Genomic DNA, 72,089 nt, shown 5'->3' with positions numbered 1-72,089 from the left:
AGCAAGATCCTCTTTTAATTTTACGGGCCAAATGGCCAAAATGCACTATTTAGCATTAATTCTAAAGGTGCCATTCCCTTTGGCTCCTGTTGTTTTGGTCAAGTGAAAGGAAAAGTTAAATTTTGTTTCAAATTCTGATATTTTTAAGATCTAAATTAAAGTCAGAAATGATTTTTTATTTGAATCTATAACTAAAATTTGAGACAAGGTTAAGTTTTAGGAATGTGTGCTCCTGGCACAGAGCCATACCCACAGGGAGTGCACATAGAGAAATCTTGGAAGTGTGTTCGGGATTTCCTGATATGCACTCCCAATGGGTGAGGCAATGTGCCAGGAGCACACATTTGTAAAATATATTTTCTAAACTTTAATCAAGATTATTTCTAACATTAAAACATTGCTAAAATTTTGGAATTGATATTAGAATTAAAATCTTAGCTCTCATTCAAGCATCAATATAATTACATCTTAACTTTCTCCGTGGAAGGTTGAATTTATCCAACTGGTCACCTCTGGTTACAATCATAATTTAGAAGACTCACAGTTTTTACTGCTTTCTTTTACAGAATTATATTTGTATGATAATTATATGGGTTGATCTGTTCTCTTGAAAATTAGTTTCTATAAGGTCTTTCCATATCGCTATATTTTGTAGTTATTATACAATAGTTATTTGCCCTTTCAAATTAAGTTGTTCTGTTAGATGAAACCCTCTTCTGTGGGGAATCAATTTTGCTTTCAATAACAATTAATGTATTCTGTATTTAATTTTGTTTATTGTCTTATGAAAAAGCACAAATCATTAAAAGTATGTTATATATTTCCCATTTCTATCTCCTTGGCATATTTAAGTATGAATTCTCAAGTGACAGTAAAATAGGTAGTATTTCTAGGAAAGATGTTTGTAATTTCAGTTACAGTTTGAAGCTTGATTATTGAAAAGTCACACAATCTAAAAATCTGGTTGTTTTAATCCCCACAAATAAACTATTCCAGCAAGGGCTGAATCTCTTTCACTAAAGCAATTTGTAGGTCACTGTTAGAGGGAAATGTTGTGTAGCACATTTGTATAACACATTTCCAGACTGCCCTGTAAATAGTGAAGGAAGTTGATGGATTGGCAGAGAATCATCCCTTGGACCTCCTTCCAGTTGCAAACCATCATGACTTGATTGTTTATTATAATTAATCATTAAAATTTTTGGAACTTCCTAAATGTGTTGGGAAATTTCACCACATGGTGAAACAAGAACACAAAATAAACACTATCTTAGTAGTTATGCTCATTTTTAAAGGAATTACAGAAAAAAATTATGAAATTTCTGGAGCACCACTGGAAGAACTTTAGTTGATGAGACAGACAAATGGGATTGCTGTAGATGGGTAAAAACATCAGCAAGGATGGGCGGAATGATCCATTCCTATATGTGCAAATCTATGAAAATGATGAACATATTATTTTATCCTGACACATGAACAAGTTGATGAAAGATAATTGTTAGTCATTGCAGGAAAGAAGCTGACTCTTGATACTTGCAGTCACAAAGGTGTTGATCAATATTTTGTTAATATGTCTGGATAATCATTACCATTTTCTGCATGTTGTATGACATGAGCGATCATGGTCAATGACCATAATTGTTCTTGGTAAACTCTACCGAAGTTGTTTGCCATTCCTCCTTCTGGGTGGTGTTTATACAAGATGAGTGATTCCTGCCATTATCAAAACCCTTCTGAGATTGTCTGCCTGGCGTCAGTGGTCACGTAACCAGGATTTGTGATACAACTGTCCACCACCTGCTCCCATGGCTTCATGTGCCCCTCATTCGGGGGGAGGGGTGAGGCTACGCAGGTTCTACACCTTTCCCAAGGGTGACCTGCAGGCTACTGGAGGGAAGAAGAGCTTTATTACTCTTTTGGTAGATGCATCTCCACCCCGGAATCGTTCTTTATAGCATTGAGAAACACTAGATCCAGTTATCATGCCCTGAAGTTTGCAGCAAGAAATAATGTTCAAATGGAGGAAATCTGATACAAATTCATGAATCATTTACTGCTCCACAGCTGCTTTTTGCCAGCATCATCATTAGAAGTTACTGACCTGATCAAAATTTCCCCCAATTTTTCGCTGTATGCATGAAATTCAAATGAATATTAATGGAGAATGTGCTGAATGACCAGCTTTCAGGTCTTAAAGTACAAAATACTTGTGGATTGTCGTTTGATTCAAGTAGTTATTTGAAACTGCTTCCCATAAGAATTTTTACATGCTGCTGTCAGCTCACTGCCCTGCTTTACGCCCTTGATCATTCTGACACAGACTAAGCTAATTTTGGATACAGAGAGCCTACCTCAATAACCCTGGCCTCCATGAAGAGTTTCAGCACCTGCAGTAGTTCATGAAAGGATCCGTGTACCTGGAAATGGTTTAGAAAATTTCAATAGCTGACAACACCTAGTCCCAGTTCTGTTTGTTGACAGAAGTGCCAGAGTCATTAAATATCCAAAAGAATGAAAATAAAGAAAATGCTTTTTTTTTGGAAAATTACAAACCTTTAATTAAATATATTAAATTAAATGGAAAGTATAATGTAAACAACTTTTACCGTGCTCTTTATTTTTTTCCACTTTTAAATCTTACACCATGTTTTGACTTTGTGTGGAAATCCCAGACCTACAGGCATATGATAAACACAAGAGATTCTGCAGATGCTGGAAATCCAGAGCAACACACACAAAATGCTGATGAACTAAACAGGCCAGGCAGCATCCATGGAAAAGAATTAACAGTCGACATTTCAAACAGAGACCTTTCATCCCGAAGAAGGGTCTCGGGCTGAAATGTCAACTGTTTACTCGTTTCATTGATGTTGCCATGCCTGCTGAGTTCCGCAAGCATTTTCTACATGTTTCCCTACAGGCATTTGGATAGGTAAATATCAGTGGCTATGGTAAATTAGTTTGGATTTCTGGTAGCAAGTAATGCTAAGACGCTGACAAAAACGTGATGTGGCAGACTTTAACACTGTAAATCAGCAATTTTTTTTTTTGTCTTGTTAGTTAACCCTCTCGCTGTGTGATAGCTCTCTGTCCCTTTATTAGGAAGAGAGAGAGAGAGAGAGCCTGTGGTATGTTGAATTGTTGGGTGAATGATAGTTTTTTTGTTGTACTGCAGATGATGGTCTTGCTTGGGGCTTTGCTATGGTAGGTGGATGGTGCTGATGCTTTTTGCTGAAATAAATTGGGGGGAAGGGAGGGTTGTTGCTGTGCAGCTGCTTGTGTAAGGGAGGGGTGGAGTAGGGCAGCTTTGGTGTGCTAGTGCTTTCCTGCCATTCATTCCTTGGGGCACTCCTCTGTTTTTGGGGATGTCTGTGAAGTAAAAGAATTTCAGGATGTATATTGTATACACTTCTCTGTTATTAAAAGGAACTATTGAATTATACTTCAGCATAGGTAAGTGGCAAAGAATCAAAGGGGAGTGGACAGATATGTATGAGTGAGAATAAGATGTACAGCAACAGGGGAAATGAGGCTCCGATGTGATTGCTTTGCTGTGAAATGACATGGACCTGCATGTTATATGTAAATAATGGGCTATCGGCTCTTTGTGCTTCAGGAAGTCTCAAACATATTTTTGTGATTGGCCAAGCACAGAAGACTGGGATGCTCCCAAGGTTCGTTGAACAGGAGAAAATTTACAAGGATGAGGCCAGGTCTCGAGGACCTGAGTTACTGCGAAAGGTTGAATAGATTAGGACTTTTTTCCCTAGAGCGTAGAAGAATGAAGGAAGATTTGATAAAGGTATACAAAGTTATGTGGGATATAGACAGGGTTTTTTCACGGAGGTTGAGGGAGACTAGAACTAGAGGTCATGGGTTAAGGGTGAAAGGTGAAATGTATAACAGGAATCTGAGGTGGTCTTCTTTAGTCAGGATTTTTGAGAGTGTGCAACAAGTTGCCAGTGGAAGTGGGGGGCATGAGAAATTTGGATAGGTTTATGGACAGGAGGGGTATAGAGAGTTATGGTCTGGGTGCAGGTCAATGGGACAAGGCAGATTAATAGTTTGGCATGTACTACATGTGCTGAAGGGCTTGGTTCTGAGCAGGTGGAGCTGTATGACTCTTGGGTCCATGATCCTCTAGTGAAAGATAAGTGCGGATAAAAGTTTTACTTTAATCTTTTAAATTACTTGCCAACTTTCTAATATGCTTTAATTATTTTTATTTATAAATATTTAAATGATTTTTGTTTTAGTTTATAAAATGTTGCTATCTATTCAAATATTTGATGAAAGGTCAGTGATTGGAAATATTAACTCATGTTTTGTCTCCATAGATGCTGCTTGACATTTTGAGTATCTTCAGCATTTTCTGTTTCTGTTTCAGATTTGAAGCATCTGTAATTTATTTCTTGATATTTGAAAAAAAAACTGTTAAGAAGCTTTTGGCAGCCTTTAGCTTGCAAGCTATGTGTCAGGGCATTCCTAGTTGATGGTCACACTACCATACACCTATCCACTGTTAGTAATTTGTACATTTAGCCCTGCAACTTCAGACAAAGGGCAAGGATTATGAACGGGAAATCTGGGCAGCAAGCCAAGTCCAGGATGGTCATTTTGTTCCTTCTGTTCCCCTGGCTGTGATTAGTGAATTTAACACTAAATGGAACTCTACCCTGGACTTTAGGATCTCCCTGGAAATATATCTGAAGCACATAAAGGGTTTCTTTACCCATTTGAAATGTTATGACATCTTTGATAGCAAAATAGGCAGAAATCCACCCTTCCCACTGTTTAAAGCATAAAGATTGTTCTGTGCAATGAATGAAAATAAGTTTCAGATGCATTAGCAATTTCTGCTTTCAGAACAAAAATTTCAGGGCACAAAAACTCATGATTTTATGGGGAAGAGAAAACTTAAAATTGTTCATGACTAGACATTTTATAGTATTGTTGATAACGGCAGACAGAATCTTATCTTGTTCATTTAACAATGTGCTCTTTGCTATTTTACCAGTAATTAACCTGATTGCTTGCAGTAATATCAAGCCTAATGTTATTGTAAAAATTACCACTAACTCTGTCAACACCACCATTCAGGATAAGAGTGCATGTATTTACATGCAGGCATTTTCAATCTTCTTAACCAATTCCCGATGACTATGTGTCTTTGAAAAACCACCTGTTATTCTTTCGCTGTTTCAGCAGCCAGATGAAATGTATAAACTAAGCTCAAGCAAAGCAAAGAAATGAACAGATGTCAAAGTACAAAAAATACCATAAATCTTTTTGACACTAATTAGCACAGGCTAAAATATTATGAGACTGACTACAATTGCTACATTCTTTCATGTTTCTGAACTGTAATGAGAAAAGGAAACTGGTGAAAATATATAAGTAGTTCTGCCATTTTAGCTTTAAAGAATAGAGTGCAAGTTTGCAAATTTTTTTGTGTAATGTTTTCCATGGCCTTCAAGGCAATTGCTAACAATTTAAGAGTTTAAAAAAAAGGTCTATAGAATCAGGTATGTGCAATGTTCATCAATGAGGCACCTCGTTAGCTTTCCTATTTTACCTTTCAAAACTTATGCTTGAAACTTGGCGAGCAGGCAGGTATGCCTGGAAACTCAATTGCATAATGCTGCTTTTATTCTGCATTATGTAATTGAAAATTTATTTTTCCATGAGTGAGATACAAAAGTGATCATTTCCATCTGTTGTGAGGGAAACTCAACTGGGTACTTCCCGTGGTGAGCCACTCTTGTCATCCTAATGTTATTTCCACGTCAGGCCTGCACATAGTGATGTCATTCCCCGTGTAATACTCCAGTGTGGTTGAGTCTTACATTGAAATGGTCCAGCAAACCACTCAGTTAAATCAGGACTGCTTTGTTAAAGTCACGGAAGAATAAAACCATTTAAAAAATCACTTGCAGTCCAGTCATGCACAGTGAATTGTCTCAGTCTAAATGACCTTGCAGGATCCTCCTTACCAACATCTGGGAGCTGGGCTCTAAACTGGGGAGGCCATATGACAGACTAACGAAGCAACAGTCTGATATAATCCCACTGACAAGACAGACCGACAGGGGGTTGTGGAACAGCGGCATGTAAGTGGGGAAGTGTGATCTTGGAAGTTCTCAACTTTGGCTCCGTGGTATCATGTCAGACATAGATAGAAGCATTGTTCTGATTATGACCAGCCATCCTTCCTCCTCCTGATGAATTGGTGCTCTTCTCTGAGAAGAAGCACTGAAACCTGCAAGGGCACAGAATGGACTCTAGGTGGGGGATTTCAGTGTCTATCTCTAACAGTGGTTCGGTAGCATTCCTGTTGATTAACTTGGGTCCGCGCTGTGACAGAATCAGCAGAAAGCATGAACTTATGTGAGATCAATTCTGAGCAAGCTCAGGTGAATCATCCGCTCAGCACTTCTGTTGAACATGATTAAAAATGCTCACCATTAGCAAAGACACGCTGTGATTACGAATATTCTGGTAGCATCCTCCTCCTGTTAGCTATATGAAAAATGATATCTGATGACAACACTATGGGTCATCAGAAACTTTGACCATGATTTGAGCAGGTATTGCATTGTACCTCTCTTCAAATACACTTCTTTCAAGTTCAAGTTTATTGTTATCTGACTGTACATGTAGTATATACATTCACACAAAACAATGTTCCTCTGGACCACCATACACTCACAAACCTTGTTATCACACTTAGCACATAAACCAAAATTCCGGTTAAGTACTCCCTCATCCAAATCCCGAAATCTAAAAACCTACCAGATACAAATTTTTTTGAGTTCTGACATGATTTTACAAATGGAAAATTCCACAAGGTGCTGCGAAGGTTCCCAGGTGATTCGCAGGACTCTGCACATCACAAACATTTCTGAGAAGCGACCCCACCTGTGTAATGTTCATATGGGAGCGGCCGGGAGCTGGGATTGGATCAATCTTTGTCTGGCATCTTGTCCATAGCCGTTCCAACATGGGTGGTCTTGGTTTGCTTCGCCCGATGGAGTCCTTGAATCACACAGGTCTCCACACATCAGTGTATTGGTCCAGATTGAGGAGGACATGTGTAATGAACAGAAGTTAAAGAAAAATAGAAAACCACTGTATAAAGTGAAAAATGTAGATCTCAATTGTGTATCAAAAGAATGGACTGGTCAGTGTCGGAGTCAGCACATGCAGTGTAATGGTTTGTGTATCATGAAACAATTAAAGAATAATCACGACACACTGAAAATTGAAGGTAATGGTGAATGCTCAGCAGATTGGTTGCAAAAATTTAACAAAAGACACAGCATTTAATTTTTTTTTAAATTCTAAAGATAAAATGGATGCCGATCATGAAGAAACAGAGAAATTCATTCATAAGTTTGGGTAGATTGTTGCTGATGAAAATCTAACACCAGAACAATTGTACAATGCTGATTGTTTTTATACCGTATATAAAATCTTAAAAAAAAGAAAATACAAATATAGTGCAGTGTAATGATTTCAGGTATTTTCCTGATGCTGCTTTGCTGTTTTTGTTACCCTGTACACATTATATTTTCATTATATTAATGGTGTGTAATAATTTTTACTGTTAAGTACATGCATGTAATGAACAAGTGTAACACATAAATTCAAAGTTGGAAATCACAGTGATCCCCAACTATCTCATTATATATTCCAAAATCTGTAATCCAAAACACTTCTGGCCCCACGCATTTCAGATACGGGGCACTCAACCTGTTTTACCATAAATACATTAATAAAATTATATTTCAACATGAATGTAGTCTGTAGCACAGGTAAACAATATACATAAACAGTAAACAACTCGCTGTCCTAGTGATGAGACCTCAGTAGCAACAAGGTATTCATCAGTCTCACAGCCTGAAGGAAGAAAATGTTACCCAGTCTGGTAGCCCTCATCCTGATGCTTCTGTATCTCCTTTTTGATCGCACTGGATCAAAGAGATTGTGGGATGGGTGGTAGGAATCACTTTGGGACGTTTTCCTGCAACACTCCCAGTAAATGTCACAAATAGGGGGAGGGAGATCCTGTTGCTCCTCCTGGTGATTTTCACTGTGCTCTATAGGGTTTTAATGAAGATATCTTGTAGTTTCTGTACTACACAATGATGCCGCCAGACAGGAGACCCTCGATAGTGCTGCAGTAGAGTGTTGTTAGAATGGGGGATGGGAACAACCATCTGCTCAGAAAGTGTAGACACTGCTGTGCCTTCTTGACTAATGACAACATGTTGGGGGTCTGTTATGTGCGCACCAAAAAGGCTTGTGTTCTTCACTCTCTCCACAGCAGAACCATTGATGTGCAATGGAGAGTGGTCGATCTTTGCCTTCCTGAAGTCCACAATCACCTCTTTGTCTTGTCCACATTGAGATCCAGGCTGTTGTTCTCACACCACTGGACAAGCCTCTCTGCCTGCTCTCTGTATGCCGGCTCGTCATTGTTGCTGATGAGGCCGACCACTGTACTACCGCCAGTGAACTTGATGATGCGGTTTGAGCTGGATCTGGCAGTGCAGTTGTGAGTCAGTCGGTGTCAGCAGTATTTGTGCGAGACTCAAAGCGAATTGCTGCAGGCCAATGCTTCTGATGATCCTTCTCGTTATGTCACATTGTGAGAAAATAAAGCAGATTACCCGTGTCTGTGTCTGAACCAGCAAGAGATGAGGGACCGCCGCACACTTGTCCTGACAGAAATGTGACTCCAGGACACCACTCCAGAAGTGACTCCGGGACATAATTCCAGAAGTTATGGGAATATGAAGAAATCCACTCAGCATTTTAAAATCCGTTTCTTTCCCTCTGCCATCAGGTTTCTGAATGAGTCTATGAATATGACCTCATTTTTCATCCTTTGCATTATTTACAATATTTAGTTTGTAAGTTATAGTAATTTTTGTTGTCTTGCACTGTAAAGCTGCCACAAAATAACAAATTTCACAAAATCTGTCAATGATTTTGATCTAATTTCTTAACCAGGTAGTGGTCTTGGCCCTCCAGTATATACAATAAATTAGTTCTGTATCATCTTTAATTTTGTTTTGTATTGGTCCCATTTATCTTCTGTAATTTTACCCAATAACAGATTTTTTTAAGTTAGCCTGGGCAGATTTTGTTATACTACTTGAAAGCCTTTGGGATCTAAATTCAGAAACTTATTTGCATTTTCTCTTTTTTAAATATTACATTGATGCGGAGCAATTTATGAATCCTTTCAAAGATCTGTTCACATGCTATTAACTAAATCTGTCTTGTTACTCTTTTAATCAGAGGCAGTTCTTTAAATCTATTGGTTCATGGAAAAGAGCACTTCCTAACATTACTTTGGTGTTCTGATGCATCATCGCAACTATGCTTGCATTTATACAACTGCTGCATTTCACTACTTAAAGGCTCTGATTACATCTCCTTTCTTTTTCTAGTCTCCAGTGAAAACAAATTCCATTTCAGCCGCTTTGAGATTCCAAAGTCATAATTCTTCAGTTTGTCATTTCCAATACATCAATGTTCTTTTTGAAGAGAGAGAGCCCAGCATTTTCACAGAAAGGTGACCTACCAACATGAAGTCCAGGGTTAAAATAGTCATCAAACTCATTCAGTTTTCTGATATGACATTAACTTGGTGGGGGATCAATTTTACTTAAGTAATGTGAAGATTATCAAAATACAACAAACCCTAAATGATTCATAATTAAATTATATTATTTATTCCTGAAATGACAAATGGAATTTAATTCTGGAAAATGTGAGACGGTGCATTTTGGGAGGACTAAGAAGGACAGTATACACAAAATGAAAGTTTGGACTTGAGGAAGTACTGAGGAATGCAGGGACCTCAGTGTTGCTGTCCAAAGAGTCCCAGGGTGGAGCGCAGGTCTGTAAGGTTTGAGATAGTAGATGGGTGACGGCAAGGAGAAGTAAGGTAAACGGTTAGTGCCCTTTGGCCATTCCCCAAAGCAACAAGTATAGTTGGCTGGTGGTTCGCATCTGTCTGTCTCGAAGGACAATGAGTGTTGATGATCATCACCACAAGCCTGGGTGGACAGAACGCGGAATGAAGCCGTCAGGCTCCCCCTTTCGGCCTCACTAGTGTAGTCCAAAAGAAAGCTTATGAAGCAATATGTTTGGCAACAGCTTGTCTGCAGGAAGGATGTTCAAAGACATCCAGCTGCTTTAGGAGCTCTGCTCCAGATTTGCTGTCTGGGTTTATTCCTGTAGTCTTCGCATCTCCCGAGGCTGCCCACAAGGCAGTGGGGCTGTTTACCCATAGCTGGGGATCTGGTTCATGAGCACCAAGACGTGTCCACACAGCGGTGGGCCTGCGTGCTATGTGTGCAGGGGCCAGACCTTCTCCTGTCCTCTGTAGTTCAGTCTCCGTGTGTTGCCAGCAAGGAGGCATTACATGAGGCTTGCTGTTGGAGAGGCTATGTACTGGCAGGGAGAGACTTACACATTCATCTCTCCTTTGGATAATGGTGGGGTGGGGGAAATGACTTAGCAGGGCACAGCAGCAGGAGCTAGTCCAGAGGCATTGTGGTTGGCTCTGAGGCTCCGCAGAGACGGGTAAATGCAGGCAGGGCGATTGTGTCAGGAGACTCAATAGTTAGGAGCCAGAGAACAGGTTCTGTGGCTGTGAAAGAGAAGCCAGGATGGTGTGTTGCTTCCCAAGGGCTAGGGTCCAAGATGCCTCCGAGTGGTTGCAGAAATTTCTCAAGAGGTCATGATACACATTGACATTGGTAGAAAGGGGGAAGAGGTCCTATGTCATGAGTATAGAGAGTTCGTGAAGAGGCTGAAGAGCAGGACCTGCAAGGTAGTCATCTCTGAATTACTGCCAGTACCACGTGTTAGTCAGGGCAGGAGTAGGATGATAGTACAGATGAATGAGTGGCTGAGGAACTGGTGTAGGGGACAATGTTTCAGATTTCTGGATGATTGGGGTCACTTTGGGGAAGGTATGACAGGTAGAAAAAGGACAAGTTACACGTGACTGCAAGGGAGACCAAAATCCTTGTGGGCAGGTTTGCTAGAGTTGTTGGGGAGGGTTTAAACTAATTTGGCAGGAGGATGGGAAAGGGAGTGATAGGGCTGAGGATGGGGAAATTGGCATACAAGTTGGTGCATTGTGTAGGGAGACTGTGAAGAAGGACGGACAGAAGATTAAGGAAAATTGCAGTCAGTGGGATGAGTTGAAGTGTAACATGGGGGCAAAATCAAAAAGGGTGGTGAATACAGGACTGAAGGTGTTATATTTGAATGCACACGGGATAAGATCTTGCAGTGCAAATAGAGATTGGCAGGGATGATGTTGTGGGCATAACTGAGTCGTGGCTGAAAGAAGATCATAGTTGGGAGCTGAACTTACAAGGATACACTTCATATTGAAAGGACAGGCAGGTTGGCAGAGGGGATGGGGGTGGTCCTTTTGGTAAAAAAATGAAATCAATTCATAGAAAGAGGTGACATATTAACTCTATCCTTGTGGATAGGGTTAAGAAATTGCAAGGGTAAAAAGACCCTGATGGGAATTATATACAGACTTTCTAACAGTAGACAGAATGTGGGCTACAGATTACAATGGGAGGTAGAAAAGGCATGTAAAAAAGACAATGTTGTGATTATCATGGGGGATTTCAATTTGTAGGTACACAGGGAAAATCAGGTTGGTTTTGCATATCTGGGGAGAGTATTTCTAGAATGCCTACATGATGGGCTTTTTAGAGCAGCTTGTGGTTGAGCCCACTGAAGGAATGGCAGTTCTGCATTGGATGTTAAGTAATGACCCACATATGATTCGGGAGCTTAAGGTAAAGGAGTCCTTAGGCAGTGATCATAATATGATAGAATTCATTCTGCAGTTTGAGGAGGAGAATTTAAAATTGGATAATTAAATATTACATTGGAGTAAAAGGAATTTCAGAGGCATGACAGTGGAGCTGGCCAAAGATAATCAGAAGGGGACACCAGCAGGCATAATGGTAGTACAGCAATGGTTGGTGTTTTTGGGGGACATTTTGAAGGCCCAGGAAAGATACAACTCAAAGGTGAGGTGTTCTAAACAGAAGATGAGGCAACCATATCTGACAAGGGAAGTCAAAGACAGCATAAAAGCAAAACAAGAGGGCATATAATATCAGAAAAATTACTGGAAAGGTGGAGAATTAGGAAGTGTTTGAAAACCAACAGAAGGCAACTATAAAAGCTATAAATTGAGAAAAAAATGAAATAGGAAGGTAAGCCAGCAAATAATATAAAAGAAGATACAAAAAGTTTTTCATATATATGACGAGTAAAAGAGAGGTGAGAGTAGATATCAAACCACTGGCAAAAAGGTGCTGGAGAGTTTTTAATGGGGGAAGAAAGAAATGGTGGACAAACTTAATAACTACTTTTTGTCAGTCTCTACTGTGGAAGACACTAGCAGAATGTCAGAGATGCAGGAGTGTTGGGGGCAGAAGTGAGTTTCCTTTCTTTTACTAAGAAGAAGGTGCTTGGAAATCTGAAAATTTTGAGGGTAAACAGGTCACCCGGAGCAGATGGATCCCAGGGCTCTGAAAGTGGCAGCTGAAGAGATTGTGGAGGAGTTAGTAATGTCTGGAAAATTGCAAATGTTACTCCATTCTTTAAGAAGGGAGGGAGGCAGGAGAAAGAAAACTATAGGCCAGTTAGAATGACTTCAGTGGTGAAAGGGTCGGCGTCTTTTATTAAGGATGAAGTTTTGGGGTACTTGGAGGCATTTGATGAAATAGACCGAAGTCAGCATGGTTTTCTGAAGTTGGATAGACAAAGGAGAGAAATCCTATGAGAAGGTGCTGCACATAAGGCTGCTTAACAAAAAAAGAGCCCATGGTATTATAGGAAAGATGCTAGCATGGATAGAAGATTAGCTGACTGGCAGAAGACAAAGAGTGGGAATAAATGGGGCATTTTCTGGTTGACTGCCAGTGACTAGTTGTGTTCCACAGGGGTCAGTATTGAGAATGCTTCATTTTATGTTATACGTCAATGACTTTATGATGGAATTGTTGGCTTTGTGGCCAGGTTTGCAGACAATACAGAGGTAGACAGAGGGGCATGTAGAGCTGAAGAAGCAAGGAGTCTGGAGAAGGACTTGGAAACACTGAGAGAATGAACAAAGAATTGGCAAATGGAATATAGCTTAGGGAAGTGTATAGTCATGCATTTTGATAGAAGGATTAAAGGTATAGACTACTTTTTAAATGGGGAGAAAATTCGATTATCGGAGATGCAAAGGGACTTGAGATTCTTTGTGCAGGATTTCTTAAAGTTTAATTTGCTTGTTGAGTCAGTGTTAAGGAAGGCAAATGAAATGTTGGCATTCATTTTGACAGAACTAGAATATGAGCACAAGGATGTGATGCTAAGGCTTTATAAAGCATTGATCAGACCACTCTTGGAGTATTGTGAGCTGTTCTGGGCCCCATATATGAGGAAAATATGTGCTTGCATTGGAGAGAGTCCAGAGGAGCTTTTCAAGAATGATTTTGGGAATGAAAGCGTTAAATTACAAGGCACAATGGGAATGAGAGGGATCTCATTGAAACCTATCAAATATAGAGAGGCTAAGATAGTGTTGATTTGGAGTGGATGCTTCCCATAGTGGGTGAGTCACATACCAGTGGACACAGCCTCAGAATAGAGAGACATTCATTTAGAACAGAGATGAGGAGGAATTTCTTTAGCCAGATGATTGTGAATCTATGGAATTCATTGCCATAGACGGCTGCAGAAGCCAAGTCATTGAAAATCTTTAAAGCGGAGGTTGGTAGGTTCTTGGGTAGTCAGGGTGTTGAAGGTTACAGGGGGAAGGCAGGAGAATGGTGTTGAGAGGAATAATAAATCAGCCATGAGAGAATGGTGGAGCAGACTCGATGGGCAGAGTGGCCTAATTCAGTTCCTATGTCTTATGGTCTAATGTGATTAAGAAGGGATACTTGCCACCATTAATTGGGACAGAAAATATAAAGCAGGGGTATTAGATTAGCTTTATTTGGTCAATGGTACATTGAAACACGTCATTTGTGTCAATGACCAACACAGTCCAAATACGTGCCGGAGGCAGCTGGAGCCAACGTAGCATATCCACAACTTGCTAACCCTCATCCATACATCTTTCACCCATGGGGAGAAAGTCCAAACTCCTTACAGACAGCGGCAAAATTGGAACCCTGATCACTGACCGCGGGTGGATTACTACTATGTCACATGCAGCCTGTGAAGGTTATACAGCTACACAAATCATTAGTTCACCCTTAATATGAGTATTGTGTACACTTCTGGTTGCCCTAGGAAATGAAGGATGTGATTCTAATGAAGATGGAGCAGAGGAGACTTGTCAGAGTGTCGCCTATGTAGGAGCCCTTCAAATATGAGTTGAAACTGGATTGGTTGAGTTTCTTTTCTTTGGAGTAAAGAATGCTGAAGGGTAACCTGAAAGAGGCATACAAAATTATTAGAAACATAATTAAGATAGATGGTAAGAAACATTTTCCCTTAGTAGAGATGTTTATAACCAAAGGTTATGGATTTAAGATAAACAGTAAGGGATTTACAGAGGATTTGAGGAAGTTTTTTTTTAACCAAAATGGTGGAATTAGGGAATTTTCTGCTTTACGGGATGGTGGAGGAAAATACTCTCACAACATTTAATAAGTATTTACAGTACGAGCACTTGAAACACTTAAGACTCACAAGGCTACAGTTTAAGTGCTGTAAGATGGGATAAATAAAGAAGGTAAATAGATAATTAAGGTGGCTCAAGGACTGTTTCCATATTATTTGATTCTGTGACTTCAGTGAATATTTACTAATGACCTATTTTGGACAGTTACAAAGATGTAGATTTTAAAGTAAAGTAGATTGAGCAACGGTGAACAAAATTTGTCTGCTTCTCTACAATTATCTGCAGCTCCTTCAAAACAGGTGTCAAAGGCTCAGGATTACAAGAGGCTGCAGGAGTTGCAGACCCAGTCTGTTCTATCCGTGGCACAACTCTACACAGCCCTGAGGACATTTTCCAGAGGCGGTGCCTCAAGAAGGTGGCATCTTCCACTGAGGACCCTCACAATCCAGGACATCCCCTCCTCACTCTACTACCATGGGGAGGAGATACTGGTGCCTCAAGATCCACACTGAACTGGAGCTTCTTCCCCTCCATCATGAATTCCATGAATCCATTTTTCCTTTATTCTGCACTTTTAATATTTACAGTTTTTTACTTTTACATCATCAGTGAATGATAATAAATGCGATTCCGGTATAATACATGTTTTTCTGGCTCTCTTCTGTTTCTAGGATTATATTTAAACACTGGTGCAGAGCTTTCTGCAACTAATAGACCGTTGTCAATACTGATCTATGTAGTAGGTTGGTACCATTTGTGTCACCGAGCAGGTCCAAATTCTAATTGGTGAAGCCCTGCACATGGTCATTATCTTGCATGATGCAATGCTGTCACATGGTTGAGCCTTCACAAGTCCACTTAGAATCAATGGGAAAGACTTTGACAATGGGTTAAGTCATGCTCCTCAATTTAGCTTACTGTTGAACCCGTGAGAGACTATAAATGATGATTATTATTAAATGATTTAATAAGAATGCTTCTTATTAAATCATTCAAAAACTAAAAATTAATAAATTTTGAAAAGATTTTTTGTAGCATTGAAATAGTCGAAAGCATCTCAAAACAATTGAGAACAATTATGTTATATCAAGGTAATTTATGTTATTTTGTAGTAATTATAATTAAGTAGTTCCATTGCTGCAGTTTCTCTCTTTTTAAATGGACTTGCTGTTCCTGCACCATGTCTACCTTAGCAAACCCAATGGGCAGATTCTCCAACACAACTACTGGCAGTGCAACATATTCACTTTCCCCCGTAGATTCCAAGACGGCGCCATCATTTCCATAGAGTAAATCTCAAGGGAAGAGTGGCCATTGGGTTGGAGACTGCATCGTTTGCCTGGGATTCCCAAATTTGGTAGTAAATATTCTCAGAGACTGTGGTTCTGTGGAACTTCAGTCATTTCCCAGTAAGTTTTACTCCACCATAGATTGTGTAATCACAATGAATTATTGAGAAACTGCTGCCATCTGCTGGATAATTCACAATGGAAAAGTAAGGGGAATGAAGTGTCTGATTAATGCTGCATTTACACAAGTTGGAAAGGAATATTTTCAGTTCAAGAACCACACAATGGGACCATTTAATCTGCTCTTTGGGTAGTTTGTACTCTCAACTGTGACCAGAATATTTTTGAAATTGCATGATTTGTATTTGTAATTGATTGGGAAAACATTATACTATATTAATGGAATCCTCTAAAGTTCTGTTACAAATTCTGGACAGAAGGAGTCATTCTGCACACACTATTCTGAATAAGTTCTCATTTGTGAAAGTTCTCATTCCATTAGTGGATGGTTGCCTCTCTGACTGGAGGCCTGTGACTAGTGGCATGCTACCGGCATCAGTGCTGGGCCGCATTGTTGTTTGCCATCTGTATCAACGATCTGGATGATAATATGATTAACTGGATAAGCACATTTTCAGATGACACCAAGACTGGGTTGTAGTAGACAGCGAGGGAGACTATCAGAGCTTGCTCTGGGATCTGGACTAGCTGGAAAAACGGGCTGTAAAATGCCAGATGGGAATTAATGCAGACAAGTGCTAGGTCTTACACAGTGAATGATAGGGCATTGAGGAGTGATGTAGAATAAAGGGATCTGGGAATACAGGCTCATAATTCATTGAATGTGGTGTCACAGGTAGATAGGGTTAGAAAGAAACCTTTTGGTACATTGGTCTTCATAAATCAAAGTATTGAGTACAGGAGATGAGGTGTTATTTTGAAGTTGCATATGAAGTTGATGGGGCCTAATTTGGAGTATTGTATGCAATTTTGGCCACCTCTTTACAGGAAAGATGTATATGAGATTGAAAGAGTATAAATTTACAATAATGGTCCAGGACTGGAGGATCTGAGTTATGAGGAATGATTGAATAGGTTAGGACTTTATTCCCTGAAATGTAGAAGACCATGGGGAGATTTGATAGAGATATACAAAATTATGAGGGTATAGATAGGATAAATGCAAGCAGGCTTTTTCCATTGAGGTTGAGAAGGACTACAAATAGAAGTCAAGGGTTAAGGGTAAAGGTTTAAGGGGAACATAAAGGGAAACAGCTTCATTTGGAGAATCGTGAGAGTGTGGAATGAGCTGCCAGTGCAAATGGTGCATGTGAGCTCAATTTCAACATTTCGGAGAAGTTTGGATAGGTACGTGGATGGTAGCGTGAGGGCCATGATCCCAGTGCAGGTCGTTGGGAGTAGGTAGTTTAAATGGTTTGGCATGGTCTAGATGGGCCTGTTTTTGTGCTGTACTTTTCTATGACTCTATAACATAATACTTAATTACAGTGGCATACATTAAACTAATTGGGAATACAATCAAATTAATATATTAGAACTGTACAGATCTGTTATTGTATGTATTTACTGTAATTTAATTTGCAATTGAGTTTCATCTGTGATTCAATATGTTTATTTTACAAGCTATGAAACATGTAATTTACAGTTTACAAAGTTTCTTGAACAAAGATCAAATCTGAAAATTAATACCGTAAAAATAATTACTGTAATCTTCTGAACAAATGTATGGCACTACTATGGACATTTCTTAATAGTCATCCACTAAATGGTGTATTTTATCCTGTGGTCAAAGTCCGATTCAGTCAGACTGATGAAATACGTAATGGCCCATTGATTCCAAGGAAGAATTGCAAATTGTGTCTAATATTGGTTTAGCGATAGTAAACAAGGTGTGCAGATTATTTAGGAGTTAATTTTTAACCAAGTGTGCTCCATGGGCTTCAGTCTATTGATGTTTGTAGTTTTTGTCAATGATTTAGTTTTAAAGCACATCACTATGTGCAGTTCTGATTCATGTATTACAGGGAGGATGCAGAGCTTTGGAGAGGTTGCAGGACACATTTACCAAGATGCTGCCTGGATTAGCAGCTAAAAGGAGGTGATGGACAAACTTGGGTTGTTTTCTCAGCAGTGTCAGAAGCTGAGGGGAGACCTTATAGAAGGTTATAAAATTAACAGAGACAGGGTGGGCAGTCAGAATCTATCTGTTTCCCCAGAACAGTGGAATGCACTGTTAGTGATGGAAGTGGATATGACAGCATTTTTAGTTATGCAGGTGAATATGCAGAGAACGGATCATGTGTTTGCAGGATTAGATTAATCCAACATCATGTTTGTCATAGACACTGTGACCTGAAAGGCCTGTTACTTTTTTTGTGCTGTAATAAATATGTTTTATAAATAATTTGCCAGCTATGGGAAAAGCTTTAGACAGTAGGAAGATATTGATGACTAATCAGTGGTCATAGAGTATAAGGAAATGGATTTGGGAAGATACAACAAGCCAAATGAACACAGCAAAAGTGGGAGATTATCAAGAGGCATTGAGGAAAATGTGGAACTTCGCATATACATCCACGGATTCCTAAAGGTAGCAGAGAGGATCAATAAAGTTCAAAGTATATTTGTTGTTGAAGTATGTATACTATATACAACCCTGACATTTGTCTCCTTACAGGCAACCACAAAACTGAGAAACCTAATAGACCCCTTTAAAAGAAAGAAAACCGTCAAGCACACTCGATGTGCAGAGAAAAGAAAAACAATTCATGCAAACAATAAAAGTGTAAGCAAATGTCACTCAGAACTAGAGATCACAAAAGTGAGTCCACAGCCACAAAGCCAGCCATCACTTCGGCCATTTCAAGAACCCATTAGTTGCAGACCACAGTCTCAGTTCAGTGCAGAGACGAGTGAACGTCACAGAGCAGCGAGCTGAACACCGGCCCCGACACCCTGACCTAAGGTTGTTTCAAAGACTTTTCTTTATTAGTCAAGGCATGAGCATGTAAGAACAAAATATGATTACACTAGTTTGAATATGATGTAATTCCAGTCACTACATTACTTGGTGATCAGTGGCTCTAGAGGGGACAGAGGAAATTTACAAGGCATTTTCCTGGCATGGAAAGTTTTAGCCATGAGCGAAGATTAGAAAGGCTGTTTTATTTGGTGAGTGAGTAAGGAAAGACTTAATTGAGGTATATAACATTATAAGGTATATTGATAGGATAAAGACCTACTTTCCTCGGCAGAGAATTTTTTAGCCAGGGGACAAAGATTAAAAGTAATTGTTATAAAATTTAGTAGGGAGATGAGGAAACAATTTTTATCCAAAGGGGTTGGAATTTGCTTTCTAAGAGGCAGAAATCTTCATCACTTTTAAAAAGTATTTTCAGTTGATGAATGATAACCTGATGGGGGTTCTAAGTAACCTAGTACTGAAGAGTGGGGTTAGGCTGACGGATCTTTCTCACCTGGCACAGAGGGAATGGGCCAAATGCACTTCTTCTATGTCATATATTTTCTGTTTTCTATGACATATCTGGCAATGTATTCCACAATTTTCATTAGTAGTACTTCATAACACAGAACCTTTTAGTGAATGAAAATGTTGAAAATACCTCACTAAACACATGAGTAGCATCTTCCTCCTTCAATTTGGCAACTATACCCTCTCTTTTATTTGACATATTAAATTAAATAACTTTGAACTGAACAGTGCATTACTCTGGTCTAATTTTACACAAATATTCATTATAACTTCCTTTATGCTGCACAATTTAATTTCTATCAGGCTAGATATCTGACATCTAGTTAATAACAAAATAAATTTAAACTGATAACAAGCATGTTGGATCTGTAAATGTCACAGCATTGCACCCTAGGTTTTAGCCTTGAGATTATAACATGCAGTGTTGTTTTTGTTGCCGTTACATAGCACTTTAATGAAGACCCTACGGAGAATTCGAGAAAACTCAATGTTGCTGTCAATTTGATACGTTGTTTAGAGAAACACAGTGATTTTGACTTGAAGAATGGAGAAAATAACAGAACTTTTCACATTTTTCATCTAAGATATCTTTGTTAAATTGCACTTCAAGATACCAAAAGGCATCAAAAATAAAACTAGACAACATCAATATTTTTTTAATTTCCTGAACTTGATAACCCAGTCTCTCTCTTTGGGTTTAGGAACCATGGAATTTCAGTGCAGATGTCAAACTTATTAAACTGCTCTCAATAAAAACATCTTCCATGACCTCAGGATATGTCTGGTTAGATCATTTCCCAAAGGGAGCACCTAAGCAGTTGTATTAAAGAAACAGAATAAGATACACAACATTCCAAATCGGCTGTTACACAAAATAACACTGTTCCAAACCCAAACTATATGTATGTTTTGTGATCACAAGATCAGTTATATAAATGAAAAATGCTGCAGATGATTTTATAACATTTTCCCGGATACCGAGGCACAAAAATGTATAAACACGAGAAAGTCTGCAGATGCTGGAGATCAAAAGCAACACACACAAAATGCTGGAGGAACTCAGCAGCTCAGGCGGCAACTATGGAAATGAATAAGCGGTCGGCATTTTAGGCCGAAACCCTTCTTCATGTCTGAGAAGGAAGGAGGAAGATGCCGGAATAAAAAGGTGTGGAGAGAGGAAAGAAGCTAGCTATGAAGAGATAGGTGAAGCCAGGTGGACGGAAAAGGTCAATGGCTGGAGAAGAGGGAATCTGATAAGAGAGCAGAGTGGACCATAGGAGAAAGGGAAGGACTAGGGGATCGAGGGGAAAGTGATAGGCTGATAAGAAGAGGTAAATGGGCAGTGTGGGGAATAGAGGAAAAGGGAATGGGGCAGGGGAAGATTTTTTTTTACCAGAAGAAAAAAATCGATACTCATGCCATCAGGTTGGAGGCTACCCATGATGTGTGCTCTTCCACCCTGAGGGTGGCCTCATCTTGACACATGGACTGACAATTTGGAATGGTAGTAACAAGCAGGGTGGACAAAGGAGAGGCAGTGGATGTCATTTACTTGGATTTTCAGAAGGCATTTGATAAGGTGCCTCACATGAGGCTGTTTAACAAGATAAAATCCTATGGCGCTACAGGAAAGTTACTGGCATGGAGAGAGGAATGGCTGACAGGCTGGAGTCAATGAGTGTGAATAAAGGGGGCCTTTTCTGGTTGGCTGCCAGTTTCTAGTCATGTTCATCAATGGTCAGTATTGGAACCGCTACTTTTCACATTGTCAATAAATTAGATAATGGAATTGATGGCTTTGTGGCAAAGTTTGCAGATGATATGAAGATAGGGGAAGTGTGTAGGTAGTGCTGAGGAAGCAATGTGATTGCAGCAGGACTTAGACAAGTTGGAAGAATGGGCAAAAAAGTGATAGATGGAATACAGTGTTGGGAAATATATGATAGTGTAATTTGGTAAAAGGAACAATAGTGCAGATTATCATCTAAATGGGGAGAAAATTCAAATATCAGAGGTGCAAAGGGACTTAGGAGTTCTCATGGAAGACTCCCAGAAGGTTAGTTTACAGGTTGAGTCTGTGCTAAAGAAGGCAAACTCAATGTTGGCATTTGTTTCGAGGGTAATAGAATACAAAAACAAAGAGATAATGCTGAGGCTTTATCAGACACTAGTCAGGCTGCACTTGGAGTATTGTCTTTTCCATCTTTTTATTATCATTGTTAATAACAACAAAATAAAATTGATACATAGATAATGAGATTACACGCATACATATTTCAACTAACTATAAAAGATTACAAGAGCAATGATTACAGTATAAATGAGTATTCCCACATCGTAAATGATACACTTAGGTTTGCCTTGTCTATTTGTATATCGTATCATAATATAAAATGAAAAAAGAAAAAGAAAAAAAGAAAAAAAATATTATGCAAAAAACTAATCTAAAAATCTAATAATAGAAGAGAAAATAAAACAAAAAAGAGAAAAAGAAAAAATAGAAAAGAGGAAAAAAAAGGGCTGTTTATAATATCTCACAAAAATACAAAATCATCAGTGTCGTCTACTCCGATCCTCTTGACATATATGCAATCAAAACTGGAAAATCAAATAGGCCTGGAACAGGGTCCTGGAGTATTGTCAAAAGTTCTGGGGCCCATATCTCAGAAGGGATGTGTTGTTATTGGTGAGAGTCTAGAGGAGGTTCACGAGGATGATTCTGGAAATGAAGGTGTTAACATATTAGGATCGTTAGGCAGTCTTGTACTCACTGGAATTTAGAAAAACGTCTGGGGATCTCACTGAAACCTACTAAATGTTGAAAAGACTAGATTAAGTGGATGTGGAGAGGATGTTTCCTCTGGTGGGGGTATTGAGAACTAGAGGGGCAGCCTCAGAATTGCGGGGTGACGTTTTAGAACAGAAGTAAGGAGGTTTTTTTTTAGCTAATGAGTGGTGAATCTGTGGAATGCTCTGCCACAGACTGCAGTGGAGGCCAAGTCCGTTTAAAGTGGAAGTTGATAGATTCCTGATTGGTCGGGGCATCAAGGAATATGGTGAGAGGGCAGCTGATAGGGTTGAATGGGATCTTGAATCAGCCATGATGAAATGGCAGGGTGGACGATGGGCTGAATGGCCTAATTCTGCTCCTGTGACTTATGGTCTGATGGGAATGGGAATGGGATTTAAATGTTTAGCCACCAGGAAGTTCTGTTTGTGGCAGATGCAGCAGGAATGCCCGACGAAGCACCTCTTTGCGTTTTGCATCATGTGGGCTTGCAATGCAATTGTATGAATGTTGTTGATCTGAACAGGTAATGAATGTGCAGGTACCTGGCATCACCCTCAGAATCACTGCTGGCATAAGTCAAAAATGCTACTAGTACTGGCTAGTATGTGCAAAATTGGCATTACTATAGTGCCTACTGTCAGACATTAATAATTTAAATTTAACATATAATCTCGCCAATTCTTAAATATTGCCCAATGTCCTCAAATGCTCAGTTGAACTTCATCAAACTTATGTAACATTAAGCTACGTAATGAACAGGTGCAGTTTTCAAGCTGTGTTTAAAATTCCTGCTCGAGGCAATGGTTGATCTGTGCAGCTGTAAATAAAATGGGAATGGGAATGGTAGAGATACATATTTATGGGGGGATCTCAGCACTTAATGCCTACTGACTTATCAACGATATTAACCAAAGTGGAGTCTGGGAAAGGAAGTTGGGTCATCAGCAGTTGGTGGGAATATAGTTGAATAAGCTGGAGATGCGGTTTCACCAATGAGGTGGGCTCAGTGATAGAGGGAAATAGGAGAGGACTTAGAGATAGATGCAATGAATGGACAGATACTTATGAGAAGATTTGGCTTTGTGGTTCAATGGAAGGAGGGAAAAGACTCATGAACCAAATACAATTGGAGAGGAAGCCAATGAACTCACATTTGTTTCTGGAGGTTAGAGTAAAGAAGTTTAAAAAGGTGGTCTGTAGTGGAGAAGATGATCTTTGAATAGTATTCGTTTTGGTAGATAAGAGCTGGGATCTCATAATCAAGATATGCATGAAGATAAATAGCAAAAGCACTTATCTGACATGTCCAGTATTGGATATATATAGTTAGGGAGTCTAATACTTTTGCATAGTATTGTAATAATTTTATGTATTGCACTGTACTGCTGCCGCAAAAAAAATCTTGACATATGTGAGTGAGAAAAACCTGATTCTAATATGGGTCTCTGTTGCAACTGAGAGTGGGAAGGGGGCAGGGAGAGGGGAATCTGGCTGGGCAAAGGGGAAGGGAGCAGGAAGCACCAGAGAGACATTCTGTAATGATCAATGAACCAATTGTTTGGAATCAAACGACACTGCCCGGAGCCTCAGGGCTGGGTATGTCTGCACCTGTGCCACCCTCGCTTCTGGCACTCCTCCTCTGCCTCCTGTCCCGCACCCTACCCGTGGCACTCCATCCTCACCATTCCCAACATCCTTTGCTCCCGCTAGATTTCTAAACTCGCACTCCGCTCCAAATTGACAAATACAGTACTGTGCAAAAGTCTTAGGCACCCTAGCTCTATATACTGTGAGTGTCCCTAAGACTTCTGCACAATACTGTACTGTAGTATGTACGGGGAATGTGACTAGGATGAGAAAGAGTGATGGCTTAAAAAGGACAAAGGCAAAGAGAAAGCAAGGATGTGATTCAGAAGATTGGTAGCTGCAGAAATGCTGTAAACCAAGTGCCAAAAATTAGACCACTGGGAATTTCAGAAGGATCTGATGTCTGGGCAGCCAACTGTAGTTCAAATATTTACTGAATGTTTCATCACATGCCATTCTCTAGTCAGCTGTCCCATCCAATCCTGTCATTTTTCCCAATCTGCAATATTTTTAAAACTTACAGAAAAGATCAGAGGAAACATTTTAAAAGTCCATTTGAAAGTCCTTATTTTTCCTCTCTATTCGTTTGCCTTATTATTCAAGAGATTCCAGAATAATCCTTGTTTGTGACCTTACATTAAATGATAGGCCTGCAGTTGCATGAATCCTCATCTCACCTAGCTTTCAGCCTCAGTCATTGCTGTCAAAGAACAGTTTTGAATAATCACCTGAGCAAATAAATTCATTCATTCGTTATGTGCCATGTCATATGATGTGGGCGATCAATCATAGTCTTTCTATGACCATGATTATTCTTGGCAAATTTTCCTACAGAAGTGGTTTGTCATTACCTTCTTCTGGGCATTGCTTTTACATTCGGGTAACCCCAGCCATTATCAATACTCTTCAGAGATTGTCTGCCTGGCATCAGTGGTCACATAATCAGGACTTGAGACTTGCACTAGCTGCTCATATGACCATCCACCACCTGCTCCCATGGCATCACCTGACCCTGATCGGGTGGGGCGGGAGGGGGGGCAACCAGGTGCTACACCTTGCCGAAGGGTCACATGCGGGTTAGCGGAGGGAAAGAGCACCTTACACCTCCTTTGGTAGAGACATAACTCCACCCAACCACTCCTGAGCAAATAAATTAGTGGCTTCAAAGTGAAGGGAAAACTACTTTGTAAAGATGAGATAAATAACAGTAATGTGGTTCATGTTTTGTCTTTAGCATTAACATTCAAAGTTATTCCTTAAGAACATTACCAATCAAGATTTGATACCCAATCACTTATTGAATGTGCATGCATGAAGATTGTAACTGGAAGCTTTCCTGCCCGTGATGGCCTATATTTCATTCAACATTACTAGAAACATCAGTTACATTACAGAAAGTTCTACCAAAAGTAACACTCTCAGACATCCCACCCTGCAAAAACTCATTTCAGGGAGGTAGCATCACTACCTCTGCCCCCCGCCCGGTCGACCTCCAAGGGTGCATGTGCATGTATACAGGACTTTTGATTATGAAAGAACACAACAATTTATTTGATGACATATTGGAACTATTTACAAACATATAAATTAAAAAAAAATATATATTCCTTGTTGATTATTTTGTTGGCAGTCTCAATGCTAATGCAAATAGCTTTTCTATTTCTTTTGTAAACTTTCCTTGTACTGTGATGTGGCTTGCTTGGCAGATTTGAGCATTTTGCCGGAAGACTCAACCTCATAGCAGTCTGTGTCAATGAATTTGTTAATTTTGCAAGACATCAGATTCATTATTATATATTATATTATCATAGATAGATAGATAGATACTTTATTCATCCCCATGGGGAAATTCAACTTTTTTCCAATGTCCCATACACTTGTTGTAGCAAAACAAATTACATACAATACTTAACTCAGTAAAAAATATGATATGCATCTAAATCACTATCTCAAAAAGCATTAATAATAGCTTTTAAAAAAAGTTCTTAAGTCCTGGTGGTAGAATTGTAAAGCCTAATGGCATTGGAGTCATTTTTTATTCTATTACAACTTTCAGCAAGTTTACAGGGAGTTTGGCCTCATCACGTAGGACATCAATAGAGTAGCTCCTTAGCAGCTAGCCAGCTAGTTTAAATAACGTTAGCTATGCTAATGAATGAATGACACCTGTTAAACTCACCTCAGCATGTTTTTTACAGTCATTTAACCCATCATGGGCAATAGAAAAGTCACTGTTGCAAACAGTGCAGTTGCTCATTATTTTTGACCCCTATTAGGCAGGGATACACTTTAGTGCAGTCTGGAAGTACGTTTTATATTTTCTTTCTTTGGAGCACTCTGCCATGCTGCTGCAGGACATTAAATTGAACTGATGGACAATGAAAGAGAGAGAGAAGTCGACTGTAAAGCTCGCCCACAGAGCAAACTGATAGGTCTACTTAGCACAAAGAGAGACCAATCAGGATGCTCTCTCTGTCACTCATTCTCTCACCCTCTCGCTCGATCGCTCTCAAAAAATCGATTTCCAGGATATTGTATATAATTTGCAGGTGTTAGGGAGCTGCTATCTATATGCTGGAGACTCCTGGAACTTCTGGGAGAGGTGAGATTGTCTGCACTCTTAAAAGCCTAAAATTGATTTTAGCAAATACCATAGACGATGCCTGGCCTGCTGAATTCCGCCAGCATTTTGTGTGTGTTGCTAGCAAATACCATTCTAGTTTTATTTACCTAATTTAGCCTTCAAACATACGGAATAAGAAATAACAATGAACCATTTGTATTGTGTTGTTTTTTCCCCATAAAATATTCAAGGTAAACCATTGTTTTCACTGTGGATGAGCATTAACCAAAGCTGCATTTGATTTGGGTACAATCTACTCTGGTGCACCCTGACCTCATATCGCCTGGGGAAGCAGTTACGCGACTCGCTAACATTGGTCATGGGATTTGCCGGTGTCTTCCCAAGCGCCAGGGGGCGGGGTAATGCGGCTCTCAACGAGCAGGGACTGGCTGTATTAGCGTCCTCCCAGAGCCAGGGGGCGTGATCTTAGGCGGTGACCAAACCGGTTAAGGGGAAACTGGGAATTGAGGAAGGATAAAAGAAATAAAGGAGCGGAAGCAGGAAGGAGAGAAGAATAAAAAAAAACAAACGAGCATAAATCTTGCTGGCCCGGCTAGATAGCTGTTGTTGGGACTGCAGCAACACTTAGGGCCACGGGTGAGGCCTGAAGTGGAAGAGGGGCAGGCTGCTGGGTCCAAGCTCGCCGTTTCCAAGGTGACGGAGGCCGGAGCGGAGAGGGAACATGTCGCTGTTTGCGAAGAGAAAGACGGCGGAGGGTAAGCAGCGGCGATGTCCTTTTAAACGGTGTAACATATTGCCCCAACGGTCTGGTCCGAGCCACAGTCCGATATTCAGGATGGACCTGATTGTAGGCCCGGCTGGGATGTGGTTGAACGAAGGGGTGGGGTGGTAATTTTAGGAAGGTGTTTCATTATCTAGCAAACAATCTTTTGAATGGGTCAAGGACGGCTCTATAGAACTGCGCGTCTTTCTACGCCTTAAACAAAAGATTGTCAACATATTCCTAGTAATTGAAATGCTGGTGTGGTGGTAGTGAATTTCACAACGTATATATGCTCTTTATTGATGTCCATCGGAAAGCTAAAAGCAAAGAAACTTCTATTAAAAGCTCTGGGACATGTGTCTCCTGCTGGGAGTAAGGTATTTGTGACAGGAGTTTCTTAAGATTGAATCACTGAAGATTCAAGAATGAATTATATCCATAGGTCATTTAGTTTGTTTTAAAAGTTCCCTTGTTATTGTTCTCCTTTTACCTCAGTATTTTCAGTGCCATAATGTTCTACTTACTTGTTTCACTTCCCTTTATAATTCCCAATTAACACCTTTTCTATTCGTTTAGTTCCCATTGACTTGCCCTAGGCCAAAAAATTTTTGTACCTTATAATAAAAGCTGAAAATATTGGGGGGAAAAAAACTTGGATCAAGCAATATATGTGGAAAGAGAAACTGTTATGCTTTAGATCAAAGACCTTTCATTAGCTGAAGTTCTGTGTTTTCCATTTAAATATCAACTGTTTCTCTTCCAACAGATGCTGCATATCATCCAAATGCATCTTGTTTTTATTTTGCATTTAAAGCAGTCTATTTTTCTTTTTCTTTTTACTGCCCTTGATTTTACCTAAGGGTTTGCTCATCCATTACTTTGTTCCCAGTTGTCTTATTTATAATATGAGATGAATCCTTTTGGCTCCCTAGACATGCTCAGCTGTTGCATAATATCAAGGATGATTTTTTCCTCAACACTACAGTTCCAGTTTGGCACCATGTTCCTTAATTCCATTAAGATCCAAAGGTCCATTAATCTTGATTTTGAATATGCTCAGCCTCCACAGCTCTGTGGGGTTGATAGTTCCAAAGATGCACCACCCTCTGGTGATAGAACGACTTCTGTCCTGAATGGCCAGCCTCTACTTTGAGATCTTGACCACTAGTTCTGGACATACCAACCAGTGAAAACAGCAACTCCATACCAACACTGTCAAACTCCACTTGCATTTTGTATGTTTTGCTAAAATCTTATTCTTCTAAACTCGAGAGTTTAGGTCTGTGACCATTCATTCTCAAACAATCAGCTTGATGATTCATAGCTACATGCATTCAACTCCTGGATAAGGTGCCGAGACCTGTACAGAATGTGGAAATGCTCTTATTACCACCTCTTGTTAGCTGTTTAACTACCCACCACTATTTGCAATAAGATTTTGGTAGGACTGTGGAGTGTGATCTATTGACTGAAGATTGCTTGGGTCTTTTGCATCAGAACCAAATGTATTTCCTGATCCGATCTCCTCTAGGACCCTATAGAATTGGAGCAAAATTTCTCTTCTTTGGTACTTGAGTTATTTATGGACAGGATAAGCAGGTACTTGTTTAAATTGATGTTAGTTGCTCCAAGGGGAATCATCAGAAAATTATTTGGAAGTTCACTTACTGGTTTTTTTTTGTGAACCTTCAAAATGAAGTACCGTAGATTCCGGATTTTAAGCCGCTACTTTTTTCCCACATTTTGAACAGCTTTGAACTTTGCGGCCTTTAAAACGGAGCGGCTAATACATGATTTTTTTCATGCCGCCTCGTAAACATTTTGCCTCGTAACAGTAGACCAATAAAATTGATGAGTAGTTCACAGAGGTCCAATGAAATTGTACGATAAATCAAGCGCACTTTCACAATTAAATTATTGTAAATCAGTCATTTGTACTCACCCTCATCAACATGGAAAACACTCGAAGCATTGTGCTGCCTTATGGCAGTTATTTAGTTTATAATATTTTCGCTTAGTAATTCATTTTCTAGTTAAAGTTAGAAGAGTTTTAACTATATTTGTTTTCTGTACTACATCGCGGGATGCTATGACGTCACACCCGGTTTCGCCGCGTCTTGTGGGAAAACGCCGGTTTGCGATAAAACGGGACGGCGGGGGGGAGCGGCATTACGCGAGCGGAGCGGCGGAGCCAAAACGCTGCTTTTAAGTTAAAGGCGATCAATAACTTTTCCTGGTAGGCTGCAGTATATATATTTTTTACCAGTCGTTAGGAGATATTGGAATGTTGTTCAGTAAAGAAGTATACGCAACGTATATTTAAAAGTAGCCGCGTTACGGGCACGGTTCGAAAAAAAGCATTTGCAATATGTATTTGTTTTTGTTACCATATGGATTTAATTAAAAGTTAAAAAATCCTCACGTGTAATATCTTTCTGTGTAAATATCTCATATTACAACGTGGGACACCTGCGGCCGAAAATCCGGTGCGGCCTAAAATCCGGTGCGGCCTTTACAAGTAAAAAATTGATTTTATTTCTAAAATTAGAACCAGCGGCTTTTAATCAGGTGCGCTCTATGTCCAATTCTGGTGTAGCAGAGTTAAGTGATGTTCAGTCAATGAGTTGCACTAAAGCCCTACAGGCCTACCAAAATCTAGTTGTGAATGACGGTGGGTATTTAAACAGCTAACAGAAGAAGGAGGTGCTAAGGACATTCTCATCCTCAACACTCATGTGATTCAACAAAAAAGTGCTAAAGAAAAGGCTGATACTTTGGTTCAGCTGAAATGGTGAATGCTGTAAATTGACTTCCTTTGGACAGCTTCCATACCCTTCCACAACAAGACTGAGATCGGAGAACATCCCAACTGTAGTACAGCTATGCCTCTAGCCAAGCTCTTCCAGTACGGCTGCAGTACAAAAGTGTGGAAGGTTGCCAGGTTATGACCTGTTTGCATAAGTCAGGACAAATCCAATCTGGCTAATTATTGACCCTTCAACAAAATGATGGAGGCTTTCATCAACAGAATTATCATTGCACTTAATTCACCAATAACCTTCTCAGCAATTCCCAGTTTGGGTTTCACTTGCATTGTTTTACTGCAGACCTCCTAACTGCCTTGGTCCAAATATGGACTGAAGAGCAGTATTTCAGAAATGAGGTGAATGTGATTGCCCTTGATATCATGACTGGGTTTGATATTGAGACACCCTGGTAAAACTGAAATTGAGGAGCTTTAAAGGGACCTCAGTGGATAGTGTCAAGGTTGAGACAGCAATAGGAGTGGATTGATAAGTGGTAAATGTAGCGGTTACTTGAAATCAAATCAAAACTGCTCAGAGACTAAGCATGTGGGCTGACACTGTATGACATGATCTAAATAGTGAATTTCCGGAGTTCAAAAGAGTACGTTTGAACCATTGTTCATCTTTGCTGGTTTCTTAATAATCTTGTAACAATAATAAACTAAAACTAATGATACAACAAAATAAGCTGTAGCGATCTTAAGCTGTAGCAAAGTTAGCGATAGTAAGCGTCAACAAAAAATATCACCCCCCTTCCCCCAGGCCTACTCCCTGGCTCTAACTAGATTAAACAGAACTTAAGACAAAGCATGAATATGGAACTACACTTATTCACCTCTTCCATGCCCCCAACCCACGTGATAGATTACCCATAATAAAATGTGCAACACAAAATACAATACAGACTGACAGAAAATAGATACATGGCTCCTACAGTAAATAAGATTTGCAGTTAACAAGTACCAGGTAATGATCAGCTCAAACAAGAGAGTCCAACAGTCTATAAAATGGCAATGCCATTGCCAAATACTCCTCCATCAATATCTTGAAGGATCTCATTAACACAACTGCATCAGCCATATCAATGATGAGTACAAGAGCAGGTAAGAGGCAGTGTATCCTGCAGTGTCTCACACTTAACAGCCCAAAGCCTATCCACCATCCATAAAATGCATCAGGAGCATGAAACACTCTCCACTTCCTTAGATGAGTTCAGTATCACCCAGGACAAGGCACCCCACTTGATTGGGAACCGAACAGCTTGAATGTTAATTCATCTCATCACTGGTGCTCAGTTGGTAATAGATTTGCACTTTTTACAGAATACACTGATTATTTACACAGGCTTCTCTGACAACATCTCCTCCAAACCACAGATTCTACCACCAAGAATGACAAGGGCAGTGTGTGCTTGGGCACATCACCACTGCAAGTTCTCCTCCTAGTTTCATACCATCTTGACTGAGAAATAGCTACTGGTTCTTCATTGCCTTTGTGCTGAAACTCCATCCCTAAAAGCACTGTGAAAGTACCTTCATTAGAAGAACTGCAGCTGCTCAAGAAGCAGCTTTCAGCCACCTTCTTCAGAGGAACCAGGGATGGGCAATGTAATGCCTGCTTTGCCAGTAGTGTCCAGATCCTGAAAATCAATTTTTAAAGGAGTGTTAATAAGTTTTATCACAGAAGTCGTGCTCTTCATGGGAATAATGAGCTTAGATCTTTGTTTTAAGATTTCAGGAATCATTCATGCTGAGATGTTGTGTGTTGTTAGTTTGAGAGGTGACTCATTCTGGACATAGTCACATGCACATTATTATTTTATTTTATATGTAGTGATTGAGAATGTTGTCAGGAGATTGCACCACACATTACAGCACTCCAGCATGAGGTATATCAAATTAATTACTGACTTTTTTTGCTCGGGTGTGACGTATGGTTAAGAGTCCCAAACAACACTTGGAAAATAGCTAAATCGTCAAACTTGAACCAACATTTTTCACACTACATATGCATTCAATTGAACAAGGATATGCACAGATTGGATATTGATTGTGAACTTTCAGAGTTATGAACTGTAAAGAAGTATGCAGAAGTACCACTGAAGTTCAGCCAGTTAGAATGTTGTAGCTGTGCCAGCTATCAATTTTACTTTTTTTTGTAATTTATTTTTTTTATTGAAGTTCATCAAACAGACATTGTACATATATATCATATAATCATATATATCACAAAATCTCCACAAAGTATTTATCTGGGGTATACACTTATAGAAAAGAGTGGAAAGAAAAAACAAGCAAAAGGAAAGAACTGTGTACAAGTAGGGAGTGATTTTTTTTTAAACAACAGATTCATTGATTTGTGAGAATAAAATCAGGCCTATGAGGCATTATGTAGTTAAACCATTTTTCCCAGTATGAATCAAATTGTTCCAGCTTATGATTAACAGATGCTGTTATCTTCTCCATTTTGTAAATGTCCATTGTAATTTCCATCCATGTATTTAAAGTTGGGCTCTCCTGTGATAACCATTTCCTAGTAAGAGTCTTTTTACCAGCCACCAACTGTATATTCATTAAATATTTATCTCTTTTCAACCATTCTTGAGGTATATATCCAAAATATATGGTCTTGCTCTCCAAGGGTATTTCACATTTAAAGATGTCTTGTAGGGCATTATGTATCCCCCTCCAATAGTTTTTGATAACAGGGCAGTCCCAAAAAATAGGATAATGATTTGCATTTTGATTTCCACAGCAAACAGGGAGGTTACTATCATAATGGGATTTCTGAGAGGGTGTAATAAAATATCTTATCAAGTTTTTCCATTCAAACTCCCTCCATTTCTGTGAATTGGTACACTTCCACTGATATCTCCATATTGTTTTCCATTCTTCCTCAGATATAATTATCCCTCCTTCCTTCTCCCATTTTGTTTTAATGTATGAAGTCGAATGCGTTTTAAGATTTGTCAACCCCTTATACATGCTTGAAATGATTCTACTACTATTATCTGAATTATATGCTTTTCTAAAGAGCTCTATCAAGCATGTATTTGCCTTGGTTACATTTTTAAGCGTCTTATTAACATATTGTCTCATCTGTAAATACTGATAAAAATCTTGTTTTTCTAATAAGTGTTTCTCTTTAAGCATTTCAAAACTGAACAGTGTTCCTTCTTTCATTATGTTGCAAAGAACTGTTATTCCTTTAGCTGTCCAGTCCTTAAATCTAGCATCCAATTTATTTTGTGTAAAATCAGAGTCATATGCACACCATTTAAGAATTGCAATATCTCCCTCTAGATTATATTCTTTTATAGTGGTTTTCCATATTTTTAAGAGTCAATTTCACCCATGGTTTATCAATAGTATTTATGTACCTTTGCAGGTTGTTATCAGCCAAAATTGCTTATATGGGGATGGGAAGTATGTTTTTCCATTGAGAGTCATATGATGGGTTGCACCAACATATCACAGCTCTCAACTGTGCTGCAAAATAATAATCTCTAAGAGAAGGTAGGCCCCATTCCCCCCCCCCCCCCTTTCCTTTGCTAATTGCAAAGTTTTGAGATGAACTCTAGGCCTTTTACCCTGCCAAATATACTTTGATAGCATCTTGTTCCATTCATTGAATTGATTTTGATTAATCTCTATTGGTAGGGTCTGAAAGAGATATAACAGTCTGGGCAGTATATTCATTTTAATAGACTCAATCCTTGAACTGAGACTGAAAAAAGGAATCAGGCTCCATCTTGCCACATCTTCCTTAATTGTTTTATATAGAGGCTGATAATTACATTCCGATAATTTTGCCAAATCTTTTGGCATAATGATGCCCAAATATTTGAAAGACTCTGTGTGCCATGCCCAGGGGTATTGAGTTTCAATTTCTCTTGGTGGGCTATAGTAATATGAAAGTAATTGGGCTTTATCTATGTTGATCTTGTATCCTGATAATTGACCATATTGTTCAAAGGATTGCATCAATTTAGGTAAAGAGTATGTTGGTTGCCCTAGATAGATCAAAATGTCATCCACATAACAAGCCAATTTATGCTCTGTCCCTTTAATAGTAATTCCCCTGATATCTTCATTTTGTCTGATGTATTGAGCTAATGGTTCCAGATATAGTGCAAAGAGTAGCGGTGACCATGCACAAAACCTGTCTCGTGCCCCTTTCTAGGGTAAGACTATTTGATAAATATCCATTGATTTTAATCCTAGCAGTAGGGTTGTCATATAGTGTCTGTATAGTTTTAATAATTGTCCTTGGAAACCAAATCTATGTAAAACTCTGTAAAGAAAATTCCAATTAACTGAATCAAATGCTTTTTCAGCGTCCACGCTTATCACTATTGCTTCGATTTTATTTTTTTGTATATGATCCATAATGTGAAGTGTCCTTCGTATATTGTCTTGAGTCTGGCGTTGTCGTATAAAACCTGTCTGATCATTACGTATCAGTATGGGTAGAAACTCCTCTAATCGTTTGGCCATGATGGAGGTAAATAACCTATAATCTACATTAAGAACGGATATTGGTCTAAATGACCCGCATTCCATTTTATCCTTGCCTTCGTTTGGTATAGCTGAGATTATCGCTTCCTTCCAACTGGGTGGCATTTGTGTCTTTTTTAGAGCCCAGTTCAGTGTGGGGAGTAAAACAGGAATTAACTCATTTTTAAATTCTTTGTACCATTCTGCCATATACCCATCTGATCCTGGTGACTTGCTTAATTTAAGCCTACTAATTGCAGCTTTTAATTCAGCTTCAGTTATGTCAGCAGTCATCCTTCTATTTTTGTTCTTCGCTTAAAGTGGGTAACACTAGAGAATTCAAGAAGGTGTCAATTTGGGTTATGTTTCCCCCTGGAACTTTGGAATATAGTGTTTTGTAAAACACTTCAAAAGCTTCTTGAATTTCACTTAGCTTATTTTTTATCATTTTCGTTCTTGGGTCCCTAATTCTATGAATTGTATTTTCTGCTATTTTTTTTTCAGTTTCTAAGCCAGTATTTTCATAGATTTCGATCCACTTTCATAATGTCTCTGTTTCAGAAACATTAAGTTTTTCCTGATTTCTTGCTTAGCCAAATTATTTATTTCATTCCTAATTCTTTTAATTTCCCCTAATGTATCCTGTGCCAAATTCAATTTGTGTTTTTTTTTCTCTAGTTCCTTCAGCCTAATTTGTAATTCCTCTAATGTTTTATTCCTTATTTTTTTCTTATATGAGGATATCGCTATAATTTTCCCTCTTAAGACCGCCTTCAGAATATCCCATAAAATGGGAGGTGAAACCTCTCCATTATCATTAAATTCTAAGTAAAGACCAATTTCTTTTTTAATTTGTTCCTTAAAGTACAGATCATTGCGTAGGCTTAAATTTAGTTTCCAAATAGTATTCTTTAGTTGTAGGTTAAAATCAACAGATAAATATATAGGTGCATGGTCACTTATATCTATTGTCACAATTCCACAGGTGTTTATTTTGTCTTTGTCTTTTCCAAATGTTATGAAATAGTCTATTCTTGTATATACAGACTGTGGAGCAGAATAATGAGTGTAATCTCTTCTGTCAGGGAAAAGGTCCCTCCATATATCAATTAAACCGACATCCTCAAAAAGTGTATTAACTTTCTTATGTAAAGATTTTGTTTCATAGGTTTTTCTAATGGAAGAGTCTAAGTTTGGTTGTAATTGTAAATTTAAGTCTCCTGCACATATCAGGAGACCTTCTGTTTCTGTTACCATAATATCAGTAATTTTCTGAAAGAAACCAATATCACTTCCCGGGGGTGCGTATATATTCAATAGAGTAACTGAATTGCCGTCTATATTCCCCCTTACCAGAATATATCTGCCTTCTTTATCTTCCGTTTTGAATATTTTTTCAAAATTTAGCTTACTTGAGATAAGAATAGCAACTCCTCTCCTATGTCCTGATTTTTATGAGGAGAAAAACAGATTAGTGAAGCCCATTCTCTTTAGTTTTTTATGCTCATTATCACTTAAATGAGTTCCCTGTAAATATACTACATGGGCTTGTTCTTTTTTCATTTTGGATAAAATTCTCTTACGCTTGATTGGATTTAATAGCCCATTTACATTAAAAGAAATGAATTTTACCTTGTCCTTAGCCATCTGTATTTAACTGTCAATGTATCATTGAAATTAGAATAAAACTTAATCGATCTACTCCCTGAACAAATAAGAACCAAGAAACTCAAATAATAACAAAAATGGCAACGAACGTGTGATTCCAAGGCTGAGGTCTCTAGTAAATGACCCTGCGTTGAGCTAGAGGAAATGTCTAGCTGTGGGGGATGACCCCTCCTATTTGTGAGTTGAGGGCCCCCATTGCAGTATTCATAAAAGTCAGTGAACAAATCCATTACACAGAAAAGATTTCCCTGTGTACTCCTTATATATATATATATATATAAATAAATAAATACACACACACACACACACACACACACACACACACACACACACACACACACACACACACACACACACACACACACACACACACACACACACACACACACACACACAAATATATACATATACACACACACACACACACACACACACACACACACACACACACACACACACACACACACATATATATATATATATATTCTCATTTTGGTGGGGAAAAAGGAGTAAGTGAGCGAATAAAGAATAACAACTACGTAATATAAAATCCACATTGTAATAAGTATTTCTCGAGATAGGTATATCACCATGTACTTTTGCTTCTGTTTAGCTTCTCAACATTTTTAAAGTTAGCCATACCTTATGGCTCTTCTGAAGGGGGTGAGGACTGTCTTAGGGAAACTCCTGGTCTCTTCCTGATATGTTTCTCTCGGCTTCCTCCTGTCTCCTGCCTTCTTGTTTCTTGCATTATTTCCCAAGCCGAGCGGACAATTCCTCAGCCAGGCTTTCTTTCGTTTTGGTCATGCTGACGGGCAACCCTCTGGCCTTCATGTCTGTAGTCGCCTCTTCCACTGTCTGGTACAACTGCAGTGTCATAAAACTGCTTGAAGTTTAGCAGGATACGGAGTTTGAAATCTAATCTTATTTTGCTTTAATACTCGCTTTACTTCGGAGTATTCTTTGCCTTTCTGGAGGACCGTGGGGGGGGGGGTAATTTTGGTCGAAATATATTAATTTACCCTCTAAAAACACTCTCTTCTTACCCCAGGCCTTTCATAGAATCTCCGCCTTGGTGCTGTACCGAAGGAATTTTATTATAATTGAGCGTGGCTTTCTATCCTGGGTAGGTTTTGGGACGAGCGCGCGGTGCGCTCTTTCGACTTCCAGCTTCATAGCCAGGGGAAGCTCCAGCGCATCCCGCAGTAACTTTCCGACAAACTCCGTCATAGACGGGCCCTCTGCTCCTTTGGGAACGTTGTAGATTCTGATATTTTTCCGCCATGATCTTTCCTCCAGATCAAGCAGTTTACCTTCTTGGTGATGTGTGATTTTTATTGTCTTGCTCAGTATCCGTTCCATGTTTTGAACGCGATCTTCCACCTTCTCAATGCGAGTCTCTGCCACCACTATTTTTTGATTAACGCTGGCGAGCTCTGCCTTAATATCACGGAGCTGCTGCTTTATATCTTTCTGGACCTCCATTATTTCTTTCAGGATTTCGAAGATATTCGCCGCTTCGTCTGAATGAGGCCCGGCGGCCGCCTTGCTCGCACGCGGTCGGGTAGGAGAGCCGCTCGCTGCACTCCTCTTGGACGCAAGCTCCGCAGTGTCGCTTTTTTTATTTCCATTCTTTTTCCCCGTTCTTACCCCTCTTTTCAGTTCAAATATTTTTTGAAAAATATTATATTTGACGGGTTAATGGGGCTTAATATGCATTTTTCCGGAGGAGCTAGTGACTTAAGCTGCCATTCTCGACGATGACGTCACCGGAAAACCTCAATTTGGCTTCTTAGCCTCAGTCTATCTCTTAGGATATTGGGTCATTGGAACCGTAACTTTCTTAACGAGTCAAAGTAGATGGATGATTGTTTATAGTAATCTAGAGTATTAGCTACCTGACTGGCTTTAGAATTTAATTTTATCACCATGTAGAGTCATGGGATCATACAGCACCAAAATTGGGCCTTTTTAGGTCTGCATCTACACTAATACTATTTACCTACATTAGGCCTGTGTACATCTATTCCTTTTCTCTTTAAGTACCCATCCAAGTGCTTTTTTACACTTTGTATCTGCCTCTATCACCCCTCTGGTAGATTGTTCTATTAAGCCACCACTTTCTTTTGCGGGAAAAAAAACTCAATCCCTTAGATCTCCGTTAAATTTCTCCCTTCTTGCCTTAAACCTGTGTCCTCTAATGTGAGGCTTCCTGTCCTGGAAAAATGATACTGATAATGTATTTAATCTATGCTCCTCAAAATTTTTAAACCTTTATCCCTTAACAACCTGCATTCCAATGAAAATAAATATAGCCCATCATTCCAGACATCTTGTTGAATCCATTCTGTACTCCCTCTATTGCTACCTCATCTTTCTTGTAGTATAGTGACAGAATTGTACACAATGCTCCTAAGTGTTTTAAAAAGAAAACACCAGGTCTGTCTTCCTAAAGAATCAGTGATCTCGTGTGCGTGTGTGTATTTCAGGTGCTGATATCTTTCCTTTTCAAAAATGGTGAAGCAATTTACAGGGATGAGTTGCCCTATCTAATCATAATAGATGTTAGCAAATGACTAATTGCTGATTTTTATCTGAGATGAGACAACATTGATAACTGTGCTATTGTGTTTAAAAATTCTCAATTTCCTTACAGATGTAATAAAGGAACAGAATCGAGAGCTGAGGGGTACTCAAAGATCTATAGCCAGAGATAGAGCAGGTTTAGAGAAACAAGAAAAACAGCTGGTAAGTAGATTGGAAATCACCTTAATAAAAATTCAAGGTCAAACGTAACAGTAGACATCTAGCATTCCTCTTCATCATTATAAATATTGATGTGGCTCAGCCTGAAGTTTTTGAAGTTCTCTCAGAGATTGAATCTTGAGAGAAGTAGCCAGATTTAACCATTTGGTAAATGCTTGATGTTTCTAGTGTTACGTACCAGCAGCAATAGATCATAAATTGAGTTAGGTTTTAATGTTAAAACCATTATATTTATTAGTATCTACTTAAAATATAAGAGATTAAACAAAATAAACAGAAGTTAACAGTGTTATGTATGTGTGTGGCTCCCAAACTGTCAAGCTTAAGAATAGTTCTTAAAGTCTTAAGATGGAAAACTAGAAAGGTCCAGTAATCCACGGTATGAGTGAGGGGAGGGACTGGTAAATCCACGTTAAAATGTAGAGAGGAGGCGATCATGAAGATTTCCACAGGTTCCACGCTGGGAAAACGAATTAACAGTCACTGAAGGTCTTATCCATCGAGTCATCCTGAAATCCACGCAGAAATATCACAAGGTGACAGTCACGGAATATTCCTTAGCACCAGCGGTTACCACATAACATACCTGAAACTATGTAAGGGTTAACAAAAGCAGTCGCCACAGAATACTCCAACAAAATCCATGTATGGATCATACAATGTGACAGTTACACATCCAATGTGCATGGTGTGCAGTTAATCAACCCAATCCTTTGGGCATGGGAAAGTATCAGACTTTGGCCATTGTCACAGCAAGCTTGCGGTCCAAAGTTCGTTTGTTCGTTCTCCCCCTGCCCCAAAGTCCCAGCGGTCTGTCGCAGCTTGTTATACTGACATCATAGTCCCACCTCTTCCAGGCATTTTAAAGTGACACCCACAGTAAATGAAACCATGGTCACATAACACTAGACTGTGACCTGTTAAGGTATTTGTATATAATGGATATTCCAATTCTTAATTTACAGTTACTAATAAGCGATTGTATATTTGCAACATGTTTTAGTTTTAGATTTCTTGTTTTATGTCAATTTACTAATATTTATTTGAACTTATTTAGGAAATGGAGATTAAGAAAATGGCCAAGTCTGGCAATAAAGATGCCTGTAAGCTTCTTGCAAAGCAACTTGTGCAACTGCGGAAGCAGAAGACCCGTACATATGCTGTGAGCTCAAAGGTCACTTCCATGTCCACTCAGACAAAACTCATGAACTCACAAATGAAGATGGCTGGTGCCATGGCAACTACCACAAAGGTATATTTAAAAGTATATACAAGTAACATCTGCAACAGTGATAACAGTACAGGTTCTCCCCCGCCATCCGAAGGTAGAGCATTCCCATGAAACCGTTTATGAGCCGAAATGTCGTAAAGTGAAGAAGCAATTACCATTAATTTATATGGGAAAAATTTTTGAGCGTTCCCAGACCCAAAAAATAATCTACCAAATAACACATAAAACATAAAGTAACATGAACATATAGTAAAAGCAAGAATGATATAAGTATACAGCCTATATAAAATAGAAATATTGTATGTATGGTGTAGTTTCATTTATCAAAATCAGGAAGACAGCGAGCCAAAATGGATGTGGAGAAAAAAAAAATTGGCACGTACACGTATGCGCGCACAACTGCCCGCACAAGGCTTCACGGTCATGATAGTCTTTCTCGGGGTAAACATATGTATAAAGCAGGCGTCTTTTTTTCGTAAAAGTGAAAATCCTCTGGTTAGCGAAAACAGGTACTAATGTAGCTCTTTCGTAACAGCGAGCTGTCATAAAGCGAACATTCGAAAAACGGGGGCCACCTGTATAATTAATTTGCTCATTAATATTCCTGGGAAGACTGATTTAACTAAGACGTAGTATATAGGCCATTGTTGGATTTTAATGAGTACAGTAATTGTAAGTTTGCTGATTTTATTGGTTGAGGTTAACATTTATCAGAACTCTGAGTAATACATCCTTGTCGTATTAGAATGGATATTGAAATTTACCATTGTCCACTTGCAATGGGGTTCATTTTTTTTTGCCTTGCAATCTTTGGTGCTAACAGTGGAACAAGAGGAGTTGCTGCTTTACTGATCTGGTGATCTGTGACAGATGCTGATCTCTGTTACTGTGTGTGTTTGCATATTCTGTTTGTGATCATATGAGTTTTCTTTGGGTGCTAGGAAGTCTGTTTCTGTGCTGTATCTCCCTATGGCTGGAATGCTTTTTAAGTCGTTCTGAATTCAGTCAGAAACAGGTTGATGTGAAGATGTTATTTTTCTGGAATGTAGAGAATTGGGACGTTTTTAGCTGAGGCTGCAGCCAGTGACCCGGAGAAAACCATTAATGCTGTCAATATCCTTGTATTTAGTTCTCTTGCTCGGTAATTAACCTGCAGGTAGAATAATCAATTAGAAAGGTAAATGGAATGTTGGCCTTTATTGCAAAAAAAGTTGAATACACAGATTGTGCTGTATTCTCTAGTTGTATAGGGCCCTGCTGAAACTCCAAATGAAATTGGGTGTATAGGCCTGTTCTCTCTACCTAGGGAAAAATAGAGTGCATTGAATGTTTACCAAATTGATACATGGGCAGATGGGTTTGTTGTTTGAGGAAAGATTAAACAGACTGGATCTATAAACTCTTGAGTTTACACGAATGTGAGGGAGTTCCATTGAAGACGGAGTTCCCAACAGCCTTAACATCAGATAATATTCCTTGCAGGTGTGTCTGGAACCAGAGATTTCACTCCCATAAAAGATATTGCTCTTTTCGGATAGAGATGAGAAACAATTTCCTTCCCCAGTGGAAAGCAAATCTTTGGAAATCTGTATCCAAGAAGGCTGTGGAGGTGTAGTAGCTGAATATATTCAAATCAGAGACTTGTAGTTTATTTATTAATAGAATCAAGGGACATGGGCATGGTACAGGAAAGTGACGCAGAGCTTGATGTTGTTGAATGGAGGAGCAGGGTCGAGGTAATGGATGATCTAATCTTGCATTTCTTTTATGTTCTTGTGCTCAAGAAGATGGAGATGCTTGCAGCCACCAGCTCAGATGGTATCATTGTGTGTAATTTAGAGGATAACATAAAGCAAGATAGATAGTCTGATGAGAAATGAATTGGCCTGCAACTAAGTTAGGGGTTCATGGAAAGGAGCAGCTCACATGAGCAAGAAGTCACACACGAGGTCTGCTGTAGGTGACTCCGATGAGGGCTTTGAGATATTAACATAACAGTCAATAGACAGAGTAAGGTTGATGAGTATGCACAGTGAAATTTATGGTGCTTTGATTGGTTTGTCAAAAAAATTGTATTGAACGTCATGGTGGATTTCAGCATCAGTTTGCACAAGGCTTTGCACAGTCACTTAGACTCCATCTTTCCCATGTTGGAATCGTTGGTCAAGTTAATTCAAACCTTCATGGACCCAGCCATATTCAGTGTCTGGCATTTCTTGTAGTATTCTCCACTGGAAGTCAGTAGCTTTTAACAACCTTTATACTGTAGTCATTGGGGTGACACTGGACTTGGGCAAACATTAGGAAAATGTTTAATAATAATTAATTTGTTTATATGATTATTTTGTTTAGCTTCTATTTATGTATTGTGCCAAACACAAATCGTGATGTTCAGTGACTGGAAAAATTAGGTGGTGGTGTGATTGGTTAGTGATATTTCATTTGAATTAGTTTTTAAAATATAAGATGTTTGGATGATACAAGGTTATTGAGATTGATTTCTTTTTGAAGTTCCTGGTGATTGCTTTATAAATTGGCAAGTACTGAACCATTGTGGATTTTGACACATGTGGTGTTATGAAATCAACAGAAACATTTTCTCAGCACAGTTTTTCTGCCATATCAGACACACTTCATGTGGCAGCTAAGCTTTGCTGTGTGAATGATATCAGGATTACATGCTTGAGTCATGGTAGCCTTTGCTGCCTAGCATCCACCCTCTTACATGGCAACCAGGGTTGTGGAGAACATATCAGAAGATGGTCAGAGTGAATTCTTATGTGTATGGGAACCACTGAATTGACTAGAGCATATATGTCAAACTCAAGGCCCGCGGGCCAAATCTGGCCCGCGGTGGAATTATCTTTGGCCGGCGAGATAATATCTAATTACTATTAAAGCTGGCCCCAGTAATTGAAGCGCCTATGGCGTATGATATGGCTAATGCTGAGTTTATTCAGGTACCAGGTTTTCAGGGTTTTTAGTGTTTATTCGGCAGTCTTGCTCGGCAGTCTTCTTCATAAGAAACGGAATTTGTAAAGTGAAACACTTTGTAGTTATAGCAGAGACTGAGACACATGAGAGCAGGCTGAAAAAACGGAGGCAACGAAAGCTGCGTTCGCACGCGTCCGACTAATCCGGCCCGCATGAAGCTGCATTTTGCTCAATCCGGCCCGTGACCTAAAATGAGTTTGACACCCCTGGACTAGAGGTAATAAAGTCAGGAAAATGTTTTTAAGTAACACACTCACAGCACAAAAAAACCATAACATTTTTATTAACAGTCAGGAATGCTAGCTTTTGGAAATTTAAGCGTTGCTGTGCACCTTTACTGAAAATATAGATATATTTTCACTTGTCAATTATGTATGACCCATAGTACTGCACATCCTCTACATCCATTTGATTTCTATTCACTACAAAATGATGTTTTCAGTTCCACTTGGGGGAAAAAATGATACTATGTTTCATACTGATCATTTAATGTCTTAACTATATCATTTTGAAAAATTATTTTACTAATAGAAAAATGTGTTCAAACCAACTTCGATATCGTAAAGGAAAGATGAGTACCTGTTCATGGTTTTTTCATGTCTAGGGGTTTTCATCACCACCTTCTGCTGGTGGATATTTTTGACCAAAATTATACTTTTTTCATTTTATATAGAGATTGTATTATATGAGTAATGGTGCTTTAGAAACTAATTGTGAACTTTGTTTATATCATACCCAGTGTAAACTATGTAATTTAAGTGGATACAGAGGGACTGATTTTCCAATTTAGAAATGTTTACTCTTCAATAACTATTATTCTAAGATGTACTGAAGTAAATGTTTATTGTTTTAAGGAAAAAAATGTTTTGTATTTCAGACAATGCAAGCGGTGAACAAGAAAATGGATCCACAGAAAACCTTACAATCTATGCAAAATTTCCAGAAGGAAAACATGAAAATGGAAATGACAGAAGAAATGAGTAAGTACTAACGTGTGTTAGGCTGTATTTACAAAAAAGTGATATGAGGATATTTGTCTGCTATTTGGGCTTCGTGATTTTCCGTACCAACCAATGTAACTTGGTGAAAATAAAAAAAAAAACAAATTAAGTAGAAACATTGCAGGTCATTTGAAATGTGAATACTTCCTGAGGTCTTTCCTTTCCAAACAGTAAAAATTACAGGTAGAGAACTTATGGTGAAATTTCTTTTATAATCTTTATCTTTTGTATATGGTTATATGGTTAATCCTCTCAAAATGTGGGGTGGGGGAGGGGAGGGTGCAATTTCACAAAGAATAACTTTTTTTAAAGTATTGATTATTGAATTATTTATTTCCCTTTAATATAGTTCCATCTGAAATGCATGTTGCAATTTCATAATTGGGCTAAAATCTTGATGTTTCTGTATTGGTAAGGAGTGGGCAAGGTGGTCTTGTCTGAATGAGTAATATTTAAAATTTAGTAAGAATTTGCTAATTGGTAATAATGAACTCTTAGTGCACAATATTAGATGATCCTCTATATCACTGCTATTGACCACAAAGTTTTTGACTTCAACTTTTCTTCATTTGCATATCTGCAAAATAAAGTTGAAGATTAAAATTTCCAGTTTTTATAGAAATCATCATATTGGTCTTTAGAACTGAAAAGAGGTGTCTGTGTTCCCTTTTTACAGTGGCACGGAGGTGAAAGGGGTAGTTTGGGCAAGATATGAGAACTGGAAGAATATTTTTTTTGGCTGAGTCTTTAAGGGACCTTGTATCTAGCTCTTGGAACTCATACTTGACAGGAGCGGTAGAATTATGGATGGCAGTAGAATCATGGATAAGCTAGAAATGGAGATTAGTCCCTTATATGAACAAGATTAATAACAAAAATAAGCTGAAAGTGATCTGTTAGATGTGTTGGATAATGTGTTATACATATAGATGAATCAGTTATGTTTACAAATTGCATAATTGTATACAATATGTCTTTAAAATAAAGGAAATGCCATGAGTGCATTGAGTAATCTGATTCAACAGTTTCCTAAATATAATCACAACAATGGGGAGAAAAAGTCAATGCCTTAAATATTAACACATTTTAGAATCAGGATTATTATCACTGACATATGTAAGTCTGTGCAATTTGTGGAATGTGTTGTTTTGTGGCAGCAGTACTGTGCAGTACATTTAAAAAAAAACAACAAGTTGCAATGAAATATTTTTTAAAGTAGTACAGAAAGAGAGCAAAATAGAGAGGTGCTGCTCATGGATTCATGGACCGTTCAGAAATCTGATGGAGTGGTTGAAGCTGTTCCTAAAACACTGAGTGTGTTTCTTCTCCATTATGGTAGTAATGAGAAGAGGAACGTCCTCAATGGTGAGAGTCCTTAATGATGGATACTACCTTCTTGAGGTACCCACTTTTGAAGAAGTTCTCAATGGCGGGAGGCTAATGCCTATGATGGAGTTTGCTGAGTCGACAATCTTCTGCTGCTTGTATTGATGCTATGATTGGAGCTTCCAAACCAAGTGACAATGCAACCAGAATGCTCTCCACAGGACAGTCAAAACTGCTGTACAAGTTGACAGTGTTGTTAAGACTGCGTATGGTGTGTTGGCATTCATCAACCGTGGGATTGAGTTGAAGAGCTTGGAGTATGTGTTCAGTTCTGGTTAGCTCCCTTCAGGAAGGATGTGGATACTATAAGAGTCTACAGAGGAGATTTACAAGGATGTTGCCTGGATTGGAGGGTGTACCTTATAAGAATAGTTTAATTGTACTTGGCCTTTTCTCCTTGGAGTGACGGAGGACAAGAGATGACCTGATAGAGGTGTATAAGATGAGGAGGATTGATCATCTGGATAGCCAGAAGCTTTTTCCCCAGGGCTGAAATGACTATTACAAGGGGGCATAGTTTTAAGGTGCTTGGAAATAGGTACTGAGGGGATGTCGGGTGTAAGTTTTTCACACAGAGTGGTGGGTGAGTGGAATGTACTACCAGAGGTGTTGGTGGAAGCACTTGGGAAATTCTAGGCAGTTTCTAGAGTAGGTTACATGGTCGGCACAACATTGTGGGTGGAAGGGCCTGTAATGTGCTGTAAATTTCTATGTTCTATAAACCTTGGACATATTATTTTGTGTATACACAGTAATTTGTGAAGTTACAAACATGCAAATAAGCCTCACCTGTGCATCAGTGGAGCAGCAGCACATCACAGCAGCAGTGGAGGGAAACAGGTGATGGTTGCATCTTGAAGGAGGGACCAGGCTGTGGTCCATCTTCTAACTTTGGCTTCAAGTAGGCGTTGAGATTTGACTGCCTTTTCTTATGTTTCCTCTCATGAAGCTGTTCTCAGTAGCAGGAAATCATGTTGAGAACACCTCTTTTTGTGTTATTGCTTCGTTTCTAGTCAGGGTCATTATCAATGAACTGGTCCATGATTTATGTGATCATGGTGATGCTAGTGCTGAGGAATTTTTTTTTTTGGTGAGGTTTCTTGCTGGTGTTTCCTCTTCACCAGCGATGTGTATGCTATGGAGGTTACTATAGTCTTTAAATCTATCAAACCAACCTCTGCTGGCTGTGAATGTTACTGACATATTTTATTCAACTTAAATATAGTTGAAGATGCTTCTGGCCTTTTCCATTATTATCAGCAGGGTTAGAGGCATGTTTTGTTGTGTTGGGTTATCCACCCCATATATTTAGTCTATTTTTCATTTTTTTCAAACAGATGGGTCCTTGAATAAGTCACCTTCATTGATGATAACTTTAAGGTTGCCGTTACAGCAGTTTGATCTTGTCTGCATTGTTTTAATAATTGTTCTGATCGTCGATGTGGCCAATTTTAGCGGTGGCAACATCAACCTGACGCTCACCAGCTTCCAAACGCCATATCACTTGCAGTTTCACATCCGTGCTAATGCTTTTCCTAGACATCTTGGATGTACTACCCTCACTAGAAGTTGCAGGCTTTTTTCCAGCCATTATGAATGGGGGAAAAAAAGGGAATAAATTGCTGAGGAAGCAAGATTGTTTACACATGTGGGAGGGGCAGAGCATGAACTAATACGTGGTTGGCAGTGAGTGGCTCAGAGCGTATGTAAAGCACTCTTGTTGGCTAATTGAATAGTTATTGTAATGGCGGCTGCTATTGAGAAGTTTTAAGTGTTTAGAATTTTTATCATTTAATTTTTCAATTGAGAATTGATTAACCACATTGTGACGAAACAGCACTATGTGGGTTCTGAGCATACTAGGATAAGTGAGGAAGCTGAAGTTGATATACCATATCTGCCATGATATTGTGAATGTCAGTGCAGGCTACTAATCTGTTACTAGTCATGTTCTTATTCTTTTAGTCTCAATTGTAATGTTCCTGTATATAAGCGAGGGAATTTTAATAGAACTGAACATGTGGTTTTTTGCAGTGAATGATACATTAGATGACATTTTTAATGAGTCAGGAGATGAAGAAGAAAGCCAAGACATTGTGAACCAGGTGTTGGATGAAATAGGAATTGAGATTTCTGGAAAGGTATTTACCGGTTTCATTTTCACTAGTATCTTTATTCATTTACTTATTCAATATTCAGCTTTTAATTTTTTATCTAGTAAAGAACACTGCATGTAAGTGAAATCTGTATTTATTTTCCCTAACAGATGGCTAATGCTCCATCAGCAGCCAGAGGTCTACCTACAGCTTCAACATCAAAATCTACAATTTCAGATGAAGAAATTGAACGGCAGCTGAAGGCTTTGGGAGTGGACTAATTAATCTAATTGTTAAGAGGAGCTGAGGATTTTTTTTCTGTTCCTTGGGGATTGCCTTTTATTTTAACTAATTTGGATTTACTTTAAAGTGGACATTGGATAGTTTCAGGGAACATTGTGGACATCCTTGCATAACTTTAACAATATGTTAATTTCTAAGTCTATAATCTAAAAACACACCCTGCCTACCTTAATAACACATTGCTGCTTTAAAAAAAAACACCTTGAGGATTTCTGGTGTGGAAATAATGTATGTGTGATTAGTAGTGATTTATACAGTATGATTGAAATGTACATCAGACCATTGTATTTAAATTATGTGGCTTCATTTCACATATAACAAGCCATTATTTCCCATTTGCCAATAAGGTAGAAAAGAAATGCAATAATGTTTTAACAAATACTCTTGTGTAATCTAAATTTACATCTCAGTGGACAATGATGCAGGCAAACAGTTGAGTATTTAAGAGTGCTTTCATATAAACTGAAACCATTGAAATTTATTATACACTTCTGGTCTTATTAAGATACAACTTTTAAGGGTGATTTGGGGATGTTGTACGGAAGTTGCATTTTTACAACAACATGGCTCAACACTCGGGTTGAGTTTTGATTTCTTTCTTTTCCATCCAGATTTTTGGTGGTATAAGTTCACTGGAAGCAGAAAAGTAACCTACTGTAAACCCATATTTTAAAAAGTATTCAGAGATCCATACACGCTTCTCTGTAAACACAGGATAATCTAAGGTGCATTGAAAATTAACTACCTGTATGCATGTTCAAAAGCACAGCGCAACTGGCAAATTACTTAGACTTAAGCATCACATTCTATAGGTAGGAGATGGCGACTGAGTATCATTACAGTTTAACAATGGCTCATTTAATCCTGGACATGAAATAAACTCTTTGCAATAACCAAGATATAATAGATTTATAATTACAATCTGCATGTAGTAATGTGTACTGAGAAGTCTTCTGACAAATTTAAGAAGTGGCAGTTTGGGTTGGTCACAGCCTTGTGGGAATGATGATGCTTAAATTCATTTTATGTCAATGATGTTGCAGTGGCTGTTAAAACATTTTACAGGCCTTGTTAAGTAAACTACTCCACCTTTCACATTGCTATTTCATTTGTGCATACTGATGCAGTATTTTGAGTATGATTTGAACATTTTTCATTACTTTTGAAAATAAATGGTGATTGCAGGAGCGATGTATTTTCTTTTTTGAGGATCCAGTAATGTTCCTTGCTCACTAGCCACTTTTACTAGCAAGTACTTGTGAAGTAAATCTTAATGATGAACACTTCTAGATTCCTAGATTAAGCAGTTGGAAGAAAATGAATTCTTTGTGATATTACTGATTTTGTAGATGTTAGGTGAATATTGATAGGTATGCATTTTCTCTTTGATTTTAAACTGAAGACTGCTATTTGGTCTGAATTAATGAAATAAAATGTTTGCTGTGAAGAATTTCATAGCAGTTTGGTCAACTGGAGAAAAATAACTTCTCTAAAGAAAAGGTAGAAAGTTAAAACTAAATAATTACCCTACTTTGTTTTTGGACGCAAGGGTCTGGATGAGTGCTGCAGTAATGTAGATAGAACTTCTGTGACCTTACTGTTTTAACTATTGAAAAAATGGAATAGAGCTGGTGTTTATTTGTGGGCATTTTTTTGCTTCAGTTAGATTAATGGAAACCTCTTCATAGATTAATAATAAACAAAATTATTTACTGTGAGCAAGTCCACACCGTAAAAGTATGTTTTTTGAATGAGTCAGATTTCAGTGCAATGTTTTAACTCAAATGTTGTAGCAGTCCAGTCAGATCAAGAAACAATTAGGTGAGGCAACAAAGCTGCCAGGATGCTCACACCCTGTAAATGTATTTTTTAAAAATGATATAGGGCACAAATAGAACTTGTTCCATCTTTTCTTTATTTCTTTGTAAATATAATTTAAGCCATGAGTTGTTTATTCAAATAATTCTTAAATTCTGTCCATGATGGTGTTTTTTTTTAATCTGGTGCATAAGTTTAGCATTTTCACTATTCTTAACCTTTGTACAATTACAAGATAAATATGGAAGAAAAATATGTTTATTACATATTTATTATTCTATTCAGAACAGCTTTGTTTACCTATTTTCTGGTAAAAGAATACAGGTGCCTTCTTATCAAAATGCTTCTTTCCTGGGAGCACAGATTTTCAGATTGGGTCTCTGTTTCAGTTTTTAAACTTTTTCCTTTCAGTGCAGTTAAGTAGAGAAGCAACTTTATTTGTTGAGTTCAAAAGCCACAATATAGCAGACATTTTCAACTGTTTATAATAAAATTATAAGTTGACATGTATAAACTACAAACACAATTATGAAGAGTGTTTCACAAACAAGAGAAAATCTGCAGATGCTGGAAATCCAAGCAATAAGAAGAATACTGGAGGAACTCTGCAGGCCAGGAAGCATCTACGGAAAAGAGTAAACATTTACGATTTAATCTTCCATGGATACTTCCCGGCCTGTTAAATTCCTGCAGGATTTTGTTTTTTTTTAATGGAAAAAAACTCGAGAATCTGTTTAAATTATAATCATTGTTTGATTACTTTATTAAAATCATTGGGATACTGGCATGTATATGAAATAAATTGTGGTCCTTGTTTTATAGGACCATTGTTGGAATTGTATATGTGGCAGTTATTTAATGCATAAGATAAATCAATGTTAATTCTTGTAATGATAAATTTATTATCCAATAGACACTGTATAGTCTTAACTTCAATATGCCATGCTGTTAATTCTGGTCATGATTTTGCTTTTTAGAGTAGACTTAAAGTGCAGTAAACCAGTTTGCTAAATTGAGTTGTGTACTTTCTATCATTTGGGTTATTGGTGATGATTATGTGTTTCCGTGGTCACTCAGAATAAGCCTTAAAAGATGAATAAACGAAAATCAAAAACCTAATGGTACTGGCAATGTGAAAGAAAAACAAAGCTGGAAATATTCTACAAATCATGCTGTATCAGATTTATAGTCTTGTGTTCCTCCTAAGTAAGTTTAAAATGTGTGCTCATGTGTATACTGATAATGTTTTGGTAACTTTATTTGGCTACCTAACGTTCTAGAACTGCCTATGGTTAGTGATGTTAATGATATTGCCTTTTAATATTAATTGCAATGTTTTTAAAAAAGATTGTTAATCTGTGGAATACTTTCCATATCTGGTCTTTTAACCATTTAAAAACATTTTAAATTATTAAGAATGGAAGAGCAAAGTAAAAACTACGTTGGCAGAGATGATGAAATTTTGAAAATGGCATAGTGGTATACTTTCAGTAGTGAGAATGCCTTTATAAGAAATTGCTGAATTGCTTTTTTTTCTAATTTAAACTGCAGTTTTGTTTCTCAGTGATTTCTCGTAATTCTGCCACTTCCTCCTTTTTCTATCACCTTACACTCTTATTCTTTTTTTATTGCCTAGTTATGTGCCTGTTTCTTACTTATTTCTTCTAATCTGCCTTTCTTTACTTGTTTTCAATTCCTTCTCACTGTCTTTTTGTCCTCTTTTCATGTTCCACTTCAAATGTGATAGAGGGATGCAGCACGTGGAGGAGTTGCACTATTGATATTGGAAAAGGTTAGAGCAGCACTAGAGAGCCCATTCTGTGAGGCAATATGGATACAGCTAATGAATAAGAAAAGTGCAATTAGTATGATGGGGTTTTGTTACAGGCATCCCAATAGGCAGCAGGAGATAAATATAAGCAGATTATGGGAAGATGTATATGCAACAAAGTAGTGGTAATGGGTTTCTCGACAAGTTATGTAGCTAGTCTAACTGGACCTTGTATTGGGAAATTAGCCTGCCTTAATTGTTTTAGTGGGAAAGAATTTTGGGAATAGTGATTATAACTGTAATTTTTCAAAGTTATGGATGAGAGTAAGATGACCTGGAGGGGAGTGAAAGGTTGGTGGGTGTGCTAATTTGGGGGAAGGTTAATTGTAACATTATTCAAAAACTGGGAGAATACATTGGGATTGGCTGTTATTGAGTTAATCCACTCCTGATGAGGGAGAGCTATTTAAAGGTCAACTCGTCAGAATTCATTCGAAAATGAAGTAAATGACAGTATTCAGGAATCTTGAATGATAGATGTGTTACAAGTTTGCTCAAACAGAGAAAGGAAGAATGTTAAGTTTAGGAAGCTAAAATCAGATGGTGTCTTTTGAGTCATCAAAGGGAAGCAAGAGTGAGCTTAAGTAGGAAATCAGGAGGGCTAAAATGAGTCATGAAATATCTTTGCCAGGTAGGATTATAGGAAATCCTAAGGTATTTTTACATTCATTAAAATTAAGAGGGTAACTATGGAGAGGGTAGGGTCCTTAAGGACAAAGTAGTGAATTTATGTTTGGAAACAGGAGGTGGCTGAGGTGCTAAATTAGTGCAAAGTATTCGTATCCATGAAGTATTGGAGAAGATTCTTGGGGACAGGATTTGCTCTCATCTGGGGGTTGGGGGGGGGGGGTGGAAGCATAGACACAAGACTACATGTGGTGGAAATCTGGAGCAACATACAAAGGAGCTGGAGGAACTCGGGGTCAGATGTGACCTGTACAAAGCTATGATTACTGTTGTTTAATAGATTTATTAGGTAATGAGTATGGCTTTGTGCAAAGGGTATTATTTCTTCCTTGAGTTTTTTTTCTAGGAGCTGACAAGGGTGATTGAGGACAGGGCAGTGGATGTTCCATACCTAGACTAGTAAAAGTTTGACAAGATCTTTTAGTAGGCAGGTACAGAAAATTAGGCAAACATGATCCATGAAGACTTGGTAGATTGGATTCAAAATTGGCTTTGCTATAGAAGCCAAAATGGTAGGGGAGGGGTGTTACACAGAGTGGAGGTATGTGACCAGTGATAGTTTGCAAGGGTTAGTGCTTGATCCTCCTTTTTGTGATGTATATCAATGATTAGGATTACAACAGGTTAGTTAAATAGTAAGTGTACTGATGACACAGAAATTAGTGGAGTTACGGATAGTGAGGAAGATGTTCAAAGAATTCATCAGGATATAGAACATTTTCAAATGTGGACAGAGAAATGGCATAATCCAGCCCAATGGAAAATCAAACTTAATAGGAAATAATACAGTAAATGTTAGGAGCCTTGGAGTCTCTGATGTGCAGGTGGATATCAGGGTGCAAATTCACAGTTCATTAAAAAAGGCATCACAATGAAGAGGGTGATAGGAAAGTGTACAGCAAACTTGCCTTCATTGATTGTTGTGTTGAGTATAAAAGTTGCAAATTTTGTTTCAGTTGTATAAAACTTCGGTAAGGTCACATTTGGAGTACTATATTTAGTTTTATTTGCCACATTACAGGAAGAATGTGCGGGTTTTAGAGAGAGTATGAGAGATGATTCACCAAGATATTACCTGGATTAAAGAGAATTAACTATAAGGAGAGGATGGACACACTTGGGATTGTTTTCTCTGGAGTGTTGGAGTCTGAGGTCCAACTGATAAAAGCACTAAAGTAACTGGGCTAGATAGTTTTGTTTCTGCATGATGGAAATGTCAGATGCTAGAGGGCTTGAAGGGATAGGTTTAAAGGGGTGTGCGTGTGTGTGTGTCGGGGTGGGGGGGACCTAGTTGATGGTGAGTTTAAAGAACATTTACAAGACAATTATTTTACAGGGTGGTAGGTGCCTAGAATGCATTGACAGTGGAAGTTGTAGACGGTGATGCAATAGTAATATTTAAGAAGCATTTAAGAAGGGGGATGGGACCCGGAGCGATAGAGCAGTGTAAGAAGTGCATGGAGTAAAGCCAGATCTAACACATAGAGAGGCGGTGAGGAAAGAGCAGCAGAATAAAGGGTATAAAGGTAGAAGGGCTAAAGTGTGTGTACTCAATGCAAGAAGCATCAGGAACAAAGCTGATGAACTGAGAGCTTGGATACATACATGGAATTATGATGTAGTGGCCATTACGGAGACTTGGCTGGCACCAGGGCAGGAATGGATTCTCAATATTCCTGAATTTCAGTGCTTTAAAAGGGATAGGGCGGAAAAAGGGGAGGAGGGGTGGCGTTACTGGTCAGGGATACTATTACAGCTGCAGAAAGGGTGGGTAATGTAGCAGGGTCCTCTTTTGAGTCAGTATGGGTGGAAGTCAGGAACAGGAAGGGAGCAGTTACTCTACTGGGGGTATTCTATAGGCCCCCTGGTAGCAGCAGAGATACTGAGGAGTAGATTGGGAGGCAGATTTTGGAAAGGTGCAAAAATAACAGCGTTGTTATCATGGGTGAATTTAACTTTCTTAATATTGATTGGCACTTGATTAGTTCCAAGGGTTTAGATGGGGCAGAGTTTAAGTGTGCCCAGGATGGATTCCTGTCACAGTATGTTGACAGGCCGACTAGGGGGAATGCTAGATCTAGCATCTAGTTCGTTACCTAATACTAGATCTAGTATTAGATAACGAACTGGGTCAGGTCACAGATCTGTCAGTGGGTGAGCATCTGGGGGACAGTGATCACCGCTCCCTGACCTTTAGCATTATCATGGGAAAGGATAGAATCAGAGAGGACAGGAAAATGTTTAATTGGGGAAAGGCAAATTATGAGGCTATAAGGCTAGAACTTGTGGGTGTGAATTGGGATGATGTTTTTGCAGGGAAATGTACTATGGACATGTGGTCGATGTTTAAGGATCTCTTGCAGGATGTTAGGGATAAATTTGTCCCGGTGAGGAAGATAAAGAATGGTAGGGTGAATGAACCATGGGTGACAAGTGAAGTGGAAAATCTCGTCAGGTGGAAGAAGACAGCATACTTGAGGTTTAGGAAGCAAGGATCAGATGGGTCTATTGAGGAATATAGGGTAGCAAGAAAGGAGCTTAAGAAGGGGCTGAGAAGAGCAAGAAGGGGGCATGAGAAGGCCTTGGCGAATAGGGTAAAGGAAAACCCCAAGGCATTCTTCAATTATGTGAAGAACAAAAGGATGACAGGAGTGAAGGTAGGACCGATTAGAGATAAAAGTGGGAAGATGTGCGTGGAGGCTGTGGAAGTGAGTGAGGTCCTCAATGAATACTTCTCTTCGGTATTCACCACAGAGAGGGAACTTGATGATGGTGAGGACAATATGAGTGAGGTTGATGTTCTGGAGCATGTTGATATTAAGGGAGAGGAGGTGTTGGAATTGTTAAAACACATTAAGATGGGTAAGTCCCTGGGGCCTGATGGAATATTCCCCAGGCTGCTCCACGAGGCAAGGGAAGAGATTGCTGAACCTCTGGCTAGGATCTTTATGTCCTCGTTGTCCACGGGTATGGTACCGGAGGATTGGAGGGAGGCGAATGTTGTCCCCTTGTTCAAAAAAGGTAGTAATTATAGACCAGTGAGCCTTACGTCTGTGGTGGGAAAGCTGTTGGAAAAAATTCTTAGAGATAGGATCTATGGGCACTTAGAGAATCATGGTCTGATCAGGGACAGTCAGCATAGCTTTGTGAAGGGCAGATCGTGCCTAACAAGCCTGATAGAGTTCCTTGAGGAGGTGACCAGCCATATAGATGAGGGTAGTGCAGTGGATGTGACCTACATGGATTTTAGTAAGGCATTTGACAAGGTTCCACACGGTAGGCTTATTCAGAAAGTCAGAAGGCATGGGATCCAGGAAAGGTTGGCCAGGTGGATTCAGAATTGGCTTGCCTGCAGAAGGCAGAGGGTCCTGGTGGAGGGAGGACATTCAGATTGGATGGTTGTGACTCGTGGTGTCCCACAAGGATCTGTTCTGGGACCTCTACTTTTTGTGTTTTTATTAACGACCTGGATGTGGGGGTAGAAGGGTGGGTTGGCAAGTTTGCAGACGACACAAAGGTTGGTGGTGGTGTAGATATTGTAGAGGATTGCAGAGAGACATTGATAGGATGCAGAAGTGGGCTGAGAAGTGGCAGATGGAGTTCAACCTGGCGAAGTGTCAGGTGGTACACTTTGGAAGGACAAACTCCAAGGCAGAGTACAAAGTAAATGGCAGGATACTTGGTAGTGTGGAGGAGCAGAGGGATCTGGGGGTACATGTCCACAGATCCCTGAAAGTTGCCTCACAGGTAGATAGGGTAGTTAAGAAAGCTTATGGGGTGTTAGCTTTCATAAGTCGAGGGATAGAGTTTAAGAGATGCAATGTAATGATGCAGCTCTATAAAACTCTGGTTAGGCCACACTTGGAGTACTGTGTCCAGTTCTGGTTGCCTCAGTATAGGAATGATGTGGAAGTATTGGAAAGGGTACAAAGGCGATTTACCAGGATGCTGCCTGGTTTAGAGTATGTGTTATGATCAGAGATTAAGGGAGCTAGGGTTTTTCTCTTTGGAGAGGAGGAGGATGAGAGGAGACATGATAGAGGTGTACAAGATAGAGTGGACAGCCAGCGCCTCTTCCCCAGGGCACCACTGCTCTGTATAAGAGGACATTGCTTTAAGGTAAGGGGAGGGAAGTTCAAGGGGGATATTAGAGGAAGGTTTTTCACTCAGAGTGGTTGGTGCGTGGAATGCACTGCCTGAGTCAGTGGTGGAGGCGTATACACTAGTGAAGTTTAAGAGACTACTAGACAGGTATATGGAGGAATTTAAAGTGGGGGGTTATATGGCAGGCAGGATTTGATGGTTGGGACAACATTGTGGGCCGAAGGGCCTGTAATGTGCTGTACTGTTCTATGTTCTATTTCAACAGGGTCATAAGCAGGCAGTGAATGGAAGGATATAGACCACATGCAGGCACTGCATTGGTTTAGATAGAAATAATGAGATTACAAACACAAGATTTTGCAGTTGATGGAAATGCAGAGTAACCCATGCCCACACCCAGATGAGTTCAGCAGTTATAGCAGCATCTACAGAGAGAAATAAACCTTTGACATTTTAGTCCTGCAGGGTCTTGGATGGACCTGTTCCTGTGCTGTACTGTTCTATTTGTTCATTCTCTTTTTGCTTTAGTAGTTGACATTAAACTGAAGAATTTGACATTTTAATGAAGAACTTTATGGGTCATCTTTCATTTGGAAATGCACTGAGTAATGACCAAAATTGCATGTAGTAAAATGGCATGCAAATATATTTCAAAAGTGATAACTAGGCTCTGTTTTGAAAATTATAACTAAATTTTTAATAAATAGACATTTATTCTATTTCATTAATGTACAGTGTAGACCAATTTCGTCAGCATGTATTTTCATTTCTCATACCAGCATATAGTTTCTCTCCTAGAATACTATTGTTTTTCCCTGTAGGTTAATTAAAGTGAACTAAAATAAAGTACTAATACATTAATCAATGTGGTTGATGATATAAATGTTCAAAAATGGGTCTTGGGACATTTTAAAATTACCCTGTTTGACTGACTAAAGATGTTACAATCTGTGTATATAAAATATGGAAATAAAAACCAGTGGGATAGAAATCTGATTTAAATGGGAGAGTCACACACAGCAAAATATTTTAGATTTCCAATCCGTTATGATGGTATTTAGTATTACAGGGAAATCATATGGTTTTGTACTAGCATTTATGCTCAGGAGCCACTAATGCATGTTTGGTGGCTAAGGACAGACTCGGGTCCTGCTATGATATTGCTTCTTCTACCAAGCAAATGAAATGAATCACAAGTATTCTGAATGGTTTGCTATACGAATATTGGTTAAGAGATTTGGTAGAGCTGAAGGTTTGTAAATACAAGATGCAGCATAAATTGTGATCTATAGGAATAAATCAAATGTTTTGGGGAAACTGTAGTAATCGTGTTAATATACATTAATCTATAACTTGGATGTTTTGCTGTTTCTAGGCTTAAAAATCCTGGTTAGAATATTGGGTTTTATCTACAGTCAAGGTGCTCTTTGAAGGAAAAGCAAAATGAATTGTAGTGCAAGCTTGTCTTCACTCGTTTTTCCCTTTGCCGTCGGTTACAGAACCAGACTCTTATGACTTCTTTCTCCAGGTTTAGACTTTCTGCCATTTGCATGATCTCCTGGGAGGAAGGTTTACTTTGATGTCCAAAGTGTGTCTCCAGTGTTTCTTTTGCTAGCATGCTGATGATACAAAAGCAAATGTATAGATCAGTTCAACCTGTGCCTTCTGTATAATTTATTATACTATTTCCTTAATTTTTGTACTTGTCAATTCCCTGTGAAGTAGCAGTGTAAACTTGCCCTTTCAGAATTTGCATAAAAAATTGTGTTTTCCTGTAGTGGAAAATATTCAACATACATGTAGTGTAGTGTAGGATAAAATCCAAGCATACATTTCAGTAGTTTTGCAAATGTCTTGCTTTAGAAATTTTCCCCCCTCAACTTGCATGTATGGAAGTTGTATCAGTAATTAATTAGTTTGTCACAGACATAATGCTTTTGTCAATTTTTGATTTTTAATGGGAAAACCCAAACTACCAATTTCCCAGTTTTTTAAACTGTAGAATACTACATTTGCTAAGTGTCATAATGAACATGAAATTTGCTATCATTCTATCATTAGTGGTGCAAAAGTTTATTTTCACAATTTTGCCCCTTTAAAAAAAACTTTAAATTTATAAAAGTTGCTCTTAACATTTTCATGCACAAGACATAGTTTCCAGAAGATTACCTTGAGTTGGTATTTTAAGATGAATGTACTTTTATGTAGAAAACACACACTACTCCTCATGAGAATATTTAACTATTATGCTCACCTGATTGTCGTCCTTCTTTTTCTTTTCCTTTCAGTTGTTCCTGCCCTTTCATTATTTAAAGCTGTGAGGAAAACAGTAACAGAATAAATTTGCATTCATCTGCAAGAACTTGTATCCATTCTTTTCTTTGAAAACTTCGGTTAACTTTGGGTTAGTTACACGGGTGTAAACCAGATCAAACTCCAATTCCAGATTCTAATTTACATTTTAATTACCACATTTAAAAAAATTCTTATAGCATATTTTTTGCTGGCTTCTGAATATATTCCCACATTCAGTTTTGGCAGTGTGCCTTGGCAGTTTACAGTGGTTGTGGAGAAAATGCTGTACACATTGCTGAATATTACCTGGACTACAAGGATTAAATTACCAAAACAGATTACTTGCTATATTCCCTTAAAGATTGAAAATTAATGAATATGACAAATCAATTATTTTGCAGAAGAGGGCAATACTACTTTTATTAGAGGTCCATAACATTAAAGTTAGAACTCAATTATTCAGTGAGTAATGCAAGGAAAGACTTCATAGAAAGGGTAGAGTTCTGATTCCCCAGAATTTTCTTCAGATGATTAGAACATTAAAGTGCGATAAAATTCAGCAATGGTCAAGCTGAATAGAAGGGCAGGTTCATGGGCATTCTTGGTCTGATTTTTCAAATCTGTGCTGCAATAATCTTTAATAATGGACTCCAATAATTTTTCAATAATCTATCTTCCAATTCTAATGTTTTGATCTTCCCGGAATTGGTAGCAATGATCTCAGCTAGTAAGGAATTCCTTTGTTTTGAACTGTCTTACTTTTAAATTGCTTCATAAAATGACCTCCTCAGACAAGAATAGTTATCTACCCTCTACTTAAATTTAAGTGAATTTTCACCAGATATTAATTGTAATGATTAAATTTTACTTTTAATTTTCTGATATGCTCCTGGAAAGTACCTAAAGAAATCTCCCTGTATTAAAGGTATAGTATACCCAAACTATATGAAAGACCATTGGTTATATCTACTATTGTATTAAAAATCTATATAACCACATTTTTTTGCTTTAATTATAACATTTAACCATTCTTGAACTCTCAGCATTTTGAGGATCTTGTTCATTTTCAAGTTAACACATATGATTTTGGAAAGGCATTCGATAACCTCCTACAACAATGAATATCTATACTAGCAAAATTTAACTTTTAAGAACTGGGGAAACTGATTGCAACAAAAAAATGCTGCATGAACTCAGCAGGTTAAGCAGCACCTATGGAAGGAAATGATCGTTTAGAATACAGTATGGTACATTCTAACAATACCTAATCATAGTGAGGAGGAAATTACATGTGTGTTGGGAGTTAAAGGGATAGAAAATTGTTGATGGGGAAGAGTTGAAATAAACTCAAAGAAGACTAATGCATGTGTATATATGCAGATAAGTTGGATCTCTGGTACGTCAAAATGAAACTTAATGAAATTTAATAATTATTTAGTGATTAACAGAAATAATTGTACCCAATTGAACAGAATAAAAAAATCGAGAGACACATACCTCCTATTTGTTCTGCTTCATCTAACCATTTGGAAAGGATTGATTTAAGTTTGCAAGCATTTTTAAAGCTCAATTGTAAATTTTCAAAGCGACAAATTGTTGTTTGGCTAAATTCTGAGCCATGCACAGCAGCAAGAGCCTCTCCAACATTTGTCTGTGTGTAACCTGTGGTGAGGAAGGAAGAAAGGTGGCCTCAAGGGAGATTATTAATTGAGGCAATACAGTATAACATTAAACTTGCACGCACCTGTTGGAGCTATGAACTTTAACCCTGCTTGAAATTGAACAGTTTTACAAGTAACTGAAGCTGATTAATTTTTAATTCGCACATTTCCACGTAAGGAAAGAAATGACACATTCTTACTACAATTTTTATAATTTATAATTTGGGAGCAAATATACAAAAGCGCAGAAAAGGATGTATTTTTATTTGGATTTAGTTATATTAAAATGACAAATAAACTCTTCAGTCACAAACAGAACTAGATCTTCGAACACCGAAACACGACATTCAGCTGTCATACAATTTAAATGAATCCTACACAAATCCCATTTTATCCTCACCAAATTGGAATCAATTTCCCACAGATAATACCAAGGGACGATTTGTAGTGTTCGATCGAAATACAAGTCTATATGTGTTTTGAAAATGGGAAGAACAACAGCACCGATGCAAAACTCAAGCATCCACGAGGAGAATCGCAGTCTCCACACGTATAGCACAGGAAGTCAAGCTTGAACTTAGGGTGCTGGAGGTGTGCCATCCCAAAATTCAGTTCCAGGAAATTCGTAATGCATTGGGTGTGCGTTACCAATCCTTTTAGTTTGGACTAGATTTTAAATCCAAACTAAATACAAAATACTGCTGATGCTGGAATTCTGAAATAAAGACGGGAAATACTGAACAATCCCACTATCATCTGTAGAGATACAAACAGTTAACCTTTGTGGTCGATAACCTTTTATCAGAAGTGAAAAAAAAGTTGGAGGTACAACCAGCAAAATCCTTGCGTTTAAGTTCATTGTACTGTAGGGGGGAAATTGTTCATGTCAGGGTGGGGTAGTAGCTTTCTTTTACTACTCTGTACAACCCCCAGCTCGGCATCGTTTTCAGGACCTTACTTTGTCGGCCCCCGAATGTAGTCGGACTTCTAATCCCATCTTTGAATCACTAATTCATGCATCATTATAGCTTCACGTTTATTTCCCTGTTTACGTTAAAAACTCAGCATTATAAAACAAGACAAGTAAATCTTATCACTTAAAAGTTTGCCTTGTTGAATGAATTGTGAATATAAAATTATTGCACTTTTGCAAATAGAAATGCGAATCTAGGCTCTCTTATTACTTGTGTTAAGATGGGGTAAGTTCATAAAACTACTGTACAAAAGAATTCGAGGTACAAGCATCAAAATCCTATTGTCTGTATTAACTGATCTTGTCTCTACCGTCAAGATGAGGCCACACGCAGGTCGATGGAGCAATACCTTATCTCCCGCCTAGGTAGCCTCCTACCTGCCGGCATGAACATTCAACTCACAGACCTCCGTTGATACCCCTGGACCCCCTTACCCCATCCCTATCTATAATTTTAGTCTGGTTCGCTTTCTCTCTCTTCCCCCCCCCCCACTATAATATCCCCCCAGCCCTACCTTTCATTCTCTTTTATTTCCCATAATTCTCCACCTTCCCCCTAGCCCATTTCCCTCCAGCCTATCACTTCCCAGCTCTCTACTTCATCCCGCCCCCCACTTCTTATCCCCCCTCAACCATCCCATGTTACTTCACTCCTGATGAAGGGTTTCGGCCCAAAACATCGTCACTACCTCCTCCCATAGATGCTGTCTGGCCTGCTGAGTTCTGCCAGCATTTTGTGTTTTTATTTCGTCCTATGTATTATTATTTTATATTGTTCTCATGTTATTTCTCCAATAGAAATTACTCATGAACTAAATTATCTGAGGATTAGAAATGTAGGTATGAACTCAGATCCTCAAAAGAAATGAGGAATCTGATAAATGCTGGCAACACTGTCCTCCTGTTCACATTGTACACGTTTTTATTTCACAGCTTTTCCTTCAAGCTCTAAATAAATAGTTAACAAAGGTCGCTGACGTTTTGTGAGAGTTCTCAAACAGAACCTTCGATATTCATTTTCCTTACTACTGGAAACCGCCAAAAGTATCGTTAACTAATTCATATAGATGATTTTAGCACCTTTGTCCATACTAACTCTGAACTATATCCAGCTTTTTGAACTGCAATGTACCTTTAATCCTTTGCATGTTCAAAAGGTTGATTTTATCGCAGCACCATTTGAGCCAAAGTATCCGCGGTTCTTTGCTCACAAAATAATTGCATAATTAATAAAAAAAAATGTTTATTGTTTACCTAACTTTATTCTTCTTAATTTGAATTGAGCTGCAAACACCTCTAGGTCTTTGATTTCTGGCGAATCCACTGCAACCGGGTCCTCGGTAGTTTTATTCTTTTTTCGGAAATCTTGTTTGAAGTCCACGGCAATGGATTCCTCGCACAGGACTGACTGATGTAAGGAAGTGAATCCATGCCCCAGGTTACATGAGGAGGTGCTTAATGCATGGTCGGGCAGCTTATACAGACACGGAGCAAGGCCACCTGCACACGGAGAGAATGCCGCTAAGTTGTTAAAAACACCCTTTGAAACGGAAAATAACTTATGTGCGCGAAGCTACAGAACAACGTATCAGGCAGTAACGAACATGATCAAACATTTTAGCCTGAGCTGCTGCGCGTTTTTCATGAAGTTTATCTTTTGAATGGAATTCTACAAAATTAGTAGAATTATTTACTTGCTTTTTGAAGTTTCACACCTTATTTGAGATATAAAAAGTATTGCGATCCTTATTAAGGTGTGATATTTCTAATGAAGTTTCACCCGTAGATGTCTCTATGTATTCCAAATTGCCAAAATATCGTAGAACAAGTGATTAACCTTGAGATGGGAATCAAAATAGTAATTGGAATAAGAATATACATATTAAGCGACTGTAGAGCATTTCATAGTCTGATCGAGAACTATTTGTTAAAGTATTACAGTCTCCGATAAACTGTATCTATATAGATAAATATTCCTTTTGGACTTTGTACTAGAATGGTGAGGGTCAGACAATGTACAATGACCAAAGATATTTTCTCCTTTGCTTGCTCAGTTACAGCTCGCCAGTAGTTTGGTATTTTACCATAAACCTATGTATTGTATGAACTGTTGTATACCTATCCGACAGTTCTACCCCGTTTCTAATTTGTACCTGAATTCTCCGTCCCTCGCTGGTACACTTGTTTATTTAATTCCCTTCATGCTATCATTCCCTAATGGTTATCGCTATCGTTCAACACCATTTCCAGTTTAAAAATTGAATCTATGTGTTTCAATTATCTTCAGAACGGTAAATAAAATAATAATTTAATATATTCAAGTACACTGGAAGATAGCTGGATTGAAATTGTTTAAAGGTTCGGAAAACATACTTTCACTTCCAAGGACTACAACTGATGTTCCCCGTATTATTGATTTACATATATTATTATTAGCTTGTTGTATTTGCTCAGTTTGTCTTTTTTGCACCTTGGCTGTCTGTTCAGTCTTTATCTGTAATTTTTCGTTGATTCTATTCCATTCCCTTGTTCTACTGTGAATGCCTGTAAAAACGAATCTCAGGTTAATATGTGACGACATGTACTATGCGTACTTTGATAATAAATTTACTTAGAGCATTGAAATGCATCTACCATCCTATCAGTTTAAATGCAGTGATTGCCTAGTTCGTAGTGCTTGTTGCATTTCTGTGAAATGCCAGGCAACTGATCAATTCTCAGATTACCTTCGCAGCTCCTCGTCTTGAACTGATGACGACGGAAGAATGTGTCCCATATTTTCTGTGAATTGTGCGTCAAAATTGGGAAATAGGCTTATCTTCACGTGAAAATTCTTGACTGACTGCCTATTTGGCATTAAGAACTCTAAATTCTGCTGCCGGAATCGATGACAAAATTGGCAACAATGGAATAAATGTTATATTCAGTGCAATTACGCAACACTTTGGTACACGGCTACCAGAATATCAACACAGCAGATGGAAGTTCCTTTCATCGGGGGGGGGGGGAGAAAAAAAAGAGTCAATAAGATATAACACACTCAAAATGCTGGAGGAACTCAGCAGGTCAGTCAGCATCTATGGAGATCAGCTTCAGGCCAAGACCTTTCATTCCTTTCCATAGATGCTGCCTAACCTGCTGTGTTCCTCCGGCATTTTATGTGTGTTACTCTGAATTTCCAGTATCTGCAGAATGTCTTGAGTTTTCGGTAAGATATAAACTTGGTAATAAAAACCTGTTGTCACTATAACAGACGTCGTGCTTCTTAATATTTCAGTCATTTGATTGTAGCGCGAATAGGTTTATTCAACCACTTCTCAATTCTTATAGTGGTACGTAGCACTCCTTACCCCACCACTCTAATGTTGATTAAGAACAGCGTCAATTGATGGGGAATTTGAAGTGGACTACAGAATCTGCGAGCTTGTCTTCAAATCGTTTCCATCGCAAGTGTCCTAACTTCCTCACTCCGCCGCTACACTACACTGATAGAAGGAGTTCTTCTCCCCCCACCTACCCTCACACACACCTTATTCATTCATTATAATCTTTCTGTCATCACATTTAAAACAAACCTGTAAACACTGCGTCAATGCCTCCTGATTCTCCCCAAAGCGGGTTGCGTTCCACAACACTTCCGACCTTCGGCCGCTAATCTGGTGAAATAACCTTACAAGTGTGGACATTGCTGGGAGTGGTGGAATCGCAAGTTCTGCAGACTGGCCGATTTCATTCCGCGAAGTTGCTGTAAAACAACTCGTGCACGTACGCAGTGTGATGAGGTAACCACTCAAGATCAATTGCAAAGCCGCACTGGAAAGCTAGGAAGATTATTACACTAAACCGTGCATTTCAGAAGCAGAAACGTAATTGTAATAGCAACAGCAAGAGAAACGTATATTCACCTTACCCGTCATAACCCCATAAGGAGATTGTTGGCTCCCATAATGACAAGATGGCATTGAATAATGGAGTCCGGTGGATGTATTGGCCAGAGACCCCGGGGGGAGATGCATAAAGGAACATTTGGCTGTTGACAGTGGTTGTATCGAGGTTAAAACCGATGGGACTAGTTAGAAAAAGCACAGCGTATGAAAAACCTAATTTAATAATAGTTTCAAATAAAACAGCAGAAATCTCGAATTTCAAAATGTTCTTCAAATAAAATTCTAAATCTATAATTATGACAATTGACTAATTGAAAGCTTTGATATTTCTGAGAACATGCTCTTCAAAAAAGTAGTTATAGGAATACACGACTTTTTACAATGTAGCGATCGAAATGTTTACTCCATTTAGATGTCTTAAAGATAAAACAATTTGCATAAGAGTCAATTAACACGATTTAATGTACAGTTATTTTAAAAGTGACGGAAAATGTATATATTGATATACAATTGGCGGAAAGATGTTGAAAATTCCAATTCGTGAACTAGGTGTTCTTTTTAGATACCAATATGGCTCGTATAATTTCCAGTAGCCTATGTTACTCGTACGATGTCAGTTAACAACAACTAAAATTAAACAATTCAACGAACGTTTCCTTTGCTCAAAGTTTGTCGGAAAATAATCAGCCTTTAATAAGGGTTGCAGGGTGGAATCTTCCTTCATGTTTGAACAATGGGGCTTGATCAAAATGGAAGTGGAATAGCCCTCTCAAAGCACTTTATAGCAACAAAATCGCCTTTAAATGCAATCTCTGCTGCGACGCGGACAAATTTCCCACAGTAGGCTCCCGCAAAACGACCAAATTATCTGTTAGAGCTTGGCGGAAGGGAATAAAAGACGCCAAGACGTTAAGGACAAACTTTTGATGTTGCCTAAAGGCGATGACTCTGACGCAGAGGAGTGTCCGCCCAGATTTTTGGAATGAAACGAACTCACGAATTTCTGACGCAGAGGTCCGAATGTGGCAAACTGAGCTTCGGTTGGCGTGTAACCAACGGAGTTATTTGAGAGGTACAGCGGGAAAAAGAAGCCCCAGCTTCATTTTTGCAATCTCTATTTTAAACGGTGATCTGTTGTTCTAGTTAAAAGACCAGTAAGACTGCTTTCTGTAAGTGACGTTTAACAGAATCATGCAACGTGCACTGACCTTCTTGTATTAGTTATGTCAACTTTTGTTAATTTGTCAATAGCTGCACAAAATTCTTATATTTAAGCCAACGCTTAGCCATATTGTTGGTTTGTATAGCGACGCTGTAACTTGCTTTTAATTCCCCGCTCTCCTAACTCTGCTCCCCTGTTCCGTGAAATATTATTGAAGATTTGCTTTTCGTACCTCGGCTCCAACTCCACCTTAAAATCCCAGTTTTAATCAAGACTTTGGCCATCCCTATTACTAAGCCATTAAGCATGTTATCACTTTGGGATACTTACTTACAAGTTAGAATGTACAGCGCAAAAGTTGCAGTGCGTAATGTTGGTATATCTCGCTAAAAGTGGTTACACATTTTTAAGGCGCCTAAAATTTGCTAACAATCGTCATCTGCTCGTCAATGTGTCTACTTTGTCAAATTGTTCTGACCTATCTGCCAGCCCCGATTAGTTAACCCATACTCTAATTAAGACCATAAGATCATAAGACAAAGGCGCATTATTAGGCCATTCAGCCCATCAAGTCTGCTCCACTATTCCAGCTTGGCCAATTTATTAACCCTCCCAATCTCATTCTCCAGACTTCTCCTTGTAACCTTTGAGGCCCTTATTAATCAAGAACATATCAACCTAAGCCTTAAATATAACCAGTGACTTGGCCTCCACAGCCGTCTGTGGCAATGAATTCCACAGAATCACCCCCGCTGACTAAAGAAATTCCTCCTCATCTCTGTTCAAAAGGGGAGTCCTTGTATTCTGAAGCTTGCCCTCTGGTCATGGAATTCCCCACTAATGGGTAATCCTCTCTCCGTCGAAACTATCCAGGCTTTTCAATGTTCGATAGATTTCAATGAGATCCCTCTCTCCCCCCACCTCCCATTCGACCGAAATCCAACTAGCACAATTCTGGAGCGATCAAATGCTCCTCTTGCGTCAAGCCTTTAATTTTGTAACCTATAGTGTAATGAATAAGATTTGAATGGGAACAAGGATTTTTTCTTGAAGTTACCTGTTGAAACCACACTGATCCCCTGGTTGGAGCCGGAGAGGCATTCAGCGGCATTTGGGTGGTGCATTGTCAGTAGCAGCGGAGAGTCTCTGAACTAAGAGCTGTGAAATAATTCACATTTTAAATTGTCATCCTGCAGCATTTATTGTGCAACAACCAATTTTCAAAAACGCTTTCTTTTAGCCGTACTGTCACGTATTTACCTTCTTTCTCATTTGCTGCTACCAGACGGTTCCTATGATGGAGGCAGCCAGTTTACGTTTACAGAGTGGCTGAAGATGTGCGTGGCTCCTAGATTGCGCACGTCGGTCGCGTGCCAGTATTTATAAGGCAATTTCACTTCTTCATTAATTTTAATGGCCTTTCCCTGGGATATTATTTATAATCCGCCACCAGCATCTAATCAGGAAGGAGAAGAAACCCGACACCGTGCTTGCAATGAAACGAGGAAATAAACACCATTAGAAATCTGAGGAGGGTCGTACGGTTTAGGTAATCAAATGGAATAGATCCTAATTTTGCTTTCAAATAACAAAAACAAATTTCTTGATGATATGGCGAAAATCTTCAGATGATGTTTCTAATTGTGCTTTTTCCCCCATGGAAGCAGCATCATTAGAAAAGGGGAATGGACTCAAAGTGGGTCATATCACAAAAATTGCAATTTTAAAACCTACTCGTTCTGCTGTTTCTATTCTATGAGCATTTTAATGAAAATCCATGGCAGCCTTTCTGAAAAGGCTCCTTTTAAAAATTATTTTCCTTTCTTCAGCACTGCTGCTTGTCCCATTAATCGCGTTGAGATAAAATTTTGGAACAAATCAAACGATTTCAATTGTGAAAACTAAAGGTGTTATTTAATGTACGATTAACAGATTAACAGTCATGTTGCAGATACGGTCCTGCTTTGTCTTTTAAGGACCATAGTTAGGAGACGGGGTTCGTGCAGTTCAATATACACCGGAAGATTTGACTTCTGTTATCGAGAGAAAAGTGATCTTCCTTATTTCCTAAACGTTAAAATAACTGAATTGAAAGCTTGCAGGTCATTTCAATAAATCCAGACAGGTCGGTATCCAAATCACTAACTAGGCTTCCACTTTCGGAACACGGAACAGTACAGCACAAGAACAGGCCAATCGGCCCATAATGTTGTACCGAACCAATTAAATTTGTAGTCAAATGAGTAACTAATCTAATCTCTTCTACCTACACAATGTCCATATTCTTCCAACTTTCTCACATTCATGTGCTCCTATCCAAACGTCTGTTAAATGTGTCTGCCTCCACCATCACCCCAGGCAGCACATTCCCGGCACCTCTACGTAAAAAAACTTGCCCCTCACGTTTCCTTTGAAATTACCCCCATATACTACGAAAGGTATAATTAACTTCACGTTGGTGCCAAACAAGTAAACATCATAATATAAATTAATCTGAACACCGTTAGTTTATGACGACATTGTTAATAGCGAGTCTCAATTTAACATCAAGGAGATTCATCCCTGAAACATTCCTCCCTCTAAACATGCTTTCCGGAGTACAGCAAGATTGTTTTATTTTCATCAGTGGTGTGTCAGGTACACGAGTGATGTCTCCATTCTAATTCAATAGGCTTAAAGAAGAAAAGGACTGGTTTATAATCCTGCGTACAGTGGAAAGGTTCATCGGAGCCCTTGTTAAATCTTGGTTTAAAATCAGGGTTTCGTCGATTCGGAACAAAGTATGTTAAATTAATTATCACCGCATGTTTTCAGCCAGTTTCCTAATTACAGAGGGACATACAATTTGAGATCACTCAGGTCCCCAAACCTGGCATTAGCGTTTCAGTTTGATGACAGTTCTGGTGAACGGTCATCAACCTAATCAACCTGAGGATCTTAACTCCTCTCTCTATGGATGCTGGCTGAGCTGATATGTATTTAGACAATAGACAATAGGTGCAGAAGTAGACCATTCGGCCCTTCGAGCCTGCACCGCCATTTTGAGATCATGGCTGATCAATTCCTATCAATACCTGGTTCCTGCCTTGTTCCCCTATCCACAAGATACCTATCTAGCTCCTTCTTGAAAGCATCCAGAGAATTGGCCTCCACTACCTTCCCAGGCAGTGCATTCCAGACCCCCACAACTCTCTGGGAGAAGAGGTTTTTCCTTAACTCTGTCCTAAATGACCTACCCCTTATTCTCAAACCATGCCCTCTGGTACTGGACTCTCCCAGCATCTGGAACATATTTCCTGCCTCTGTCTTGTCCAATCCCTTAATAATCTTATATGTTTCAATCAGATCCCCTCTCAATCTCCTTAATTCCAGCATGTACAAGCCCAGTCTCTCTAAACTCTCTGCGTAAGACAGTCCAGACATCCCAGGAATTAACCTCGTGAATCTACGCTGCACTTCCTCGACAGCCAGGATGTCCTTCCTTAACCCTGGAGACCAAAACTGTACACAATACTCCAGGTGTGGTCTCACCAGGGCTCTGTACAAATGCAAGAGGATTTCCTTGCTCTTGTACTCAATTCTCTTTGTAATAAAGGCCAACATTCCATTAGCCTTCTTCACTGCCTGCTGCACTTGCTCATTCACCTTCAGTGACTGATGAACAGGGACTCTGAGATCTCTTTGTATTACTCCCTTACCCAACTCTATACCATTCAGATAATAATCTGCCTTCCTGTTCTTACTCCCAAAGTGGATAACCTCACACTTATTCACATTAAACACCATCTGCCAAGTATCTGCCCACTCACCCAGCCTATCCAAGTCACCCAGAATTCTCCTAACATCCTCATCACATGTAACACTGCCACCCAGCTTAGTATCATCAGCAAATTTGCTGATGTTATTTTCTATGCCTTCATCCAAATCGTTAACGTAAATGGTAAACAGCTGTGGTCCCAATACCAAGCCCTGTGGCACCCCACTAGTCACCACCTGCCATTCCGAGAAACACCCATTCACCGCTACCCTTTGCTTTCTATCTGCCAACCAGTTTTCTATCCATGTCAATGCCTTCCCCCCGATGCCCTGAGCTTTGATTTTACCCACCAATCTTCTATGTGGGACCTTATCAAATGCCTTCTGAAAATCGAGGTACACTACATCCACTGGATCTCCCCCGTCTAACTTCCTGGTTACATCCTCGAATGGTTGTACATTTGTGTTGCATTTCCAACATATACATTTTATTTTTGTAAAGCTGACACTCTGGTTGCTGTGTTCCTACTATTATATTGGGATCTCTATTCTTCATATCCTGCACTGTTACCATTGGTGTCTGGAATTACCTTACAAGATCATAGCATCATAGAGTCAGCTAACTTACAGCACAGAAGTAGGCCCTTCATCCCAAGTGGCCTATGTTGACCATGATTTCCATATCAGCTAGTCCAAATTTGACCTATATCTCTCTGAACCTTTCCATGTTCCTGTCCCATTATCTATCAGATGTTAATGTACTTAACTCAACCACTTCATCTGGCAGCTTATTCTACATACCAACCACCATCTGGGTGAAAAAGTTGTCCCACAGGTTCTTATAAAATTTCTCCCCTCTCACCTTAAGCCTATAGTGTCTAGTTTTGGATTCCCTAACCCTGGGAAAAAGACTTTGCACATTCTATGCCCTTCATAATTTTACACATGTCCATAAGATCCCTCCTCATCCCTCTACTCTAAAATTAAAACTTGATCTATCTCTCTCTATAACTCTTGAGTCCTGGCAACAACTTCATAAATTTCCACCGTGCTCTTTCCAGCTTAATGCATCTTTTCTGTAGCAGGGTAACCGAGACTGGATGCAATGTTCCAAATGCAGTTTCACCATCGCATTGTACAACTACAACATCACATCCGAATTCTGATACTCGGTGATCTGACTGATGAGGACCAGTGTGCCACAAGCCTTTTTCACCACTCTGTCCACCACCACCTCAATGTGTTTCAGTTTCACAGAATCATGTACTTGTATTCCTTGCTCCCTCTGTTCTACAACACTCTCCAGGGTCCTATTGTCCATTGCAAATGTTCTGCCTTCATCTGTCTTCCAAAAAATGCAATACCTTGCATTCATCTAAATTAAGCTAATTTTGCCATTCATTAGGCCCATTAAACCAGCTGGCAGATCCCTCTGTAAATCTTGATAGCCACCTTCGCTTCAATGATGCCACCTTTTTTAGTTTCATCTGAAACTTATTAACAAAGCCTTGAACATCCAAATCATTGATATAGATGATAAATAGCACCGACCCTTGGGGAGCATAAGTAGTCAAAGGCCTCCAGTCTGGTCATGGACCTGCAGTTCTTCTTGCTCTTCCACTTCCACTTTATAGCCTTTTTGTCAGCACCTTGATTTGAAGTCCAGCTTAATATATGAATGTAGAATTATGAGAAGGAGTAGGCCACTTAGCACCAAACCTGCTTCACCATTTAATAACAGCAGAGCTGATCTTAGCTTTCCAGCTTCATTTTACTTTTCAAGTCTACCTCTTACCAAAAGTACTCAATAAGTTTGGTTCTATTAAACACTCATGCCACTCTGAAAGAAAACAATTCTAACTTTAGGCTTTAAATTATAGAAAAATGTTTTATTAACAGGCTGTATAACTGAGCAGCTTTGAACAAGTCTGAATATGGGAATAAGCAAGAGTTCTAGCA

At 38.8% G+C, this 72,089-nt stretch overlaps 2 protein-coding genes across 4 annotated transcripts; one reads left to right on the top strand and one right to left on the bottom strand.

Annotated features, from left to right (window-relative positions):
- Window positions 1-26,899: 26,899 nt before the first annotated feature.
- LOC140727589 (charged multivesicular body protein 2b) lies at window positions 26,900-49,143 on the top strand. Its single transcript, XM_073045120.1, has 6 exons — window positions 26,900-27,200; window positions 38,836-38,927; window positions 40,003-40,197; window positions 44,048-44,150; window positions 47,592-47,698; window positions 47,824-49,143. The coding sequence occupies exons 1-6, from the start codon at window positions 27,167-27,169 to the stop codon at window positions 47,932-47,934; spliced, it is 642 nt and encodes a 213-aa protein (XP_072901221.1). The 5' UTR covers window positions 26,900-27,166; the 3' UTR covers window positions 47,935-49,143.
- An 8,265-nt stretch (window positions 49,144-57,408) lies between these two features.
- Window positions 57,409-67,724, bottom strand: pou1f1 (POU class 1 homeobox 1). 3 transcript variants are annotated; one of them, XM_073045116.1, is made up of 7 exons: window positions 67,635-67,724; window positions 67,432-67,532; window positions 65,236-65,394; window positions 62,580-62,825; window positions 60,189-60,353; window positions 58,651-58,711; window positions 57,409-58,015 (listed from the first exon to the last, which is right to left on the bottom strand). In XM_073045116.1, the coding sequence occupies exons 2-7, from the start codon at window positions 67,496-67,498 to the stop codon at window positions 57,802-57,804; spliced, it is 912 nt and encodes a 303-aa protein (XP_072901217.1). In that variant the 5' UTR covers window positions 67,499-67,532; window positions 67,635-67,724; the 3' UTR covers window positions 57,409-57,801. The 3 variants fall into 3 exon arrangements, with proteins under 3 accessions (XP_072901217.1, XP_072901218.1, XP_072901219.1); XM_073045117.1 differs by having other exon boundaries at window positions 65,236-65,355; XM_073045118.1 differs by lacking the exon at window positions 60,189-60,353.
- Window positions 67,725-72,089: the final 4,365 nt, after the last annotated feature.

This window comes from Hemitrygon akajei, chromosome 5, assembly GCF_048418815.1.
Source record: "Hemitrygon akajei chromosome 5, sHemAka1.3, whole genome shotgun sequence".
Classification (NCBI taxonomy): domain Eukaryota; kingdom Metazoa; phylum Chordata; class Chondrichthyes; order Myliobatiformes; family Dasyatidae; genus Hemitrygon; species Hemitrygon akajei.
The sequence above is the reverse complement of the archived record's forward strand: the minus strand, read 5'-3'. Positions and strand labels throughout refer to the sequence as shown.

Coding starts and splice junctions, on each gene's coding strand:
- LOC140727589 (XM_073045120.1), top strand. CDS start 27,167: ATGTCGCTGTTTGCGAAGAGAAAGACGGCGGAGG. Junction 38,928..40,002: donor AGAAACAAGAAAAACAGCTG/GTAAGTAGATTG, acceptor GAACTTATTTAG/GAAATGGAGATTAAGAAAAT. Junction 47,699..47,823: donor GAATTGAGATTTCTGGAAAG/GTATTTACCGGT, acceptor TTTCCCTAACAG/ATGGCTAATGCTCCATCAGC.
- pou1f1 (XM_073045116.1), bottom strand. CDS start 67,498: ATGCACCACCCAAATGCCGCTGAATGCCTCTCCGGCTCCAACCAGGGG. Junction 65,395..67,431: donor GATCAGTGTGGTTTCAACAG/GTAACTTCAAGA, acceptor TTTTCTAACTAG/TCCCATCGGTTTTAACCTCG. Junction 60,354..62,579: donor ATTAAGAAGAATAAAGTTAG/GTAAACAATAAA, acceptor TCCTCACCACAG/GTTACACACAGACAAATGTT.